At 47.2% G+C, this 70816-nt stretch overlaps 2 protein-coding genes and 2 long non-coding RNA genes across 5 annotated transcripts in view; 2 read left to right on the forward strand and 2 right to left on the reverse strand.

The window, feature by feature from the left end:
• The first annotated feature begins 14913 nt into the window (after positions 1-14913).
• On the forward strand, positions 14914-17419 carry LOC117052423. Its single transcript, XR_004427257.1, has 2 exons — positions 14914-14969; positions 17160-17419. It is a non-coding gene; the product is annotated as an uncharacterized LOC117052423 (long non-coding RNA).
• An 8546-nt stretch (positions 17420-25965) lies between these two features.
• LOC117050653 lies at positions 25966-28025 on the reverse strand. The gene is made up of 3 exons (XR_004427117.1): positions 27942-28025; positions 26711-26754; positions 25966-26208 (listed from the first exon to the last, which is right to left on the reverse strand). It is a non-coding gene; the product is annotated as an uncharacterized LOC117050653 (long non-coding RNA).
• An 11162-nt stretch (positions 28026-39187) lies between these two features.
• LOC117051721 (carcinoembryonic antigen-related cell adhesion molecule 3-like) lies at positions 39188-57255 on the forward strand. Its single transcript, XM_033158349.1, has 7 exons — positions 39188-39305; positions 44679-44884; positions 47262-47669; positions 50925-51305; positions 53413-53538; positions 54780-54854; positions 56933-57255. The coding sequence occupies exons 2-6, from the start codon at positions 44833-44835 to the stop codon at positions 54815-54817; spliced, it is 1005 nt and encodes a 334-aa protein (XP_033014240.1). The 5' UTR covers positions 39188-39305; positions 44679-44832; the 3' UTR covers positions 54818-54854; positions 56933-57255.
• A 7572-nt stretch (positions 57256-64827) lies between these two features.
• LOC117051722 (carcinoembryonic antigen-related cell adhesion molecule 19-like) overlaps positions 64828-70816 on the reverse strand; it is an 11812-nt gene continuing 5823 nt past the window's right edge. Inside the window, exons 3-7 of one of the 2 annotated variants that reach the window (XM_033158350.1) lie at positions 69525-69714; positions 68122-68174; positions 67159-67253; positions 65972-66013; positions 64828-64919 (exon numbers count right to left, since the gene is read on the reverse strand). In XM_033158350.1, the coding sequence (XP_033014241.1) occupies positions 64872-64919; positions 65972-66013; positions 67159-67253; positions 68122-68174; positions 69525-69714 (428 nt within the window). In that variant the 3' untranslated portion in view covers positions 64828-64871. Of the gene's footprint in view, positions 64920-65805; positions 65912-65971; positions 66014-67158; positions 67254-68121; positions 68175-69524; positions 69715-70816 lie in introns of both variants that reach the window. The other variant, XM_033158351.1, reaches the window with a different exon arrangement.

Below are 70816 nucleotides of genomic sequence, written 5' to 3' on the forward strand. Positions count from 1 at the left end.
ACTAGCTCCTTGAGCTTTTTGAAATTGGCCTCCTTAAAGTCCAGAGTTCATGTCCAACTACATTCACCTTCCTCCAAACTTCCCAAGTACTTCCACTTCGTCAGTGGTTCCCTGTTGGTGAGGACCAGGTCCGATATAGAAGATCCCCTTGTTGCTTCTTCCACCTCCTGGGAAGTCTGTGTTCCAACAGATATCAGAGTAGTTGAAGTCTCCCATGACTACTATATCTTTAATAATAATAATGATGATGATGATGATGACGATGATGATGATGATGTTTGGTAATCTGCTCTAGGAAGGAATCATCCAGGCCTTCAGTCTGGCTTGGTGATCTAGAAATAAAATCAAGAGGGTTACTATCTCTGTTATTCCTGGCTGCTATTGGCCTCTTGAACTGAATGGCTGTCTCTCTTCCCCACTCCACAGCCTACATCTTGAGCTCTTGCTTCCTGTTTGCTGAAGCTGCCAGAAAGGCTAAGGCTCGCCGTCCTCCTGATATGAGGGAAATGGCCGCTCCTAAGCCTCCTCGTTTGCCTCAGGTGGCTGCCTTGGCAAATGCAACGACAGCTGGTGCTCCTCCTGCAACAACTGGGGCTCCACCTGCAGTGACCTCTAAGGCTACTCTTCCACCACCTCCTGCAGTGACACCTAAGGCTACTGTTCCACCACCACCTCCGCCTCCACCTCCTCCACCACCACCACCTCCTGCAGTGACACCTAAGGCTACTGTTCCACCACCACCTCCGCCTCCACCTCCGCCTCCACCTCCTCCACCTCCTCCACCACCACCACCGACACCTAAGGCTACTGTTCCACCACGACCTCCGCCTCCACCTCCGCCTCCACCTCCTCCACCTCCTCCACCACCACCACCTCCTGCAGTGACACCTAAGGCTACTGTTCCTCCTCCTCCACCTCCACCACCACCTCCTCCTCCACCTCCACCTCCACCACCACCTCCTCCACCTCCTCCTCCTCCTGCAGTGACAACGAAGGTTCCTACTGTTCCTCCTGGGTCACAAACTACGGGTGCCACAGTTACTGGTTCGGGAACCAATCAAACTATGCAAACTTGGGGTCCTGATGAACCTGGGAGTGAAATTACTATTGATTTGAAACCAGCTAATCCAGAGATAGGAAAGGACGTCACCCTAATCCCAAAAGATATAGGCAGCTACATCTCCTGCACTTGGTTTCGGGGGAATAAAGCAACGTCCAAGCAAATCATGACCTACACACCATTAGCCAATTCCTCACTGGAGTACCATTTTGCCTATACTGGCAGGGAATTTGTAAATTCAGAATGCGCCCTCCACATAATGAAGCTAACTCCCAAAGATGCCGCCATATATCTGCTGCAGGTGGAAGTACAAGGAGATGTTGGTAAAGAAGTGAAGGAGGGAGAAAAACTTGTGATGTTCAAAGGTAAACATTTTACATCCTATAGAACCTTAGCCTTAGGACTGGGGTCAGGAAATCAAACCACTATTTGTTTTATTTTGGTTCAAATTGGCACCAAAATAACGGCACCATTGCTGAGCTGCATCCCCTTTCTGGCACACCAACCTACCGTTGAGATGCGAGACGGGGTGCCCCCACACACGTCGTTGCCTGAGTCAGCAAGACAAGTGTCTGTTCCACACACACACACCCTCCAAATCAAGATGCACAGCAAATTATTTTTGCACCTGAGGCAGGAAATCCCACAAACGCCTCTCCTTCCCCCAAGCATGGATCATAATAAACTAAATAATTATGATAAGGAAATATGTTAGCAAATTAAATACCTACTTGATGCCCTTCCGTGACCCCTAGGAGCTGCTGCCTGAGGCGTCTGCCTCACGGCCGAACGGTAGGACTGGCCTCCATGCAGAGCAGAGCCTCCGCTAGAGAATTTAGTAGGACCGTGGCCACTGAGGCTTTGCCAATAAAGAGGGATTGCAGCATGAAAAAGGAGGATACAAGAGAGAGCTGTGTATACTACTTTACTGGTACACGTAAATGGAAATACACTTGAGATTCTTGCATTGCAGGGGGTTGGACTAGATTACTCTTCACCATAGTGACCTGCGTGCCTGCTCAGTCTGCTCACCGTGGAGCTCACTGTGTTGACGAGCATTTTCCAGGCCCCTCTGATCTATCTCCTTGGACCACATCGGCGAGGCCGATGTGGGGGGTTCTCTTGTCTGAGCAGCCCAGGACCTCCATACACGCTTCCCATGAAGTCACTTTGGTGCTGCTTCTGCAGCGGTTTGAATTCTCCCGCGGAGGCACACTCCGTTGTCTCTCGAGACAGACGGGTGCCAGCCAGCAGCTCTCCCACCCCTTACCTGCCAATGATGGCAAGGATAAAGGAATAAAGGCGACTGCAAGCCAAGTGGATAACGAGCCCTCTCGGCCGATTGGCAGGCAGCCATTCTCGGTCCGGTACGCTTCCTCCCGAGATGCGTAATTAACAATCTTAGCAGAGTAGCACAGCGAGTCCCTGGAAAGTAAGTCCAACTAAGGCTTCTGAACACGATAGTCCTTTTACTAAGACATCCTTTATTGCAGAAAATATATACATCAGCCGGGAGCTCTTGGCTCCTCCATGTTGCTCGCAGCACAATATATCACAGATACCAGAACTGCGACACAGAAAACACAATAGCAATACAACAACAATACAGAAACGAAAGCATCCAGTGTGGAACGTCACATCCTGTCCAGAGTTAACCCTGTGTTAACCTGATTCTACAACACCCCCTCTCGTTCCTACGCTGGATAGCATCCAGTTCCTTCAACAAAGGATAATGAAGGCCACTACCTGAGACAAGCTAGAGCAAGGAGGCATTGGGTGCCATTTTCCTAGTTCTCACCTGCCCCCCTTTTTTTGTTAGAGGATAAACCTCCAGGAGAAGGAGAAGAAGCGGCCAAAGCCAATGGCCTTCCTGCGGGGATCATCGCAGCGATTGCTATTGGAAGCCTTTTTGGGATAATCTTAGCTGGAGGCCTGATAACCTACCAAGTCAAAAGCAGTAGACCGTAATTATATTTATCATTTGTTGTTTAGTTTATTTAATTCTTTATAAGGCATTTTGCTTTAATCTGAAGGGGGTAACAAAAAGACTTGAGTGCTACCCTGTATACACTGAACGGGAGGTGGGTTCACACATTACATTCAAGGAGTGCACAGTCTGTGGACCTGGGGCACAAACAGTTGTATTCAGGTATTCGCACGTAGCATTCAATGAGTTTACAGTCTATGTAGTTGGTGACCCAGCAGCTGAGCAGTGCACTTTTTATACTCCTTGGTCTAGGTTTGGATCTGTAAGGACAAAACAGGCCAACGACTGGCAGAAAACAGGGACTATCTCCGTTGAATGGGAACAGTTGGGGAGGAAGGAAATAAGCTGCTATCTCTGGCGTGGTCGCAAGGGGCCAAAGCGTGCTTCTCACTTCCGAACTCTTTGCTCTCTCTTTTTCTGTTTCCTTAGTGCCCCACCAGTTGAAGCTGAACTACCAGCGGTACCCAGCCAGTCCCAACCACCGTAAGTGCCAGGGCGTCAGGGTGGGGTGTGAATGGAGCTTGAATCTCCCCACAGGCAGGACTTGAGCAGAAGAGCACTTCTCCACTCCTGTGTTTTCCGGCAACTGGTCTTCAGAAGCATTGTTGCCTCCAACCATGGAGGCAGAACATAGCCAATGGTAGCCTTCTCCCCCATTACTTTGCCCAATCCTCTTTTGAAACAATCTAAGTCAATAGTCACCCCTGCCTCCTGCAGGAATGAGTTCCATAGTTCAAGTATGCGCTGCCTGAAGAAGGAATTTCTTTTATCTGTTCCGAATCTTCTAACATTCTAGAGTGTTGGGGGGGGTTGGGGGGAGGAAGTTTTCTTTATACACTATCTCCAGGCAGTGCATAATTTTTTTTTTATAAACTTCTATCATGTCACACTTCCTACTTGCCTTCTGTGGTAGGTAGGACAGAACTGTGTCTGTCACGTAGCCTTTCCTGAACCCCCAAAACTAACCTGCTGGTATCATGTGTCATGAAGGACACTATTGATTGGCCAGTGTTCACCTTCCCTTTCCAGTTGGTTTCTGTGTGTGGAATCGTGTTGGGAACATTTCCTCCTCCTCCTCCTCCTCAGGCAGCAAAATGCCTTGGGCTGGCCCTGGACCAAAGGGAAAGAAGATTTGCATAGAATGGGCACGTGCTGTGCTATACAGTGGTAACTTGGTTCTCAAACTGAATCCGTTCCAGAAGTCCGTTCCAAAACCAAAACATTCCAAAACCAAGGCACACTTTCCCATAGAAAGTAATGCAAAACCGATTAATCCGTTCCAGGCTGTTGAAAAACTACCCCTAAAACGCTTCTCCCTACCACCCCATTGTGTTCAGTCGTTCAGTCGTGTCCGACTCTTCGTGACCCCACGGACCAGAGCACGCCAGGCACGCCTATCCTTCACTGCCTCCCGCAGTTTGGCCAAACTCATGTTAGTAGCTTCGAGAACACTGTCCACCCATCTCATCCTCTGTCGTCCCCTTCTCCTTGTGCCCTCCATCTTTCCCAACATCAGGGTCTTTTCTAGGGATTCTTCTCTTCTCATGAGGTGACCAAAGTACTGGAGCCTCAACTTCAGGATCTGTCCTTCTAGTGAGCACTCAGGACTGATTTCTTTGAGAATGGATAGGTTTGATCTTCTTGCAGTCCATGGGACTCTCAAGAGTCTCCTCCAGCACCCTAATTCAAAAGCATCAATTCTTCGGTGATCAGCCTTCTTGATGGTCCAGCTCTCACTTCCGTACATTACTACTGGGAGAACCATAGCTTTAACTATATGGACCTTTGTCGGCAAGGTGATGTCTTCGCATTTTAAGATGCTGTCTAGGTTTGTCATTGCTTTTCTCCCAAGAAGCAGGCGTCTTCTAATTTCGTGACTGCTGTCACCATCTGCAGTGATCATGGATCCCAATAAAGTAAAATCTCTCACTGCCTCCATTTCTTCCCCTTCTATTTGCCAGGAGGTGATGGGAACAGTGGCCATGAGCTTAGTTTTTTTGATGTTGAGCTTCAGATCATATTTTGCGCTCTCTTCTTTCACCCTCATTAAAAGGTTCTTCAATTCCTCCTCACTTTCTGCCATCAAGGTTGCATCATCAGCATATCTGAGGTTGTTGATATTTCTTCCGGCAATCTTAATTCCGGTTTGGGATTCATCCAGCCCAGCCTTTCGCATGATGAATTCCGCATATAAGTTAAATAAGCAGGGAGACAATATACAGCCTTGTCGTACTCCTTTCCCAATTTTGAACCAATCAGTTGTTCCATATCCAGTTCTAACTGTAGCTTCTTGTCCCACATAGAGATTTCTCAGGAGACAAATGAGGTGATCCGGCACTCCCATTTCTTTAAGAACTTGCCATAGTTTGCTGTGGTCGACACAGTCAAATGCTTTTGCGTAGTCAATGAACCACCCCATTAGTGCTATCTACTGAGCTCTCTCCCTCTCTCTCTCATGTCAAAACAGCTGGGCTTCAGAGCTGCCAGGACGCTTTTCTGCACTGCCCTAATCAGCGTGATCTTTTGAGATCTCTCTCTCTCTCTCTCTCTCTCTCTCTCTCTCTCTCTCTCTCTCATGTCAAAGCAGCTGGGCACTTCCAGAATGCTTCTCCCCACCTCCCGAATTAGAGCAATCTACCTATCTGCACTGGTCCGCAGATAGGTAGGACGCTAATTAGCAGCACAACACTAAAAACGGAAGCGGAGCCCTTTGATTAAAATGGTAGGACGCTAATTAGCAGTGCAACTCAAAAGAAAGCACATCCGACTTCCCAAAAAATAAATCAAGAACCAGAACGCTCACTTCTGGGTTTGTGACGCTTGGGTTCCAAGTTGTTCGTGAACTAGGCTGTTCGAGAACCAAGGTACCACTGTATGTATAGATGCACCATTAGAGAGAGGTACCATAATTTTAATTGCAATGCAGTACGTTCTCCATACTAATTTCACGGCCAGGCATACTGTCCAGGTCATAACTGTGGGTGAGCAAATGCCATATCCCCCGTCTTCCTTACTGTGTCTTTAAACCGAACCCAAGCCACATATATGCATGCCCACCATGCATTTAAAGCACTATGATGCCACTTCAAGCAGTCATGGCTTCCCCCAGAGAACCTGTAGACACCTCTTTTTCTAGGAAAAAAAGCACCGACTATCCAGAGCGAATTTGATAACCAAGATCTATGGCTTGGCTATCATTAATCCCCGTGCAATTATCTCCGTCAGCTTAGCTGTCGGCAGTAGATGTTCAGCCCGCCACGTTCCTTGCCCGGAAGTACCGCCAGGGCTCTTATTCTGATGAACAAGTGGCCATGCCACTGCATCGCTCCATGAGTTGATGGATGCCGTGACAGATGGTGGGGAGGTGTTGGGGGAAAGAACCAAAAAGGATGAGAGGGCAAATGCTGGCCATGTGCCACTTGAGTGCCGGTTGCCAGGGAACAACAGCGAGGGTCTCTTTGCTTCCTTAGGAAAAAAGAACACAAGGGTCGGGCGAAAAAGGGGGGTGAGAAGAGAAAAGGTCCAAAGAAAGGAGCGCCCAAAGCCCACAAGTAAGTACCTGTCAGCCCTACATGGGAGGACCGCAGCAGTAGACCTGTGTGGTGCCAGCTCTTTTGCACTGCTCATCCGCACAAACATAGGAAGCTGCCTTATGCAGAGTCAAGACATTGACTTTTAGAAGACACCTGGAGGCAGCCCTGTTTAGGGGTGTTTTAAATGACTGATGCTTTAATGTACTTTTAATCTTTTGTTGGAAGCCGCCCAGAGTGACCGGGGAAACCCAGCCAGATGGGCAGGGTATAAATAATAAGTTGTTGTTGTTGTTGTTGTTGTTGTTGTTGTTGTTGTTGTTGTTGTTATCCAGCTCAGTAGCATCTACATTCGTGGGCAGCAGGACTTAAGGATTTCAGATCAGGTGGTTGCCTAAGAGGTTCCCCCCCCCCCCCAGGACTTCAATTCATCTAGCCAAAATCAACAAACCCCTATCCCCCAACTTTGTTGGAGCGGCTGTGGGAACTTTGGAACATACATTCATGCAAAATTGTTTATATATTTTGGACCAGGGCCTTGGCTATTATCTCCAAAATGGTTAAACAGCCTCTCTTGCCAAACCCAGCCATAGCCCTGACTTCACTAAACCCTACTATCCAGCATAATGATTTAATTTTTGTCACGGTGTTGCGTTGCGCCAGAAGCGATTTAGTCAAGCTGGCGACATGACCCAGAAAGCTGTCTGCAGACAAAGGCTGGCTCCCTCGGCCTGAAAGTGGAGTTGAGTGCCACACCCCATAAAAGGTAAAGGTAAAGGTAAAGGTACCCCTGACCGTTAGGTCCAGTCGCGAACAACTCTGGGGTTGCAGCGCTCATCTCGCTCTATAGGCCGAGGGAGCCAGTGTTTGTCCACAGACAGCTTCCAGGTCATGTGGACAGCAGGACTAAGCTGCTTCTGGTGAACCAGAGCAGCACATGGAAACGCCGTTTACCTTCCCGCCGGAGCGGTACCTATTTATCTACTTGCACTTTTGACGTGCTTTCGAACTGCTAGGTGGGCAGGAGCTGGGACTGAGCAACGGGAGCTCACCCCGTCGCAGGGATTCGAACCGCCGACCTTCTGATCGGCAAGCCCTAGGCTCTGTGGTTTAGACCACAGCGCCACCCGCGTCCCGTCCCATACCCCATAGTTGAATCCAATTGGACTTAACCGTCCAGAGGTCCTTTACTTTTGCCTTACCTTATTTCTGCTCTCCACCCTCTGATTCTAGACTTGTTCTCTTCCAGGTAAAAGCAAAAAGAGTAAGAGAGAGATCGTCCTGGTCAGCAATTTTGTCAGCCTTCCAGTCTGGAACAGCGTCGACCATTTCCCCCACTCTGCCAAGAAAAGAAGCTCTGCTTGAAATATCTACTTGAAATCTACTTGAAAAATCACAATGAAATGATTTAAGGCCCTGAGGCAATAAAAGTCTCCAATGCCCACTTCTGCTATGGCCATACTCCTTTGCCAGGGTCTGCTGGGATGGCTCTCTCCATATTCCACTGTAACACATAATATTGTGGAAATGTTGGTTGGGGTGGGGGGCTGCGGTGAGTCCTGGCGGAAAGTGAAACTCGGTGAATGTGAGGAACGGGGCAATCAGTGTTTGTCTCCATTCTTAAGTTCATTTCCCCAAATTTCCCCATCATTTTGTGAGTTGTTTCCAAAAAATTCCTCCTGAACACCCACCAGCGTTTTAGCACAAATTTCTCCTCATATGCACATTTTTCTGTGCAGCACTCACCTTTTTAGCAAAGCAATGCCTGCCTTTCTGCAGGTTGTTGTCACTAACATGTTCATTTTTAGGCACACTTCATCTCAGTATGTGCATTTTTGTACACGGAAAACTGCGTTGCAAAATTCAGGAAAGTGTGAATTTCAAAGGCTGTCTGTCTTTTGTCTTGGGAGCTGTGATTAGGCAAATTCGTCCTCAAATGTGAATGGAATGTAATTCCAGAAGTGGTTCCATTCTGTAAAATAAGAAGACCACCAACTTGGTGGTCATCACTTCCTCCTGTGGGAGAGAGTTCCATAGTTTAACAATTCACTGCTTATTAGAGGTACTTTCTTTTTTCTGTCCTGAATCTTCCAACGTTCTGCTCCAGTAGATGTCCACAAGCTCTAACTTTATGAGAGAGGGAGGAAAAACTTTCCTCTATCCACTTTTATAATTTTATAAACTTCTAACGCATCATTTCTTGCTTTACCTTTTCTCCTCCCCCCCCCCATATCATTTTTACGAAGCCTCCAAAAACATTTCAAAGCATTTATCATCATATACAATTGTTTTTTAACACCCAAACTTTCTAGCTGACTTCCCACCTTTTCCTGATGTTTGTTTTTTTTACTCCTTTTTATTACCTGTTTTATAACACACATATTTTTTTATCTAAACCCCGCTACCAGTTAAATCTTTCAGTAATCCACTGCTTATATTTCAAGTTCATTATATCTAAAGAATTGTTGTAAATGACTTAAAACATTAGCAGGATTGATATAAACACATGCAGGTGGTGATATTAAAATTTTGAGTGTGTGCGTGTGTGTTTGTGTGTGTGTGTGTGTAATATTTATATATTATATTTAATGTATTTTTAATCTTTGTTGGAAGCCGCCAAGAGTGAATAGGGAAACCCAGCCAGATGAGCGAGGTATAAATAAATAAATTGTTGTTGTTGTTGTTGTTGTTGTTGTTGTTGTTGTTGTTGTTGTTGTTATTTTGAAGATGCAGAAAAAAGAAGAAACAACTTGTGTAATCAAAGAAAGGAGAGGAGGGTAGGTGACAGTATATTTAAATGTATAAAAATATTTTCTGATTTGTTTTCTAAAATGAAGAAATCTGAAAATGGAAAATGGAAAAAAAATCAATTGTTTACACTGATCCTTCTAGTAGTTCCTCTGCTCCCCCTTCTGGACAGGAAGGGTAGTGGAACCAGGAACTCACCATGATCCAATGATGGAATTGATGGGTTTTTATGACTGTGTAAGGGACCCCAAGGGCCCCTAGTCCAACCTCCCGCAGTGCAGGAATCTCAGCTGAAGCCCAGAGTTGCATGATGGGCAGATGGAACATCCCATAAATGCTCATGTCCTGCTTAGCAGTGCCGAGGGTAACTGGGCACAGAGACGTCTCTAGGGGAGCACGACACTGGTACAGTCGCACCGGCGCACAGCTGCTGAGGTGCTGGAGAAGGGCCCACCACTATTACTCCAATGGAAGGCAAGAGGCAGGGGTGCGGATTTTGGCACCGGACAGGGCACCACTGACATTTGAGATGCCAAGGTCTGCCCCTGCTTGGTATTCCAAGGGATAATGCATAGATCTGCTGCAGCCCAAGTCTCATTCCTGAATGAGCAAGCAGGCAAGCAAACAAAACAGGCTCTGCATTCCATGCTTATAGATGCTTGGCTTCAGTTGTTCACACTGGTGGCGGGCCTGTAAAAAGGAGAAAGCCTTCTGCAAAATGATTTAAAATGTTTAAGGTGATGTTTGTCAAGAAACCAGAAGCCTTTCTTTAAGGGATAATTGGATCTGAGATACCTAAAGAGCAGGAAAAAATATATTTATGTATATGACCACAGCAGCCCAAGTGGTGTTTGGCCAAAGGTGGAAAGACAAATATGCCCCAAATAAAGAGAAGTGGCAGCAAAAGTTACTGGAGTATGCAGAAACGGCAAAACTTACCAGAAGATTAAGAACTAAGAAGATAGAATCTTTAACCAAGAGTGGGGATTGTTTATTGAATATCTAAAGAATTATTGTAAGTGACTTAAAACATTAGCAGGATTGATATAAACACGTGCAGGTGGTGATATTAAATTTCTCGAGTACAAGTGATTCATTATATTTAGGCTTTAACGTTGGAGATGCACAAAAAAAGAAGATACAACTTATGTAACCACAGAAAGGAGAGGAGGGTAGACCATAGTATATTTAAATGTATAAAAAGATTTTCTGATATGTTTTGTAAAATGAGAAAACCTGAAAATGAAAAAAATAAAAACCAATTGTTTACATTGATCCTTCTAGTGCCTCTGCTCCCCAGTGCCTCTGCTCCCCAGCCAGTGTGGTGTAGTGGTTAAGAGCGGTGGACTCGTAATCTGGTGAACCGGGTTCGGGTCTCCACTCCTCCACATGCAGCTGCTGGGTGACCTTGGGCTAGTCACACTTCTTTGAAGTCTCTCAGCCCCACTCACCTCACAGAGTGCTTGTTGTGGGGGAAGAAGGGAAAGGAGAATGTTAGCCGCTTTGAGACTCCTTTGGGTAGTGATAAAGTGGGATATCAAATCCAAACTCTTCATCTCTTCTTATGGACGGGGGGGGGGGGGGGGGTAGTGATACCAGGAACTCACCATGATCAAATAATGAAATTGATGGGTTTTTATGGCAATGTAAGGGACCCCAAGGGCCATCTAGTCCAGGGGTCAGCAACCTTTTTCAGCCGTGGGCTGGTCCACCGTCCCTCAGACCATGTGGTGGGCCGGACTATATTTTGGGGGAAAATATGAACAAATTCCTATGCCCCACAAATAACCCAGATATGCATTTTAAATAAAAGCACACATTCTACCCATGTAAAAACACCAGGCAGGCCCCACAAATAACCCAGAGATGCATTTTAAATAAAAGGACACATTTTACTCATGTAAAAACATGCTGATTCCCGGACCGCCCACGGGCCGGATTTAGAAGGCGAATGGGCCGGATCCAGCCCCCTGGGCCTTAGGTTGCCTACCCCTGAGTAGTCCAACCCCCTAAAGTGCAGGAATCTCAGCTAAAGTATCCATGACAGACAGCCACCCAACCTCTGCTTAGAAACCTCCAAGGAAGGAACCACATGCCTTGAACTCCTTGGAGAAAGGTTGGACTACAAATGTGAAAATACAATCACATAATTTGTAAAATGTGAAATTTGAAAGTGCCTGGAATATACCTGAAGGGACAGGTCCATACAGTCTCTCCCCCCCACCCAGTGGCGTACCATGGGTTGCCAGTGCCCGGGGCTGTGCGGAGTGGGTGGGAAACAGCTAGAGTACGCATGTTCATTCAACTGCCTAACAGTGTCAGCACCACCCAGGAGATCGCAGAGATTGTCTGGAGAGGTCACTTCCTGGTTTGCATGGAGAAGCCGTTTGAGTCGAGCCTAGTGATGGTAGTGTGCAATTGTACTGGGACAGCACCAGGTGATGAAATTTTGGGGGCCCCCCCCAAAAAAAATTACACCCATGGTAATCACCCCTCTGCCTCCCCCACGCTATGCCACTTTCCCAGCCAAATCACAGCCTTAGATTGACATGTAAATTTGTAGCCCGGTTATCTGAGTGGGACCCCATGAAAGGCTCCCCACTTCCGGTTCAACACAGTGCAGGCTGCTTTGTGACCTCCTCCGGTTGCCTAGGAGATTGCAATGGGGACAGGGGCTGCTGACTGTGAGGCCTCCTGAGCTCCAGTAGGTTAAAGCCTAGGGTGGGTCGTGAGCAGGTGGGTTCAGCTGATGCCCCCCAGCACTGGGAGCAAAGAACACGAAAGGAACCCAGGCATCCGGCCGTGCATAAAGGGAATCTCCCACGATGCCAAAGACCTTCACACCTCTAGTGCTCCTTCTAGCAGGTGAAAGATTGGGGGCTCCCTGTGGAGCGGGAGGGGGGGTTAGCATAGTGATCATGTGGGGAGGAGAGAGACCCAGATCAGCTGTGCTCTAAAATTGTGGTTTGGGAAGAAGAAGGCTATCTTGACCTCCACATTGCGCAGTTGCAAATGTCTCTGATTGGGGTGAAAACCCACAAGGGTTACTGTGTGTTATTGGCTTGTCCCTTGACCCGAATCTCTTGCCTCTTCTCTCCTGCACCCCACCTCCCTCAGCCCACATCTTGCTTTCTTCCTTTGTGGTTCTGGAAGCGGACCAGAACTTTACCCTCCTCATCACCGTCCAGCCCTGGTTCCCCCAGGTAGGAGGGGAGGTCATGCTGATTCCGGAAGCGAGCAAGGAAAAGGTGGACACCTGCAGCTGGTTCCGGTGGGATACGTCTGAGAAGAATCAGATCTTGGTTTATCAACCGCCTCCGGTGAAAGATGTGAAGTACAAAGCCGCGTACACTGGGCGGGAGTCTGTGAACACGGATTGCTCCTTGCAGATCAGGAACATATCAATCACAGATATCACGTACTATATAATGCAAAGAAACACTACAATGGCGTCAGAAGTGGGACAGATATTCTTAGTGGTCATAGGTAAATGTTTCACGTGCCCTTTCTTATCCTACACAATATCCCCCCCCCTTGATATCTCTCTACAGACATGCACAGCATGATATCATCTGGTGTGACAATGATGTTTATTGTGTTTTGAATCTGGATAGTTATTTTGGTTTCGTATACTTAGCAGTTGGGCTGCAGCTCAGTGTATCTATCTGGCATGCAGGCTGAGACCTTACCTGCCTGCGGACTGTCTCACCAGAGTGGTGCATAGCTCTGGTTATCTCCCGCTTGGACTACTGCAACACACTCTAAGTGGGGCTACCTTTGAAAGTGACCCAGAAACTTCAACTAATCCAGAATGTGGCAGCTAGACTGGTGACTGGGAGTGGCCACCGAGACCACATAACACCAGTCCTGAAAGGCCTACATTGGCTCCCAGTACATTTCCAAGCACAATTCAAAGTGTTGGTGCTGACCTTTAAAGCCCTAAATGGCCTCGGCCCAGTATACCTGAAGGAGCATCTCCACCCTCATCCTTTAGCCCAGACACTGAGGTCCAGTTCCGAGGGCCTTCCGGTGGTTCCCTCTCTGCGAGAAGTGAGGTTACAGAGAACCAGGCAGAGGGCCTTCTCGGTAGTGGCACCCGCCCTGTGGAACGCCCTCCTATCAAATGTCAAGGAAATAAATAACTACCTGACTTTTAGAAGACCTCTGAAGGCAGCCCTGTTTAGGGGAGTTTTTCATGTTTGATGTTTTATTGTGTTGTTAGTATTCTGTTGGGAGCTGCCCAGAGTGGCTGGGGAAACCTAGCTAGATGGGCGGGGTATAAATTACTATTATTATTATTATTATTATCAGGTTCTGCGTGTATTAGGATGACTATTTATTAGGGGACAGGCCATAGCTCAATGGGTAGAGCATCTGCTTGGCATGCAGAAGGTCACAGGTTCAACCCCCAGCTTCTCCAGGTAGGGCTGGGGAAGACCTGGTTGGAACCCTGAAGAATTCATAGAATCATATAATTTTAGAGGTGTAAGAGATCCTGAGGGTCACCTAGTCTAGGAATCTTTTTGCCCAACCTGGAGCTCGAATCCACAACCCTAATATTAAGCACCTCATAGCCTACCGACTGAGCTATCTTGTTGAGTCAGTGCTGAGCTAGTTGGACTGACTCACAAAACCACAGAGTCAGAAGGGACCCCGAGGGTCATCTTCTCCAACCCCCTGTAATGCAGGGATATGCAGGTGGCTTGTATGGGAATCTAACCCGCGACCATGGTCTCCTCTGTACCACACTCTAGCCAACTGAGCTATTTCAACAGAAGGCAGCCTCTTTCATTTCTTGGAGAGGCAGATGTGCTTGGGAGGACAAGCCAGTTGAATGAAAAGAATATGGAGAACTGTAAACAGGAGCAAGATATAATTTAAGCAACTGAATCTGTGTGGTAGGACCATAGGACACTGCTGATCCTTGTTCATCTGGCCTAAGGTGGTCTACACTTACAGGTGGCAGGTGGGATTTCAGATAGGATTCCAGCTCTACCTGCAGAAGCCAAGGATCGAACCCGGGAGCTTAGGGGTGCAAAGCAGATGCTCTGCCACTGAGCCACGTCCACGGAGCAGCCGGGAGCCAAAAAGAAGCTAGAGCAATGGGTGTGGCTCTTTAGGCGACATTCCTCCACCAACCCACCTTAGCAAATAGCATGTCTCCATCCTCATCCAGGGAGGCAAGGGCAAAGATGGAGAAGTGGGCTGGCGAGGGTTACAGCCAAGAGAGGAGGCATGGCCTGAGGACCAGGAAGAGAAGCTCGGAGGGACGCAACCTGGGGTTGCTCACCCACCCCCCCTCAAACTAGACATGGAACCTTCTCTGCTCACACTCTTAGCCTTGAGACCGTGCCATGTAGTGAGAAAAGAGGGGGCTTCTGCCACAGCAGGCATGGGGAAAACGGAACTGGAATGATCTTTTAGGAAACCATCTTGTGCTGCCTCAGTGGCCCTGTTTGGTGGGAATTGCCCTTGGTGCCTGAGATAAACAAGGGACAAGGCGTTACGGTTCTCCTTCCTACTTCTCACCTGGCCTTTCTTTGTCTCTCCAGAAAAGCGATCCGACACGAAAAAAGCCTCACACATCCCTGGAGGAGCCGTCGCCGGGATTTTTGTGGCTTGCATAGTCGGGGCTGTCTTTCTTGTAGGCCTGATTTCCTACACAGTCACACAAGGTTTTGTACGGTAATATAGATAATTTAACAGAAAGGGAGAGGGAGAAACAGAGAGAGAGAGAGAGAGAGAGAATAAGAGAATATCAAACAGTACTTTCGGCAAATTTGTCTTGGATGCAGGTAGGATCTGGGCCAGCTCACACGGGATGCGAGGTGAGGCAACCACTTCAGGTGGCAAGATCCGAAGCGGCAGCAGGCGCCTCCTCAGGCCGCCGCTACAACAGCCTTTTGGCCAATAGGAGGCACCGCCGGTCTTCTCCCGCCCTAATTCCCCATGTCAATCTTTATCCCACCCCCCACCCCGTTTCCAATGTAGATTTTCGCTCACCCCTTGCAGGGTGCGCACACCATTTTGTGGCATGCCTCAGGTGCCGAAATCTCTTGGGCCGGCCCTGAGTGGGAGGATGCTATTAATCACTTAAACCATGTATTTATTACAGTGACCAACATAACCTTCATTGGTTGCTCTGACTTTTAAAAAGTTGCTGTTTCCAAGGTGGTAGCTATAAACAATGCTTCCCCCCCCCCCGGTGGGGGATGCAGGAGTACGCATATCCCTAAACATTTTGTGAAACTAATGGGAGAAGAAACTAAAAAATTAAATAAAAATTAGTTTCTTCTCTAGCACGGTGAATCGTCAGTTCCATATCTACCCCCGATGGTGGCCTTTTGGCCATTTACTGTATTTATCTTTCGCGATTCGAACTATAAAATGGTGATGTTCTTGAGCCAAAATGAGAGTACCCCTAAAAAAAAATTAAGAAAAAAAGCACTGGCTATAAAGCTATGAGAATGGCAGACCCTCCAAGTGTCCCTATTTCACAGGGAAAGTCCTGGATTTACAGAAGCCATCCCGGGTTCTGATTTGATCCTGGAACTTCCCGCTTTTACCTCAGGGCGCCCCTATTTTCATCGGAGAAATGTTGGAGGGTAGGAGTTATGAGACCCCCGAGCCAAGGTGATAAGTAACCATACAACCTTTGGAAGACATCTGAAGGCAGGCCTTCATAGCAAAGTTTTGGTTTTTTTTAATGTTTACTGTTTTATTATGTTTTTAAATATGTTGGAAGCGGCCCAGAGTGGCTGGGGCAATCCAATCAGATGGGTGGCGAATAAATAGTAAAATTGTTGCTGCTGTTGTTGGCGTGTTGTTATGGAATAGGGCGTCCCTATTTTCACCGGAGAAATGTTGGAGGGTATGGGGTGGGGTGCTCAGAAGACCTTCATTTGCTGAAGCTAAGTGATGCTGAGACTATCCTCCGTTAGGAGGCCATGTGAAGGCCAGGGGTCCAGCATGTATATCCAGAAGTTCTCCCTCTGGGAATCCAAGACTGGATGTTGACATTGGCTGCCAGTTCCTTTCTGAGCCCAGCTCAAAGTGCTGCTCACATTAATGTTCGAAACCTTAAACAACACAGGCCCCCAGTGATTAGTCCTCCACCTTCCCTGCAGATTCCCTTGGGTGTTAAAATTGTCAGAGGGAGCCCTCCTGGTTGCTCCACTGCCCTCAGAAGCTCAGGAAGGTTGGCCCAAGAAAGGGCAGTCTCTGTAGCAGCCCCTAAGTTGTGGAACTCCCTCCCCATTGAGACGTGTCTGTCACCTTCATTATTCAGTTTTCGGTGAATGCAGAAGATGAACCTGCCTTTTGATGCCTGAGATGCACATTTACAACCCACCTTAATTCTCTTATTGTACGTTTTTGGGACTTGGGTGGCGCTGTGGGTTAAACCACAGAGCCTAGGGTTTGCCGATCAGAAGGTCGGCGGTTCAGATCCCCGCGATGGGGTGAGCTCCCGTTGCTCAGTCCCTGCTCCTGCCCGCCTAGCAGTTCGAAAGCACATCAAAGTGCAAATAGATAAATAGGTACCGCTCCGGCGGGAAGCTAATCGGCGTTTCCGTGCGCTGGTCTGGTTCGCCAGAAGCGGCTTTGTCATGCTGGCCACATGACCCGGAAGCTGTACGCCGGCTCCCTCGGCCAGTAAAGCGAGATGAGCGCCGCAACCCCAGAGTCCTCCACAAATGGACTTAATGGTCAGGGGTCCCTTTACCTTTTACATTGTTTTTAATGTTGTATTTTAATTGTTGTAACCTGCTCTGGAACCTTAGGGTGAAAGGGTGGGCTGCTGATGGTGAAATAATTGTTATTGGTTCTCTTCCAGGTAAGAAAAATAGCCAATAGTGCAGAAAATGCTTTGGAGCCAAGCCCAGAAGAGTTTCCATGAGTTCCACGGATTTAATGTTCCCCATCTCCCCAAGAAGAGAAGCTCCATTTATTTGAAAATGATGATGAAAGAATCAAGGGCCCCTTGATAAGCATCAACCTTTGTACCTAGCCCAAACCCAACAGGGCAGGGGGAAAGCACACCATCATGTCCACAGATGAAATTAAAAACAAAACAAGAAAACCCTCAAATGCTTATTTTTTTACTATATTCGTACTTTGTGCTAGAGATGGTTGAGATGGGACTCGCCATATTCCAGAGTCGTGCATTGTGTTATATTATAATATATATTATTATTGTAAGTCACCATGAATAGTTCTGTAGGACATCAATGATGAGAACCGTTGAAGGAGGAAGTAAACCAGCTTATGCATTCCGGGCTTATAAATGTTCAATGTTCTCACTGGTCCTTCCAGTACCTCTGCTCCCCCTTCTGGACAGGAGGAGTAATGACGCCAGAAACTCATCATGATCTAAGAATGGAATTGATGGGTTGGCTTTTTTATCACGATAATTGGCCCCTCCCCAGCTCTGTCTGGCTATTGGTACTTAGCTGGAAGGGAAGATAAGACACCCAAGGATCCAGGTTGTTTGGAAACCTCTACCCCCCCCCCCCCCGCAGAGCTACAAAATTCCAGAGTTCCTTGGGAAGAAGGGTTTCTGTTAAACCAAACTATAAATTGCATCTCTTTGAGGGGAATGAGGTTCTCTTATCAACTCTCAGCACCTTTAACAAACTACACCTCCCAGAATTCTTTGAGGGAAGCCGTGGTTGTTTAAAGTGGCATTGTAGTGCTTTAGATTTGCGGTGTGTGTGTGGCACCAGTTCTGTAGCTTACAGCGTAAGAAGAGTGTCAGTTTGCAAAATGAAATTGAGATGTAAAACCTCTCTCTTCATTCTTATTTAAAAGTTGTTGGCAAGGCTGCACCAAACTTGGTGCTTGCATTAACGGACAGAAGTAACCACTCACCACGTTGGACCCAACAAAAGCTGGTAACTACAATACTATGTTTGGTGTCCCCCTTTGTTGTGGCATTTCCTGGGTGTAAGATGTCTCGCTCCATCTTTGTGTTGCAAGCAACCCTCTGGCAATTGGTCAAAGACAGAGGACCCCACCCTCCTTTTTTGGGGCAAAGTTCTTTATTATTATTTCATCTTATAATGTATATAAAACAGAAAGAACAATTATAGCAACAGACAAAAATGGAAAGACGAAAAACTAAACGATAAAACAGGCATGCAGACGGAACGGTTTCAGTGGAGGAGCGTGGTTTCATGGTGCCTGGGCCGTGCGTACAGAGGGCCGTGTGCCAGGCCAGCCCTCGCTGCCGGAGCAACACCAGCTCCAAGCCGTTTGTGAGGCTGGGATGCTCCCTGTACAGCCCTGGCAGAAAAACACAGGGTAATCCTGTCGAAGGGAAGGGAAGAGGAATGAATATTCTGCAGACTTGAATACCATATTTTTCTGTGTATAACACGCCCCCATATATAAGATTTTGGGGGGACTCAAAATTAAGAAAATGGGGGGAGATTTCCCAGAGTTGTTGAGCTTTCTTGAGGGGGGGATTGCAACAAATCGCTCACCCACCTCAACAACGCTGCCATTAGCACACGGCACAGAGGGCACCAATTGTACCTGGTTGTTGGTGAGATTGAAATGGGGACAAAGGGGGTTTGATGATGATGATTTATTCAATTTATACACCGCCCTATACCCAGAGGCCTCAGGGTGGTTCACAAACAAGACGACAACATATAAAATCAAACCAAAAGCAGTAATCCAATAACGCCCCCCCAAAAGCCACATTCTAGATGGTTGTTGGATGTCAGTAAGATCAACCAAAGGCCTGCTTAAAAAGGAACGTTTTTGCCTGGCGCCTAAAGGTGTGTATAATGAAGGTGCCAGGCGAACTTCCCTGGGGAGAGCATTCCACAGACTAGGAGCCACTGCAGAGAAGGCCCCGTTCTCGTGTTGCCACCATCCGGGCCTCTCGAGGAGGCACACAAAGGAGGGCCTCGGAAGATGATCTCAGGTAGGTTCATATCTCGAAGCTACTAACATGAGTTTGGCCAAACTGCGAGAGGCAGTGAAGGATAGGCGTGCCTGGCGTGCTCTGGTCCATGGGGTCATGAAGAGTCGGACACGACTGAACAACAACAACAAAGGTTCATATGGGAGGAGGCAATCTTTGAGGTATTGCGGTCCTGAGCCGTTTAAGGCTTTATAGGTCAAAACCAGCACTTTGAATTAGAAACTAATTGGTAGCCAGTGCAGTCAGACCAGGATCGGTGTATTTAGCCACATAGTTATAGTTTGCTACACATCTTTGAAAACCAATAAATATGACTTTAAAAAAGTATATTCATTATTTCTGCACATTATAAACCCTGCCAGCTCGCTGTGGTTTAAACCCTGGACTGATGAGCCTTTCTCAGATGGGACACCCAGAAGGGGTCTTCCCCACACAACTCACCCAAGGCTCACACTCCAGCTTTATGACCTCCCATGGTTACCTGGGAGCTGACAAGTGAGGGAGGCTGCAGTGAGGTATCCTAGGCTAAAGCTGAGGAGACCGTGCAGGGGTGGAGAACGGGTGGCCTCGGCTGGGTGGTCCTGGGCATCTGTGGTTACGGACAGGGGAGGAACCCATGTGTATGACTGGGCACAAAATCATCCTCCCAGGATGCCCCAAGCCCTCTCACCTACAAGAGTGGCACCAACACCATGCAGAGAGCCCACCCAGTAGCTGGGGCCCCCTCTGGCTGTGGAAGACCTTGGCCAATGCTGCTTCTAGCAGGTGAGAGACTGTGGAAAATAAAGCGACTAAGAAATTTAATAAATCATCATAATAATAACACTGTGTTTTAATTTGTTGGATGCTGCCCATAGTGGTTGGGGTAACCCAATCAGATGGGAATAATAATAATAATAATAATAATAATAATAATAATAATATGCTGTTAGAGAAGTCTGCTAGCAGCAAACTACAGTCCCCATAATTCTTTGCAGTCGTATGGTGCTGCTTAAGTGCAGATGGAGCACAGGGTTTTCAGAAAACCCCTTCCCCAGCTGGTAACAGGATTCAGGGCTGGGGTCTAAAACTCTGGCTTGGGCAGGGAGTCTGTTCTTAAGGCACTAGTGATGAGCTCTGCTTCAGCCTCAATATAAGTCATGCCTCCCAAATTTTCTCCCTTTCTCTCCAAGACATAACTCTGAAAAACCCTCTTGATTCTTGCTCTATAACGGAAGCATGTTTTTAGTTTGTCATTGGTTTCTGAACATTTCAAACCGTAGCTGCTTCCGAATTTCCAGAACGTTGCAATCTGCTTGTTTTCGTTCCGAAATTGCACAGGGCAGGAATCCGATAAATACACTGCAAGCGCCGATGTCTCCGACTTGCTGCCGACCTCTTCACTGAACTGAACTTTTGTTTCTTTTCCCTTCCGCCCAACCCCTGCTCTTCCAGCACACATTCTGAATTCGTGCTTTGCGCTGGTGCAAGCTGAGAACATTAGAATTCCTGTCGTGTTGGATCCGTGGCGCCCGTCATTGGGAAATGATGTAACACTGGTCCCAGTCAGTAGCATGGAGAGGGTCTTATTCTGCGGCTGGTTCCGAGGGAAAATATCAGAGGCAAGTAATATCGTGACCTACCAACCTCAGCCAGCCTCCATATTCAATATCAGCTGGGCCTACGCTGGGCGGATAAGCATCAATGAACATTGCTCCCTGCACATCACTAATTTAACCCTCCTGGACAGCGGCTACTACATGATACGAAAGGAAAAAGTTCTGCCGGACTCATCCGAAGTGGGGAGGATTTACCTAGCGGTCAGAGGTGAGTATATTTGGTCCCTGGAACTAGGGATAAACAAATATCTCAGTTTCTCATTTTTCCAGTCTTAGGTGGAGTTCTTCACATTTTTACACCAGTCTGCAATTATTATTATTATTATTTTTAAAAGGTCATCATGACAATTCATCAGCATTTGAATGAAAAATCTCTCCATATATATATATGGAATTGTGACAATTTTTTGCAAGGCAATTTCCCTAAATATACTGCGCTTCTGCAAAATATTTTCACCAACGTATGTGCTTTTATGCACACTTTGACCTAGTACAGGTATTTCTGTACAAAACCCTTGGCCAGTGAACTGCCGTGCACAATTCAGAGCAGCGCATTTGTGGAGCTGTGTTTCAGTTCTTGCCAGGGCCGGTCCAAGGCATTTTGGCACTTGAGGCGAACCACAAAATGGCGTCCCTCATCCCTGCCAGGGAAGAAGGGGTGAACATGAAGGAACAAGGGGGGACTAAAGATCTACAACAGGACTGCTGCTCCTATGGATCCTGCCGCCTGAGGCGGTCTCCTCACCTTGCTTCATGGGTGGTCCGGCCCTGATACTTGTATTATTTTGGAAAATGTGAAAGATGTGGGTTCACCTTTCCGTGTGAACCAAATCAGTTTTCTCCCCCACCCTTACCTGTAACTGATGCAGAGGACAGGGACGCTCAACGTACCTGAGGACGAGCTAAGGAAAATAAACAACTATCTGACTTTTAGAAAACATCTGGAGGCAGCCCTGTTTAGGGAAGTTTTTAATGTTTGATGTTTTATTGTGTTTTTAATATTCTGTTGGGAGCTGCCCAGAGTGGCTGAGGAGGCCCGGCCAGATGGACAGGGTATAAGTAATAAATTACTACTACTACTACTACTACTACTACTACTACTACAGTCATATCTGGGATCCCTAACGCCTTGAGAGTTAAATTTTTTGGCTCCCAAATGCAGCAATCCTGGAAGTGAATGTTCCGGTTTGCGAACATTGTTTGGAACCCGAACGCCTGGCGCGGCTTCTGCGGAAGCTTCTGCAGCCAATCGAAAGCCGCGCCTTGGTTTCCAAACATTTTGGAAATCAAATGGGCTTCCGGAATGGATTCCGTTCGGTACCACTGTACTATTATTCCTACTGTATGCACATTTTTTTCTTGCTGTCTGCATGCGGAGATCTCGGCAGAAGAAGGAAGGCGCATATTCTACCTGCCAAAGCCACCGCAGGGCTTGTCATCGGATGTATTTCGCTGTCCCTGGTCTTAGTAGGCCTCGCTTCCTACCACATGTTGAGCAGCTATTCAAGGTAACACTTGCTTGTTTTTGATCTCCTTTTGGTTAAGTATAATATAAGGCAGGGCGCTTCATACGTCTGGAACGAGCGGCTGTTTTACGGATGAGCAGGCTAATACACAACCACACAGGAGAGTAAAAGCATCCAGGAAGACAGGCTAAAGGTGGAGCCTTTGCCCCGAACCCAAGACAACCAAACACTATATTTAACCAATTACTATGGGTGTTGTTTATATGCATTCTTTGACCAAAAAGTAAAGGAGGTGTATACAATGTGCCATCCAACCATCTTAGGGACCCTGCTGTGTAGGGCTTGCTCCTTATAGTAGCAGCAGCCGCCTGTTTTATTGGTGGCCCTTTCCTAATGTTTCATTTTTCCTCTGATTTTTTTTTTTTGCATCCATGGCATTGTACTTGCATTGTCTTTCTTGTGTTCCGTGGTAAGCTGCCTTTACTCTCAAAGGCAGCCTAGAGATGTTTCAAATAATATGAAATAAAACTAGCTTCTCACCCCAGAAATATTTCTTCCTTTCCCTCTTTCCTTGGGTAGAATTGATCCTGAACAAGCCCATACGATTCTGACCTGAAGCAAAAGCCAGGAGTCCAGAAACATCTGGAGGGCCAAAGATTCCGCATCCCTGCCTTAAATCATAGAGGTTGGTAGTCACGGTTTCCTTCCGAGGGTCCATTTCCACCTTCAGATGTCAACGAGAGCATGGCAACTTCAGTTAAGGGACCTAGACTTGGCCTTGAACCTGGATGGATGTGGTACCTAGTTGTAAGACCATTCTGGGCTCTTGAGTGCAGGAGCATGAACACAAAGAGGCAAACACCATGCAGGATACAACAGGTTTATTTTGAGTTGCATATGCAAAGCAAAGCAAATGGTGCAGGGAAATAATTCGCCAACTGCACGCTGAGAGACTAGCGTGCATTCCTTTTATACATGATAATAGGAATTCGAAACTTAATTCATAATTAGGACACGTGTTTTACGGGAAATCAGGTGATTTATAGGAAACCGAAAATAGAAACTTATCCGGCCTCCCAGAGCCCACCCTCCTGTCTGAGAATGCAAAGGGAGTTTGTTCTTGGCAAGCTTCCTCCAAGGTGGCAACATAGAACCTAGCTAGTGAGCACACAGATCCCTATTGTCATTGAAGATTGAGTCTCATTCATAACACCTGTGACTGCCAATCAACAAAGAAAGCATAATTTCAATTAACTGGCAATAAACTTATTGCATTAGGCTTTAGAATACAAGGGTATAAATCAATAAAGCAATACAAAAAATACTCTAACAAGCATGATGCTTATAATACGATTAATAAGGCTAACTCATAAGGCTTAATATTAATGGACACATTCCGCTCTTCAAAAGGGGCCTCTTACAGGCAGGGTGCTATTATCTATTAATAGACAATTCAAGACTCCTTTGTTTCGCCCAGACACAGCGCTTATCTTTTAACCTTGGCCGATTTTGGCCGGCTTCCCAGAAAGGGGCCTCTTCTCCTCATGTCAATTTAAACTGTTCTTCTTTACAGAGGCTTGTAAAAGCAATACAGAATTATGAATATTGCAGTGCTGTGAATATAGGCTAAAAATATATTTTAAAGCATTAAAAGGCATTAAAAGGCATTTCACAACAGGGAATTAGCAACAGGGAATAATTAGCAACAGGGAACTGTCCACTTCATGGTGGGTTGGAAATTACCCTTCTAGTCCCAAAGGGAGTAGGGTATGGATGCTTCTGGTTTCCCTTATCTGATTCTAGACACACTCTCTTTTAGAGGTGGGAAAAAGCAGAAGAGATCATCGTTCTCCAGCACAGCGGTGGCATTTAAGTTTGGAGCAGCAACAGCCAACCGCACAGACTGTATGAGTCACTTCCCTCCCCACTGCAGGAGGAGGAGCCTCCATCTATGTGGAAACCGTGAATGAAATAACTGAGGACAGTCTGGCGGCTTCTTGAGCACCAACCCTTACAGCCAACCGGACCCCCAGAGGCAGAAAATAACATCGTATATACACCTGTGAAATAAAAGCCCCCAGAGTCCGTTTAGTGGCACCCATTCTCCTTTGTTCCATTGAGTGTTGGGGTGGGCAGTGTTGGCTCCAGGGATTTTTTGGGGAGGGAGATCCTTGGACAAGATGCCTACAGCTGGCTCCTTGGACCCATCACCCCTTTGTGGGTTGTTGTTGCTGCTCCTTCACCTGCTCTCTCTCCCCCCCCCCCATGGGCCCAATTTGCCTAGAGCCAGATGGCAGCAATAATAATAATAATAATAATAATAATAATAATAATAATAATAATAATAATAATAATAATATATTTATACTCCACACATCTGGCTGGGTTTCCAAGGCCACTCTGGGCAGCTTCCAACCAAAGATTTAAAATACATTAAAACATCAGTCATTAAAAACTTTCCTAAACAGGGCCACCTTCAGGTGTCTTCTAAAAGTCAGATAGTTGTTTATTTCCTAAGCAGGTACAGGCTTGGTGCTCTTTTGCCAACCTCCTAGCAATGTGGTGCAGTTGTTAGCGTGCTGGACTAGGAGCTTGGGAGGCCAGGGTTCAAATCCCCACTCAGTCATGACGCTCATTGGGTGACCTTGGACCAGTCAATGTCTATAATAATAATAATAATAATAATAAGTTTATTATTTATACCCCGCCTATCTGGCTGGGTTTCCCCAGCCATTATGGGCAGCTTCCAACCAAAGATTAAAAATACATTAAAACATCAGTCATTAAAAACTTCCCTAAACAGGGCTGCCTTCAGGTGTCTTCTAAATGTCATATAGCTGTTTATTTCTTCGACATCTGATGGGAGGGCATTCCACAGGGCGGACGCCACTACCAAGAAGGCCCTCTGCCTGGTTCTTAGGGCTCATCCATGCTTTTGCTTGTCATGTGCCTAGGAAGCATGCGTCCGAGCGGTTCTCTGTTTGCCCCACAACTTGCCCCAGGAAAACCCACTCTTTAGCTCTGAATCAGAACAAACATCAGTCCCTGGGAAAGCCGACTGACATTTGCTCAGATTCAGCACAAAAGAGGGGGAAGCGGTGGGAAGCCTGGATGAGCCCTCTGCCTAACCTACCTCACAGGGTCGTTGTGAGGATAAAATTGGGGGGGGACACCATGTATGCTGCCGTCTTGAGCTCCTTGGAGGGGCGGTGGGATACAAATCCAATGCATTCTTTACTTGCTTAGACAGGAAGTGTGAACAGCAGCAGCCGAGCCAGGGGGCTCCAGGGGTCCTAGGTGGGTCCCAGATCTCAGAAAGATCATTTTAAAAAAGGAACTAGCTCCAGCTGGACACATCCAGAAAGGAACTAATTTCAGTTCATGCTCGATCCTGTATAAAACAGCCTAGTTGGGTTCACGCTCAGTTCACAGATCAATTCAAGTTTATGCCAACGATCCTCGGTAATTTAACCCAACTACCCAACGTTCAGATTGTTTCAGGTTGCCGTTGAAAAGAGACTTAAGACAGCAAGAAAACAGTGAAATTGTTTAATGCATTTTCTCCAACCGTTTTGATATTTAAGCAAACAGGCACAAAGAGTCTAATGCGTTTTTCTTTTAAAGTTAAAAAAAAAAAGACCTTGAAGATGAAACCGTTCAAAGTTCTACCTCAGAATGATCTGCAGGGATGCACATTAAGGCCACATTCACGCCATATATTTAAAGCACTATATTTAGAGAAGAGTCTGGGGTTTTTAAGGCAGGTTATATCACGGAGGGCAATGGCTGGCGTTTGCAGCTGACAGGCATCTAGGCAGAAACGTTCAGCTGGGAGAAGGTACCGTGAGTCCTTATTGCTACGCAGGAGATTCTTCACTCAGAAATCACCTGGAGAGAGAGAGAGAGAGAGAGAGGATGAATGTGTGTCAAGGGCGCAGGGCTTCATCCGGCCCAGAATTTATTTCCAATGCCAAAAACTCAGCGGTGGGGTTTAAGGCTTTCTCTGTGCAGGAAATGCACTTGCAGGAAATGTGGGGTGGGGCAGGCAGTAAGCTGCAGTGAGCTGCTGTGGTGTGGGGCAGAACTGTGTGTGCCCAGTGCCCCCTAAGTTAGCCTGCTGCCTCCAAGGGTCAGGGGAAGGCATTGCCCCTTCACTAGAGTTAGAAGTTAAATTTCCAACTGCTTGTCCAGTCACCTTCTGTTTGCGGAAAGGTGGCAGGGGCAGCTTTAGGGCTGGACACTGGGCACTGAGCCATGGGGGTGCCATCTCAGAACCGGGTAAGCATGGCCCTGGGCTTTGGGGAGGAGATGTGAGAGCTCTGGCAGGGTCCTAGAGTCCTCCAGCCTCCTTCCCAAAGCCAGAAGTCACAGAAATGGAGGGGAGGCTTACCTCTCCAGTTCTTGATACAGAGCCCCGCCGTCACACAGCACCTCCTGAAGACGAAACATTGAGACGGTTCAGCCATGGGTCTGATCTGCCTACCTTGCACGCTTAACCAATTTTGGGGGTGTCCATAGATCACCATTGCAATCCACACCTGACGCCTAGGTTCACCCCTCTCCTGTTAAAGGGATCTGATGACGGTAGGCCTAGCCGACCGTTCTGCCGTAGAATTGGGGCCTGAGCGAGCTGCTGCATGTTGGAGTACAGTCATGAAATCATAGAATTGTACGGTTGGAAGGGACCCCGAGGGTCATCTCGGCAATCTCAGCTGAAGCATCCCTGACGTTTGGCCATCCAACCTCAGCTTTAAAAACTCCAGTGAAGGAGAGTCCGCAACCTCCTGAGGGAGACCGTTCCCCTGTCGAACAGCTCTTGCTGTCAGAGAGGGTTTTTTTCCACTCGGAATCTCCTTTCTTGTCATTTGAAGCCATTGGGTCCTACCCTTCAGAGCATGAGGAAACAGTAGCAAGCCAGCCTCCCCCAGCCTTCTGCTGACCTCTGCAAGGCCAAATTCTGCACCAGCTGCAGTTTCCAAACTGTCTTCAAAGGCAGCCCGAGATAATATTGCGCCGGAGCTGTCCAGTTTAGGACTGTGGTCCAAGAACATTCGCAGGGCACCTAGTATTTGGGGGGGGGGGGTTGGCGGCGAGACCTGAGTGGGCAATGCTGACTCAAAACTAGGCAGGATCCTGCACGGGGCAGTCGGCGTGGGAAGGATTCTTTCCCCACCCACAGAACGACGGCTAGTTAGACTCTGAGCAAAAAAGCCACCCGCTGAGTCATGCAATGAGCAAACCCTGCATCGCAGTGTGGCATGAGTAACAAGCCAGCCTTGCAAAAGGAACATACAAACAACAACACAACCACCGCTGTCATAATTCTTTGCCTACAAAGCAGGGCGGCTGAGCAACCTTTGTGCCCCCAAAGCCACATACAGCAGCGGGTGGTGGTGGGTTTTTGTCTCATGTCACGTCTAGCAGACTAGACAGTTCAGAACGGACTCACGGCTGACTTGCCAAAAAGAGCGGAAGGCTCTATTTCATTCTCTTTCCCTTGGTCTCTTCCTTCCCAAGTCTAATATTCACTCTGGAGGTATCGTGGAATCCTAAACTGTCGGAAGGGACCCCCGAGGGTCATTCAGTCCAACCCCCTGCAATGCCGGAAGCTGTACACTTACCTGGTATATGGTGCTGGGCTCCGCAGGGTTCTCAGGCTTGGTCTGGAACAAAGACAAACAGGAAAGCTTTCTAGGTTGCTGAAGCAATTCTGTGGAGGGCTGGATGTGTCCCTGCTCTTTTCTCTCTTTTTAAAGTCTCAGATTTTGTATGAAGAAACAAAAAACTTCACTTCGGGTTTGCGTATGGTTTACTTTAACACATAAATGCACCCCCCCTCAAAAACCCCCCCACAGAATTAAGTCTTCATACACATAGTGTGTATGTTTTACCTAATCAAGGTAAAGGTAAAGGACCCCTGGATGGTTAAGTCCAGTCAAAGGCGACTATGGGGTTGCAACGCTCAACTTGCTTTCAGGCCGAGGGAGCCGGCGTTTGTCCACAGACAGCTTTCCAGGTCATGTGGCCAGTATGACTAAACCGCTACAGGTGCACGGAGGACTGTGACGAGTGCCAGAGGAAACGTCATTTACCTTCCCGCCGCAGCGGTACCTATTTATCTACTTGCACTGGCATACTTTGGAACTGCTAGGTTGGCTGGGACAGAGCAATGGGAGCTCACTTTGGTGCCCAGTATTTTTGCTTGAAGGGCTGTGCAGAATAATTCAGGGTGCAGATATTAGTTCAGGGAGTGCAAACAAGGTAGGTTTGTGCGACAATCAAATGAAACAAAAATCTCTCTCGTCTCTCAGTGCCAAGATTGCCACTGCCCCTAACAGCTGCCATTCCCTGGGTAGTCGTGGGGCAGAAGGGGGCTGCTGAGCTCAAGGGTTTGAGCCCCAAAGTTCAGCACCAGCTGAACCTCTGCTGTGCCAGTGTAAAAGTGGTCGTTCTTGCTGCAATGTATCTCAATCATCACTCACGCTCGATCCAAAACGCTTGGTAGCAGAGCCGGAGAAGTCCTTAGGTAAGGATGGGATTGTTGAAATTGGTGGTGGTGTCGGTGGCTGCGGGTTCTTTCTCCGAATGTGGACACCTGGGGACAAGGTAAGAATGGAGAAAAGCACTTCTTCTGTCTACCGGGCCAGATTCAAGGTCCTTTTATAAATTATAGCCCAGCTTGATTACTGAGACAATCTACAGGAGTGTCACTGATCTCTCCTCAAATTGGCAAAGGTCCAATTGACGACAACAAGAAACCAAGTCTTTGTGCCATTGGCTCAGTATTCTGGATTACCCTGTTTATAGAAAACTTTTTAATACGGTTTTTATTGTACAGTTTCATGTTCAATTGCTGAAACCACTCTGATTTTTAAATGAATTTTTTTTATTCTTCTTATTTAAATTTGGATACCGCCCTTCATCCGGGGTAGTTCACAACATAAAATTAGAATGTAAAAACACAAAATACATGATAAAGTTAAGAACAGGACAAAACTAATTACCCACGGCTCCTCCCACAATAGATTTAAAAGGGCATCGGATGTCAAAGGCCTGTTTGAAGAGGAACGTTTTCCCCTGGTGTCTAAAGAAACACAATGATGGGGTCAGGTGAGCCTCCCTGGGCAGAGTATTCCTCAAACGGGGAGCCACTGCAGAAAAGGCCCATTCTTGTGTTGCCACCCTCCAGAAATCTTGTGGAGGAGGGACACAAAGAAGAATAGGCGTGTAACTATTTTTGTAAATAAAGATAAAATAAAATATTTCACAAAGACCAGGGCTTGAAGATTTTTCGTCGATTCGCTGGTGAGGATGATAAGCTAACCTTGAAGGATAGTTTCACGGACTGCAGATTAGGTAAAGGTAAAGGGACCCAGAAGCTGTACGCCGGCTCCCTCCGGCCAGTAATGCGAGATGAGCACCGCCACCCCAGAGATGGTGACAGCAGTCACGAAATTAGGAGACGCCTGCTTCTTGGGAGAAAAGCAATGACAAACCTAGACAGCATCTTAAAAAGCAAAGACATCACCTTGCTGACAAAGGTCCGTATAGTTAAAGCTATGGTTTTCCCAGTAGTAATGTACGGAAGTGAGAGCTGGACCATAAAGAAGGCTGATCGCCGAAGAATTGATGCTTTTGAATTATGGTGCTGGAGGAGACTCTTGAGAGTCCCATGGACTGCAAGAAGATCAAACCTATCCATTCTCAAAGAAATCAGCCCTGAGTGCTCACTAGAAGGACAGATCCTGAAGTTGAGGCTCCAGTACTTTGGCCACCTCATGAGAAGAGAAGACTCCCTGGAAAAGACCCTGATGTTGGGAAAGATGGAGGGCACAAGGAGAAGGGGACGACAGAGGATGAGATGGTTGGACAGTGTTCTCGAAGCTACTAACATGAGTTTGGCCAAACTGCGAGAGGCAGTGAAGGATAGGTGTGCCTGGCGTGCTCTGGTCCATGGGGTCACGAAGAGTCGGACACGACTGAACGACTGAACAACAACAAAGGGACCCCTGACCATTAGGTCCAGTCACAGACGACTCTGGGGTGGCGGTGCTCATCTCGCATTACTGGCCGGAGGGAGCCGGCGTACAGCTTCCGGGTCATGTGGCCAGCATGACTAAGCCGCTTCTGGCGAACCAGAGCAGCGCACGGAAACGCCGTTTCCCTTCCCGCCTGAGTGGTACCTATTTATCTACTTGCACTTTGCCGTGGTTTCGAACTGCTAGGTTGGCAGGAGCAGTGACCGAACAACGGGAGCTCACCCCGTCGTGGGGATTTGAACCGCCGACCTTCTGATTGGAAACCCCTAGGCTCTGTGGTTTAACCCACAGCGCCACCCATGTCCCACAGATTAGGTACCAGTAGGTTTGTGTTAAAATACATAGCAAGCCGAGAGTCCCTTTGACATTCCTAACACTCATCCCTTGGAAACAAAACCCAGGAGTCCAAGTCTCCCCAGTTCAAGGGCTTTACTCACAGAAACAGCATAGCAAGGCGCCAACCAAAGTAATCCCAGCTGCCAACCCAAACACGATGCCGAAAAACACCCTCAGAGGCAGCTGCGGTTGAGCTGAAGAAAAGCAAGAGTGGTGTGAACATTCCCCCTTTTTTACCCCTAGGATTTTACTTCTTGTTCTCTCACGCATTTTTTTTATTTTTAAATTTTCTGTGTGGCTGTCGTGAGAACAGGATGCTGGACTAGATAGGTCTTTGGCCGGATTTTTCTCATGTTCTAGCTTTGAGAGGCTAAGTAAGATGTCTCATTGTGCATTCTTTACCCAATCCTGGCGCATGTGTCAGAGATGGATATCGCAACCCAGCGCAGGACGCACTGTTTGTCGTCACAAAGGGGAAGCTGTTTTCATATCCTGTGGGCTGAATTTGCCCTTTTTTTCCTGCTGCAACAGTACCACCCTGCCAGTCCGGCATGAGGAAACCCTCAAGATGTTGCTGGACTCAGCAAGCAGCGTCAATGACTGGGGATGGAGGGAGTTGCAATTTCTTCTCTCTCTCTCTCTCTCTCTCTCTCTCTCTCTCTCTCTCTCTCTCTCTTTAAAATATTTTTTTAATGCAGAAGAAAAACAAAATAAATCGCAGAACCGTAGAACTGGAAGGGACCCCAGGGGTCATTTAGTCCAAACCCCTGCAATGCAGGAATCTCAGCTAAGGCATCCATGACAGATGGCCATCCAACCTCTGCTTGAAAACCCCAAGGAAGGAGAGTCCACCACCTCCTGAGGGAGACTGTTCCACTGTCAAACAGCTCAGAACCCCCTTCTCCTTCCTCCCCACACCCCGTCCCACAAAAGTATAGAGATTAAAATACAAATGCACGGAGAGTTGACGTTTTTGCCCAATCAAAGTGTCGTTCCAAAGGTGTCCTAGAATTCCCCTGATAAGAAGGATTGGTTGTTAAAAAATAGCCGGGTCCCCACTTAGCACCTACTAAGGCTAAGCACGATATATCACCTTTTAAAAAATCAGGGGAAAAATGTTTCTACAGAGTCCACTATCACTCTTGCTACATGGAAGTAAGTTTGTGGCTCCCGGTTGAAAGAGATAAGAGCAACAATGTGTTATCTTTCTGTAGCTCCCCGCTCTTATCTCTGGATTTTTATGGAGACGTCACGAAGAGTCGGACACGACTGAACAACAACAACAACAACAACTCTTCAAGCAAACCACATTTGGAGAGAATCAACGAATGCTTTCCGGAGCTTTTTTTTTTTTCTTGGTTGGATTGGTTGGTTAAACCGCTTTGGGAATTGTAGTTCTGAGAGGGAAATTTGGGGGGGGTCTCCTAACAGCTCTCAGCACCCTTAACAATCTACAACTCCCAGAATTATTTTTCCTTTCTCTGGGAAAACTTCTGTTTAGTGCTAATTCAGAACAAATGACAACATGTGCCAAAAACAACAACCCAGTTTCCGTTTGTTCCAATTCAGCCATAAACTGCGGGTTTTCCTTGTGAGGGGACAGCAAAGATGAACCCTAAGTTGGGCCCGTTCACTTCAGTGTAGGGCTGCCGTACATCTGGACATATCCCAGGATTCATCCGTCGGAAATTGCTAAATTTCCGAAAGTCTGTAAAAAAAATATGTCTGGGAACACCCAGGTGTATGGCAACCCCCACACCAGAAGTGCTGACTTTGGGGCAAATTCCCTTAGAAATAGCTCGAAAACTTCATTTCCTTGGAGATTTTGCAAAGAAAGCTCAACAACTTTTGTGCCCTACTTCAGCGGGGCTACTCTGAGGAAAACCTGATTGGATACAACCTAGTGGGATTTACTTCTGAGGAAACATGGTTAGGCTGAGCACGGAATGAACTCCCTGCAACTCTCCGGCAGGTAAAACAACCAAGAAAATCACCATTGTCTGTTTTTATCCTCAGAGATACAGACGCACAGGCTGTGGCGTTGGTTTGAAAGTGGGACACGCAGCAGACATAGGTCCCCTCATTTTCCCAGGACGTTGATTCAATGGTCAGATTGCTGCTTGTCACGTTTGCATCAGTGTTGTTGAAATACCATCTATACTGTAGATCAGGATTCGAATCCTCAGCACGACAGATGAGAGTCAGATTGGAACCTAACAGCCGGCTGATGTTTCCAGAGGGGCTTATCGTGACAGATTTTGGTCCGCCTACAATTTTTTTAAAAAAATAGGAACAGAAATCAACAGTGAGGTCAGGATGAAGGGCGCAATCCCTAAAATAAAGTCTGCTTCAGCGCTGGGGTGTGTGTGTGTGTCTTTATTTATAATCCACTTTTCTCCCTCCACAGAACATTTATGTCCTTTCCCCCACCACAGAACTCAAAACCTAGTTCCCAGCATCATGTTCTGTCAACGTTCTGGAATGTTCTAGTCACATTCCAGAACATTCCAGAAACAGGCTTGAGGCCTAGTTATGAGGGGCCAAACTCCATGCGATGGGATCGCCCGCTGTTTTTATTTTCACACTTCAAAAAAAGCTGTGTCAGACTCAAACTTTGGTTGAAGCAATGGCACTGGGGAAAGAGATTCTGGTCCCATCCCTTTTTCCTGAGGATCTAACCCCCCACCCACCCAATAATTAAGTGGTAAGGAAACAAGGGTGGTGGTTGTGATCTCAGTGATCACTGACAAAACTGGGAGATTTGTGACGTTTCCTCTGTGGTGAAGATCCCACTCTGGTCCGTGGTAGAAATCACCCTCTCTGTTGCTCCCAGGGCCATCGGGACAAAGGAGCTCAGGATGATTGATTCTGCAAGAATAAAATCAAAGTAAATGCAAAATCTTATATTGATGGATCTTTCCCTTTTCGAACCAGCAGTTTTTCCAGTTCTTTCCTCAGATGGCTCATCTTTCCACTCCAAATCATGCACGACATATCCCTAATAAAGTTGCCCTTTTTTTTTTCTTTCTTGCAAAGCTCCTGTGTTTTTAGCAGCCGTATAACAAGCAGAAATATAAACTGATGATTCCCAAGAAGGTGATGCACTAATGTGAAATGCCCCTACCTGTTGAATTTCTACCTGCCCCATAGCTGTTGAAGGGTTAGGCAGATGGCAAGTGCTTTGTCCAGCAACTTATTTCATTAGCACCCCAGATCTCAAATTTTGCACTAAGACATTTCACCTGTAGACACAGGAAATAGCTGTGCAACTATGCACCTGTCATAAGGTGTAACTCTGTTCCTGATCAGCTGTTGAAGGCTTTCCAGATGCAATCTGCTAAAACTGGAACTAAACATTCCCAAACATTTGAAACATGCCAAAATGTCACATTCCATTCCCCTGCTCAAAATTCTAAACGTGAAACTTCAACCACAACTTGTTGACGTCTCTCGATTAGATTTTGTCAGGTGTCAAATATAAACTCCCAGAATACCTGTCAGATACTGGCATTTTTACCATTTCACTTCATTTATGATATACTGTTGGTATTAGATACACTGCTGCATGTCAACAACCATATTCTGGCAAAGACCGAAATCCTACATACCATTACAGGTCAACCATAAAAAACAACAAATACTTGATGAACATTGTGAATATCCACAACATCAAGTGGAAATTCAGCATCAACATTTGCATAAAGGCAGGGAAAGTAATTCATTTCATCTTTACAAGCTCCTCTGATCACTGTTCTATGGTTCTGACCCGAATTACTGTGGCCAATTCCTTTGCCTTACCTGCAAGAAGAAATATTGACCAAAGCTTTGACCTTGGGCTGGCAAATAGATGTTCCATTGTCTTTCCTCACACGCCCAGAGCTGGAGCAAATGCACCGTTTATGCAATGTCAAGAGGACTTTAAGGCTGATCTTACCCTATTTTTTGACCTCTTGCAAAAAAATCTCTCTCCCTAAATCCTCCTCTTTCCCTTCTTCTTCTCCCAAGCAAGAGAAGACTCCAGTGTGTGGCTGGCTTCTGTTTCATCAGATCCCTGTCTGGGACATTAGCATGCAATGGGGTTTCAGTTGTCTATTTTGCCAAATCCCACCTATGCTTTGCCTATTTTGCTGAGAGATGTGTCCACGGGGGAAGAGGGTGACAGCTGGGGTCTGGGAGGACAGAGGTGCCAAAATAAGATGTGCTGTGTTTCCTCCCTTTCGACTCATTCAGAGTCACAAACAAGTTAATCCCAGCCGATACCTGTTATGCAAAGAGAGGGAACAATGAAGACTTCTGTCCAACAAAGGCTTGAAGACACACCCCACCGGACACTGTTTCGAGGAATGCGGGCAGCAGAGAAAAGTCAGAGGGGTCTCTTTCATCTCTCAGCAAAACTGAACTCCTCCCCCCCCTCCCGCATAAAGCATTTGTTTACCTTGCCTTATTTGCATACTGGAGGAATCAAGTATCTCGGGTGCCAAAGTTTCCGTTCGAGAGCAGGCTTGGCAGCCACTAGCCCCCAAGACCCATTTTGAACATGCAAGGGAACATTACAAAGGCTTTGTTGTAATTTAGGGCTGCTATAAGTCCAGAATTTCCTGGACGTATCCAGGATTTGTCTGTCAGTAACAGCATCCGGGCAGAATTGTTAAAAATGTCCGGAAACACCCAAACCTATGTCAACCTGTGTCTCTTTTGAAAAAAGAGCTCAACAACTACTTTGGCGAATGAGAAAAAAGAAGACGCTCAACAACTTTGCTGCAAAATATATTTTGAAACCCTATTAATTGCAAAGCAGCCAGCATTTCTGAACAGGTACAGTGTGTGTGCTACCATCACTGTGGAAGAACAATAGGCACCGCTCCACACTTCTGAAAATAAGGTGCCAAATGTCAAGATGAAGTTTGTTCCCAAACACGTCTTGTCTCAAGAAATTGAGCACGGAGAAAGTGTACGCTGATATATCTGTGTGCGTGTGTTTTCTACGAAAACATGCATCTGCATAGCAACTGCAGCAGTGAGGCCTCTGGTGCTGATTGGGTGCGGCAAGGTGATGTCACGGAATGTTCCAGGTTTCTTCACCTGGACTCTGCCTGTGTTCCTGACTCCAGCAAAATCAGGCAGAAGATATGTGTAGCTGTTTTTTGGTGAGACCATTTGGTCCATCTACTGTAGTGGTGTCTGCTTGGGCTGTCCTGGTGGTGCTGTCCGGGGTCCAACAAAGGGTCTTTTCACAGCCCTTGGGATGGGGGTAAGGTTTGCAAATCAACCTGAAAGTCCCCTTTCCAAACGCTGACATAATATAGGAACAGAAATCCACTGAGCTGGTGGATTTGCTTACAGAATTTAGGAACAGAAAGCAAGTGCCATCAAACCGGCCCTTTTTAGATTGCCCACAAACCACTCTCTTATGGTGAGTGAGATGCTCTGAGAGATCTATTGCTCATATTCTATTTATCCCACATTGAATGTTGAGATCAGCTCCTCTTTGCCATTTAGCTGAACTGTCCATTCAAGCAGCTGATAACAAGAATGCCCCAAATTCTTCATGCATTATTATCAGATTGCTATCACTCTCTAAGGGCAGGAGAGGCAGCAGATCTCCACATTTCCTCATTAGTTTATTAACTTGGGGGGGGGGGAGAGTCGTGAAAATTCATCAGCATTTGTGTGCAAAGTTCTCCCAATATGCACTGTTTTAATTAGTGTTTTGAATAAACTGCACTGTTTTAATTAGTGTTTTGAAGTTGTCTTAAATTTGTGTGGAGTGCCCTATCTGGGTGGATGGAGCAGCTGAGTAATTTCGTTGTCCCCACAGGAGGACAATGACAATAAAGATTATCTTATCTTATCTTATGCAAGTGCTCTTGTGCAGTTTCCCTTAACAGACACATTTTTGCAAAACAGTATTCACTTACAGTATATAGATAGATAATACTTTATTCGGCTATAAGCCCACAAGGTAAGACAAGTTTCCCTTATATAATGTGTTCTTGTTTGCTGTTTTTGCTGAGATACACACACACACACACACTTGTGCAGGCATTATCCTAGCAAATGCACTTTTGTACACATTGCAAGGTTGAAGAAATGCATTGCAAAATTCAGGGAACTGCAAATTTCATAGGATGGCTGAGTCTGGGTTCTTGTATTGTTTCAGAAAGTGGAAATGAGGAAGGCCCGGATTTCTTCCCCCATCCCTACAGGTAACTGACACCTGGCGCTTTCAGATATATGATCTTCCCCTGCAACGAGCCCTGCAGAATACAATGGGATTTACTTCTGAGTAAAAAGCGCTGAGAATTGTGCTGTTTCCTTGTTGCGTTTGCACCAGGGAACTTATAACAGTCCAAGTGAAATATTGACAGGGGTAGCTCTGGCTGAGGAGGACAGGGAAAAGAACTAAGGAATTTATGAGACAAGGAGCTTAGAGACCAGGGTTGCCAACTTTGTGGCTTTAAGCTTCTCCTACCTGGGCAGTTGTATTTCCACAAGGGCCAAAATTGATGCCAAAATCCAGCATCACCTGAGCTCTGCGAGTGCAGCTTTCTCCCGAATGAAGTGCAGAGTGTTTGAGGACTGGGACATTCACAGGGAAACCAAAACACTTGTTTACAAAGCTATTGTACTACCAACCTTACTGTATGCTTGTGAAACATGGACCACTTATAAACACCATCTCTAACTCCTCGAAAGATTCCATCAACGGTGTCTCCGAAAAATTTTACACATCGCTTTGGAAGACAGGCAAACTAATGTACCAGTGTATTGGAAGAAGCAAAGATCACCAGTGTTGAAGCAATGATTCTTCATCATCAACTTCGTTGGACTTGTCATGTTGTGCAGATGCATGATTATCATCTTCCAAAGCAACTACTCTATTCCGAACTTCAAAATGGGAAGTGTAATGCTGGTGGTCAACAAAAGAGGTTTTTAAGACTCTCTCAAGGCTTAAAAATGTAGTATACACACCAACAATTGGGAAATACTTGCCTGCGAGCGCTCCAATTGGAGAACAGCCTTTACCGAAGGTGTCGTGGGCTTTGAAGACGCTCGAACTCAGGACGCAAGAGAGAAACATGCTAAGAGGAAGGCACGCTTGGCAAATCCACACTGTGATCAACTCCCGCCCAGAAACCAATATCCCCACTGCGGAAGGACGCGTGGATCCAGAATTGGCCTCCACAATCATTTACGGACTCATTGTTAAAACCGTGTTTATGGAAGACAATCTTATTTGGCTACAAGGGATAGCCAAAGAAAACTTTGGGGCTAGCCCATACTCCTGTGCCCGCAACCACACCTTCCTTTGTGAATGCTGGCAGGTGGTAATGCTTACATGCACAAGATAAGTGTTGTGTAGTGGTTAAGAGTGGTGGACTCGTAATCTGGTGAACCGGGTTCGCATCTCCACTCCTCCACATGCAGCTGCTGGGTGAACTTGGGCTAGCCACACTTCTTTGAAGTCCCTCAGCCTCACTCACCTCACAGTTTGTTGTGGGGGAGGAAGGGAAAGGAGAATGTTAGCCGCTTTGAGACTCCTTCGGGTAGTGAAAAGCGTGGTATCAAATCCAAACTCTTCATCATCATCATCATCATCATCATGCCCTGCCTTTTTTGCTGCTCAAACGGAGGTTAACAGCTGGCACCACAACTGAAGAATAAAGAAGGGCAACAGAGCAGATGATGCATCGAAACGGGAACATAAGAAAAGATGTGGAAGAGGAGGCTTAACAAAGAGGCCGCAGAGACAGAGAACTGAGACTGTCTTGAACCAGCTGGCCAAGTATTTGGAGGCTGGCTTCTTCTTGTTGTTTTGTGTTTGCAATGTAAGAAATTTAGTCATTCTGGATTATACAACTTGTTTGTTTGCATTGGGTTAAGATACATCCTCCTCTCAATGAGATTAGAGGGGTGTGGAATGCATGCTGAACACTTAAGGCTGCAGAAAGGCCATAGACCAGGCACAGGCAAACTTGGTTCTCCAGATGTTTTGGGACTACAACTCCCATCATCCCTGACCACTGGTCCTGTTAGCTAGGGATGATGGGAGTTGTAGTCCCAAAATCTCTGGAGGGCCGAGTTTGCCTATGCCTGCAATAGACATCCCACCCAAACCCCGGCCAAGATCATGCTTGAAAATTCTTTAAAAGTTAGATGGCTGTTGGGCCATGGACCATGGGCGTACCCAAGGGGGCAGGAGGGGGCAGGTGCCCCCCTAGAAGCAAGCTGCCCCCCCTCCCCGAAGCAAAAATGATCAGTCGTCTCCTGGGTCTGGCTCAAAAAGCAGCGCTGCTACCATTGCTGAGTGCTTGTTTGCTGAGACTGAGCAAAGAGGGAAGTGTGCTGGGTGAAAACATCTGGAGAGGACTGGAGACTGATATCTCCCTGATCCCCCCCCCCAAGCTTCCTTATCAGTCCCCAGACATATTCACCCACCTTAGACTGCTTGATAAGAAGCAGGCTACTCTGTGACCTATTATCGCCTAATCCCAGTTGATGGCCCTGGTCTCTAAAACTGACTCCTGCCCCACCCTCCATGGTTGTATAATCTCTGGAAGGGAAGACGGAGCTTTCTCTGTGCTGCTGTTTTGATCCACAGCAATTTTGGTGAGTGACTTTACCCCCTTGCCCATTGCCTTTTAACCCCTAAAAAAAGTGTTTGGATGATTTTTCAAATCTAAATTAAAACTAAACAAAGTCTACCTAACTGGTAGTAAACAAACACACATGGTTTGGTGTGCTTGTGTGTTGATGTACTTTCTATTGCTGGATTGATGACTGGAGTATAAATACAGGTAGGTAGCCGTGTTGGTCTGCCATAGTCAAAACAAAATAAAATAAAAAATTCCTTCCAGTAGCACCTTAGAGACCAACTAAGTTTGTTCTTGGTATGAGCTTTCGTGTGCATGCATACTATAAGGGTGTGTTGACTTCTTTTTCAGTGTATCTGAAGAAGTGTGCATGCACACAAAAGCTCATACCAAGAACAAACTTAGTTGGTCTCTAAGGTGCTACTGGAAGGAATTTGTTTGTTTTATTTTGTTTTGGAGTATAAATAAGCAGTGGTGTTTTCCTGTGCTTTTCAAACAACTCACTTCTTTGCATTTCAGAATACATCTTGTCACTTAATGGTTAACACTTGCTTGCAAGTAATTAAAGTAAATTATAAGCTATTTAGTCATAAAGTGTTAGTGTTCTGATATGCTGCTGCATGGAAGAGGTGTGAGTTGCTATGTCTCCTTGCTTTCAGATTCTTATAAAGTAGTTGAGAAGTAAAGGAATATATGAAGAGATGCTAACTTATGTGACCAACATCTGTGCATACTGCACCTGTGAAACTTATATCATGGTTCCTAGCAATTTCAGTGCTTGAGTTCTCAAATTGTCAAAACCTCATAGAAAAAGCCTGTGTGAATAAATTGGCCCATAAAATTTATGTGTAAGATTGGTTTAATTATCCTAACAGGAGTTATAATTTTTTTACTGTTTAATATTTTGTTTAGAGGTGGAATGTGCTGCTGTTTGTGAGACCAAAAGTATTTTTTGGGGGTGGGTAGGGGCCTGCTTTAAATAAGAGTTACCTTAAAAAGCTAACAAATTTAGTATTGTGTAAGCCAGTGGTGTCCAAACTTTTTTCAAAGAGGTCCAGATTTGATGAAGTGAAGGGCCGTGAGGGCTGACCAAAGGGCCGACCAAAGTTGTTAACCTTTTCTAGGGTTGAAGTTGTTGAGGTTTTTAAAGGATTTTACCCCAGGAAATAAACTGCCACAGGGGCCGGATTAAACCAACTGGTGGGCCGAATTAGGTCCCCGAAATGGACTTTGGACATGCCTGGCTGAAATTTCAATTCAGAGGAGCTGAATAAATAAATAAATAAAACCTCCCCTCCAGTAGTTTCAAGCACTACTACAGGCTCCACATAATATCTGTACTGCATTGTTTACTGTGACAGCACCTGCACTTTGGAACTCCCTGCCTATTGCAGCAAAGCTCGTGCCTTTGCTAGACTCTTTTCGGGCACCTGCTAAAAGCATTCTTCCTTAGGCAAGCATACCTAGATGCTTAGGAAGTTGAAGTAATCTTAATCTTAATATTTTATCTTTTGCATGTTTTTCCTATGGGGAAACTTCTAATGTGTTCCCAACCGCAGAATTTTGAACCAAAAATTATGGGAGGCGGGGACGGGCGGACAGGAAAACCGTCTGAAACCTTGCAAAAGCCAAACAAGGAAGGGGAAATATACTCTGTTCTTTGTCTGATCACTCCCTCTCCCTCCCAGCAGTAGTGCTTGGGCAACTGGATAGCTCAATTTGTTACAGCATGGTGCTGATAACACCAAGGTTGCAGGTTCGATCCCCGGGTGAGACAGCTGCCTATTCCTGCATTGCAGGGGGTTCGACTAGATGACCCCCGGGGTCCCTCTCAGTTCTACGATTCTGTACTTCTATATTTCCAGATTAATGCTGCTTATTTGTTTACAGTAATACATGCAGGTCTGGCTGTTTGGATATCTGAATCTGCACTGTGCATAGCAAAGTTTAGGTACGAATGCCTCATATTTCAACGAGTGAATTTTCGTTTAACGAGCATTTGTATGTACTACAAAACCCGGCAGCACCTGTTTTTCTGGAGGCAATGGGGAGAGAAATAAAATATGTCTGTACACCATAGGAAGTGCTGCCTCTCCAAAATCATTTCCTGCTCTGTTAAAAAACCATTAGGAGGGCCATGGTGAAGGTGAGCACCCAACAATGATATGAACTATGCAATTGTTTAAAGCAGAGATGGGGCCCTCTGGATATTGCTGGACTACAACTCCCATCATGCTGGCTGTGGCTGATGGGAACTGGAGTCCAAACAGCAGACCGGTGGCCACAGGTTTCAACCACCTGCTTTAAGAATCTCTAAGATACCACAACAAGCTGCGCATCCCAGCATGGCCACTAGTTGGCAGCGTTCACTTCTCCCATCTGTCCATCGGAATCTGTCTGTTTTTGTGAGTTTCGTCAGTTCGGTTGCTGCATTGCCCCACTCTGAACGGCTGCTGTCAGGCGGTGGTGACAGCAGGGAAACGGACTTCGTAACTTTCTTTCCTAATTCTTGCCAGGAAGCTAGTAAGAGCCACGCGTTGCATCATGGAACCTATGCTGCTCTTTTGCAACGGGCAGGCAAGGGACAGGAAATATAGGTTGCACTTCTTAGTGGCATAGGGTGGTGGGAGGCAGGTAAGGAGGCAGGGTCCTTGTACACCTATAGAGAGCCAGGGAAGAGCCATAGTTCAGTGGCAGAGCCCCTGCTTTGCATGCAGAAGGTCCCAATTTCAATACCTGGCCTCTCCAGGTAAGGCTGAGAGCTTCCCCAGCCTGAGAAACCACTCCCAAGCAGATGCTGAGCCAGCTGTTCGGCCTCACATGCACGCTTTCGACCACTTCAATCTGCAGAACCAGCACAATGATGAAAAACAAAAATGAACAACCAGAGAAGAAGAAGAAGATAGCAGGGTTTTGGTTTCAGGGTCGCGAGGACAGGTTCTTCATTCATCTGTTTGTTTGCTTCTGTTGACGGTGCGATAGGTTGGACAGCCCAGAGCTTGGTTGGTTGTATTTAGCTGACTGCACTGGGTTTTGTTTAAGAGTGTCAAAACTGGACTCTGGGGGGACCTGTCAGGAGTGAACATGGATTGCTGGTACCAAACTGTATTGGAAACAACCCTACAAGAAAAGCTAACCCAATGTTTTTTTGAAGTGAACATGGGAACAAATAAAAGAGGACACCTTCACCCCGGTGTGGCTCCCCTTTGTATCATATACAACCCAACAAGACAACACCATAAACCTCCCAACAGCATACAAATCGATCTGGCCAATCTGGCCAATCTGGCACCCCTTTTGAGGATGCTTGGCTGCTGAAGGAGGAGGCCTCCATCTGTTTACCTTCCCTTTACCCCTTTTGCCAAAGTCCTGGATGATTCTGCATCGTGTTGAACTTCCTGCTTTTATACTCACTTTCCTACCACCAACACAGAGCCCAAGGTGGCACACGTGGTTCTCCTGCTCCTCAATGAATCCCCCAAACAACCCCCTTGAGTTAGGTTAGGATGAGAGGGAAAGTGACTGGCCCAAGGTTCATTGATGGCTGAGTGGGGATTCGAACCCTGGTCCGCCAGGTCCTAGTCCTACACTAAAGCTGGTGCACCATCCTGGTACTCAAGGTACCTGCCCCAATGGGTAGGTGCCCATTCCTGCTCCCTGTCTTCTTACCAGGCACCTCTTCCACCAGCCGGACTCCAGCATGGCATCTGGTAGACTGAGGAACTTGGGGACAAATGCGGCCCTTTGGGACTTTATTCCTGGCCCCTGGGGTGCTCCACATGCAAGACCCCTCCTTACACCCCTTGAGTTCTTTGTCCTTGAAATCCGATTATGCCTCTTGAATGTTTGGGCGCTGAAGAAAGGCGTACATCGAATTAGCCTGCTGTTTTACGGCTTTTGGCATCCGTCTGCCTCGAGAGACAGTGGAGTGCGCTTCCAGGGGTGAATTAAAAGTGCTGGAGAATCGCAGCTCCTGCTGTGGCTGTGGAGACTTGTAACTGCTTCCTCCAGCGTTGTTTTGGCTGCAGCGCCAAACTGAACTCCCTGGGGCGCGAGCCTGGGCAGTGTGTTGGGAGGTCCTGAGCTGCCCAGAGGACAAGACCACCCCCCCCCAGCCTCACTGATGTGGTCCAAAGGAAGGCAGAGCAATACATTTGGCACCAGCTTGGCAGCAGGAGTTGCCGGAAGTTGCATACAAGGTGCCATCCAACCATCTGAGGGACTGCACTCCACATTTGTGTAGGGTTTACTCCTCAGCCTTTTCTCCTGAAGATGAGCCGCAAGGCAGCCTATTTTGCAAAGGTAATATTTGCATGAATTGTTTGCCTCTGGCCCTGCCTGCCCTGGCATGTGCCCCCCCCCCCCCGGAAGGTTTTGAAGCAAATAATGTGGCCCTCAGGGCTGAAGATCTTCCCCTCTGAATGCAAGAACTGAATTTAAGAGTGGAAACATGAGATACTGAGAGACCTAAAATTGAAATGCCTTTCCATCCATAAATATTAGATATTAAACAAGTTGAATAACAAAGGAGAATTGTAAAGAAATAAGAAATGGGAATAATAGTGTGTTAAAAGAAAGGAAAAGGATAAGTGGAAATGAATTGCAGCTGAGTTGATTGGAAGTCAAGCACTGGGTGAGGGGGGTGTTGAAAGGTGGTGGGGAAAACAGATGTAAGGATGCAAGGAAAGACTGGTTGAGTTTTTTTGTTTTTGTTCTTTATTTGTTGTCTTTGTTGTTGTTGCTGCTTTTTTTAAATGAATGAATGTTAGTTTATTTTGTTTGTAACAATGAATGAATGTTAGTCTATTTTGTTTGTAACATGCGAACGTATTAATAGTTGTATTGATGAATAATAAAATAAAGCTTTTTATAACAAAACAAAACAAAAAAAGAAATGCCTTTCCATCCTTTTGAACTGTGCCATGTTTCCTAACTGTGCCTACTCAGAAGCAAGTCCTGCTGAATTCAGTGGGCCTTACTCCTGGGTAAGTGGGGTTAGGATTGCAGCCAAGACTAAAGCATGGCAGTTGCCTGTTCTCCTTCCCTCCCTGTGTTGTTGCGTCACCATAGCAGACTGTAAGCGCTTTGAGAGCAGAGACCTCTCCTGTGTTGCCTAGCTAACAATGTACATTGAGGACACTCTACTGATAAATAATCCCTTCTGTGCATGGAAGGGGCGACAGCTGACTCCCCCCCCCAGCCCCACAAGAACCCAGTGACCCACTTGTCCCCACACCTCTCGAGTTGCACTACAGGGCTGAGCTGCCAGGACTCAGCCTTAGTCACCTTGAGATGGTGTAACTCAGAAACGGCAAAATAAACGAACCAAAGAAGGCAGGGATGTGCAGACCTTGTGTTACGGTACCCGTTTCCTTCCTTTTTTCTTCAGGACAAAAGGAGAAACAGGCAGAGGGGAGGAAGCGAGTGTTGCAGGCAGAGGGACCCAGACTTTGTCCAGAGAAGAGGCTCTGTCAGTCCATCCGTCCGTCCGTCCTGATTCTTGGAAGTGTTTGAAGTTTTGCAGGCTGCAGGAGAAAAAGGCGATGGGTCTCCCCAACAGCCGACAGGGAGCACAGAAGGCCATGCTTCTGACAGGTAAGCTGAGGAAAGGTAGTAGGGCAGCGGCAGAGCATCATTCTTGCACGCAAAAGGCTGCAGGTTAAATCCCTGGCGTCTCCAGGTAGGGCTGGGGTTGTCCCTTCCTTGAAACCCTGGAGAGCCGCTGCCGTTAGTGTAGGCAAAAGCGTCATAGAATCACAGAACTGTAGAGTTGGAAGGGACCCCCGAGGGTCATCTAGTCCAACCCCCTGCAATGCAGGAATCTCAGCTAAAGTATCCCTGGCAGATGGCCACCCAACCTCTGCTTAAAAACCTGAAGCCCTGGGTTCGAGTCCTACCCTCCGGAGCAGGAGAAAACAAGCTCGCTCCATCTTCCATGTGGCAGCAGCCCTTGAGGTATTTAAAGACGGCTCTCATATCTCCTCTCGGTCTCCCCTTTACCCAGCTCCTTCGACCGTTCCTCATAAGGCTTTGGTTTCCATGCCCTTGGTCTTCTTCCTCTGCACAAGTTCCAGCTTGTCGGTGTCCTTCTTAAATTGTGGCGCCCCAGTTAGATGGATCAACAGGCTGGTTGCACAAGGCGCAGGGCCAGGAGGGGGCATTTTGCTACTTAAGACCGGGGGGAGGGGAACCCTGCTGCCCCCAAACCATAGCCTGCCCCCTCCTTGCAGCAGGAACACCTGCAGCTCAGGAGGTGGCAGCAAGGCAGCAGCAGCCACAACAGAACACCTTGTTTTCATTGAGATTCCTGCATTGCCGGGGGTTGGACTAGAAAAGACCCTCAGGATCCCTTCCAACTCTATGATTCTAGGGTACGCCCACGGAGGAGGTGGTGGCAGGGAGAGGCAAGTGGTGGGGTGCATCCATGATGGGGGAGGTGGCAGGGGGTGTCCTCAGCAGCAGGGCAAACTCCTAGTGGGGCAGGGGCATGCCGCGGCAGTGGGCAGTGTGCTCCTTGGACCCAAATCTGCCTCCTGAGCTGACGGCCTTTCTTCTTCTCATGGGCAGGCTGGCCCGATATCTTCAGTTTAGAAGAGCAAACTTCCTCTTTCCCCCTTCCGGGTACCATTTTCTGCCACACCCTGAAGCACAGAAGCACCCAGCTTCCTTCGTCCTTTGTTGGAGACCCTCCAAGTTTCCCTATTTTCCAGCGACGGCTCCAGATTTACCAAAGCTGTCCCGGTTTCTGATTTGATCCTGGAATGCCCCGTTTTCCCTTAGGACGTCCCTATTTTCACCTAATAAATATTGGAGTGTACAGTAGGGTGTCCCTTTTTTCACCAGGGAAATGTTGGAGGGTATAGAGTTATCCGACCCCCCGAGCCAAGGAGATAAGTAACTATCCAACCTTTAGAAGACATCTGGGGGCACACCTGTATAGGGAAGCTTTTTTTTAAAAAAATTAATGTTTCATTTTGTTTTTATATATGTTGGAAGCTGCCCAGAGTGGCTGGAGCAACCCAGTTAGATGGGCAGGGGTAAGAATAATAAAAGAGTTGTTGTTAAGGAATAAAAAGTAAAGGCAAAGGGACCCCTGACCATTAGGTCCAGTTGTGTCCGACTCTGGGGTTGCGGCCAGGGGCGTCGCATGGGGGGCAGGGGGGGCCGCCCCGGGTTCCAGGGGAGGGGGGTGACACTTGGGCCACCCCGCCCCGCCGGCGGCCCCCGAGCAAGCTGCAGAGCGAGGCTGCTCTGCCCCACGGTTTGTGCGGGGCCCGCCTGCTGGCACCGTTATGGGGCTGCCCCGCCCCTGCTGCACGAGCCGCTGCGGAAGCAGCAGCACCGGCCCAGACGCGAGTGTGCACATGTGACATTTTGCACGTGCGCACTCCGTCTGGGCCGGCGCTGCCGCTTCCGCGGTGACTTTGCGAGCCCGCTGGGTGAAAAGGCGGCTTGTGGGCAGCTGCCGATCGCACGTGGCAGCCCCACAAGCCGCCTTTTCACTCAGAGGGCTTGCAATGTCGCTGCGGAAGCAGCAGCAGCGGCGGGAGCCCAGCAGCGGAGTGTGCATGTGCAACATTTTGCGCGTGCACACTCAGTTCTGACGTTGCGTCGTGACATCATGACGCAACGTCAGGATGCCCCGCCCCCAGGGGGTGCCTCCTCCGCGCTGCCGCCCCGGGCAGCGTGGAGCCTCCCTCCGCCCCTGGTTGCGGCGCTCATCTTGCTTTATTGGCCGAGGGAGCCGGCATACAGCTTCCGGGTCATGTGGCCAGCATGACAAAGTCGCTTCCGGCGAACCAGAGCAATGCACGGAAACACCGTTTACCTTCCCGCTGGAGTGGTACCTATTTATCTACTTGCACTTTTACGTGCTTTCAACCGGAGAAATGTTGGAGGGTATGTTATTGTGTTTGTTAGGCCACTGCCCCGCAGAAGAAATCTTAGTCCGTTTTCCCTCCCCTCTCCTTAGGCTTCCTCCTAAGCTGCATGTTGCAGCTGGTGCCAGCACAGTTTCAACCCCAGTTGTCTTTGACCCCTGAGCCACATGACCCTTTGGTGGGCAGGGATGTCAAGCTGTCTCTGGAGGGCGCCCCCCGGCAGTTCGTGCAGTGCCAGTGGTTCCGGCAAAGCCGCTCGGGGAGAGCCGAGCAAATCTTCACGCACTTTGGGCAGAGCCAGAGGCAGCCGGAAAGAGGCCGCGGACACACCGGACGGGAGACGTTGAGAGACGGCTGCTCCTTGTATATCACCAGATTGACGCAGTCCGATACAGGGAACTACACCGTGGTGATGCAGATCGACCAGAACCAGCAAACAGGCCAAGGGCAACAATTTTTAGGGAGAAACTACTCGGTCTCCTATTATTTGCATATCTCAAGTAAGTATCAAAGCGCTCGGTTGCCACCTTTTTCATGGAAAGGCTCCTGTGTGTTTAACCACAATGTGTAACAGGGGAAAGAGCCATCCTTTTTTTCTTAGCATTGCAACACCAGAGGCAAAAGTGAGCAGGGTGGAGAATGTTCAGTTTTTCCTTCTTTTTAAATTGCTTTTTACTGAGTTTTAAATTGGTTATTCATCTACATAGAATCATAGAATCATAGAGTTTGAAGAGACCACAAGGGCCATCCAGTCCAACCCCCTGCCAAGCAGGAAGCACCATCAAAGCATTCCTGACAGATGGCTGTCAAGCCTCTGCTTAAAGACCTCCAAAGAAGGAGACTCCACCACACTCCTTGGTAGCAAATTCCACTGTCCAACAGCTCTCACTGTCAGGAAGTTCTTCCTAACGTTTAGGTGGAATCTTCTTTCTTGTAGTTTGAATCCATTGCCCCGTGTCCGCTTCTTTGGAGCAGCAGAAAACAACCTTTCACCCTCCTCTATATGACATCCTTTTATATATTTGAACATGGCTATCATATCACCCCTTAAGCTTGTCTTCTCCAGGCTAAACATACCCAGCTCCCTAAGCCGTTCCTCATAAGGCATTTGACCATTTTGGTTGCCCTCTTCTGGACACCTTCCAGCTTGTCAGTATCCTTCTTGAACTGTGGTGCCCATTCACTCTTTAACATATATTGTACACATATAAAAACCAAACAATAGCAACACTTCTGCACAATATTTCTTCCCACCACCTCAGTGCGGCTTCTTCTGTCTTTTCAGCTGTGTTGTTTTTCGTTACTGCCTTTCTAATACATATTATATCTCATTTATCTGATCTTTACTTTGCAAAATTTAGTCGGAACTTATCTGAGAACAATGTTTCCCCAGATAATCTTTTACACTTTCCCACTCCTTCCTTCCTTCCTTCCTTCCTTCCTTCCTTCCTTCCTTCCTTCCTTTCTTTCTTTCTTTCTTTCTTTCTTTCTTTCAGATTTTGGTTTGGTTGGTTCCTAATTGCCTCCATCATCCTTGCTAATTCCAAATACTCATACAATTTCCCTTGCCATTCTTCCTTTGTTGGTGTCCTGCCCCTCCCCCCCTTCCAATTTCTAGCCGTCAACATAGAATGTTCCGTTTTTCCTTTGCGCAAGAGCTTAGCCTCCGCACACAAACACCTCCCTATCCTCTGTCCAGGCAAGCAAGAGGCATTGCCAAAGTTCGGGGGCAGAGCCGTCTTTCCCATGGGTGTTAGTGGTTCATTGCGCCAGGACGCCGGCCTCTCAGGGATGCCCTAGCGAGTGGGGGAGCTGCGCGGCTTTGCCGGCAGCCTCCCCTTTCCCTGCATGCCCTCCAGCTGTGCCCCACCAACTATATGGCTGGCGGGCGTGCAGCTTCCTTCACAAGCCTCCCCACAGAGGCTTAGGATGGAAGCTGCTTCCCTCCCAAGCCTCTGCATGTGCTAAAGACAGCCCTGCTCCTGGTAGTTGTTCTCCTCCTGCTTCCTGGCAAAAGTCGGCGCACACAGGCTTCCTTCTTAAGCTCCCCGACGCCGGACAGCATATCCGCCAGCACGTTTTCCTGCTTGATCGCCGCCACCACGCCGGGTATCAGGGCGGTGGGGGAGGCAAAGGACATTTTCTACCACCCCCTCCCTTGTTTTGGAGTTGCCGGGGGGGCGCCAGAGGGATCTTTGCACCACGGCGCCGGATATGCTTAAGACGGCCCTGTTCGGGGGCCCAGTCCCGCCAGGCAAACGCCCTCAGCAAGGGTCTGGAGCAGCAGCGCCCGTGAAAGGCGTGGCCTGGGGAGGATTCCAGGGGCCGGTGAGAGAGTTGTGGAGGGCCGGAGGTTCCCCCCCCCCAACTCCTTGGATTGCCGCTTGTTGCTGCAAATGTTCCCGCTGCCGCCAGCTCCAATGGCGCTTTGTTTCCACACCATGAAAGGCTTGGATCTGCCGGTCTCTGCAGACTGGCCTCCTGTATCAAGGGAACAAGAGACCCGCTCTAGAAGAAGGGCTGATAAAATTATTGGAGCTGGCTGAGATGGCAAAGCCAAAATGTTTAATTAGAGGGGAAAAAATCATTGCTGGCACTGGTTAAGGATTGGAAATTTCTTATGGACTTTTTGCAGGATAGAGGAAATGAATGTGTAATATTGGGATTTGGGTATTTTAAAAACACTACTTTATAGAAGATAGAATGGTTGTGGTTTAAAGAACAAATGTCATGTGTAGCTGCAGGACAGAGAGCCAAAAAGTCCTTTTACTCTCCTCTATTTTATTTTAGTCTGTTCTTTCTTTCTCTTCTCTCTCGCTTTCTCTTTCTTTAGGTCTCTCCTTGTCTTGTATTTTCTTCTTTCTGGCTTTGTTCTTTTTTAGACTAAGTAGCTGTTCTATCTTAGCATATTATTTTTTAAAAAAAGCTACTTTGTGATGTGTGTGTGTATTTTTGTATATCTGTGAATGAGTATCAATAAATAAGTGTGTGTTCGTATGGCACAACAGCAGGCAGATTTTCTGGTCAGTTGGCAACCCCTAATTCGATCTCAGTGCACTCCTATCAATTCACCATCCATTGCTGGAAGTTTTGGCTCTAAATAATTGTAGGGTCAGGAAAGACAGTGGGAATTTCCTTCCTTTTAAACTAAATCCTGTACATGTATTCTTGGGGGGGGGGGCTGTGAAAAAGTGACAATACAGCAGGGCGGGGGGGGGAGGGGAGAGAGCAAAGTTATTTAAGGGTAGTTTGGCCCCTTCCACATAAAGTTGCTAGTTGACCGGAAAGGAAAGGAAAAAAGATGGGCTGCACAAGCTTGGTTTGCAGAAGCACAGTGATAAACATTTGGCAAAAGTCCGCGGGTCCAGCTGCTGATTGGGGCACAGGAGTGCAAGCTGTGAAATAAGTTGGCAACCCACTTTCAAAATATATATATATACTGTATTAGCCCGAATATAAGCCACACCCTCAAATAAGCCGCCCCTTTAAAATTCGGGGGGGGGGGAGACAATATCCAAATATAAGCCACTCCCTTAAAATTCTGCAGGCACTCACATCCCTAAATGGCAAATGTAGAAGAAAATCCTACAGTGATATCTTAAAAGCCAATTTTTCTAAGGTCGCAAATTTAAGCCACGCTTTAACTTTTCACGGCCGGAATTTGGGGAAAATGTGAGGCTTATATTCAGGCCAATACGGTATATTCAACTCTCATCCTGTGCCATGTGAAATCCTCACGAACTCTATTTTTACAGGTCTCATCTCCATAATCCTCAACCCACAACGTCCTGTTCAAGGTCAGGACCTCACCCTGACCCCACAAAATGCCCCAAAGCAATTTAGCTTTTGCCATTGGCTCATACTTTCCAGTCGTGGGAATGAAAAGGTTCTCGAATACAACCCAAAGGACAGAGACCAGCAGAGCTCATCCCAAGACAGAGTGACTTTGAGAAGGGATTGCTCCTTGCAAATCAGGCAGCTTGATATTTCCGACACTGGCAATTACACGGTGCGGATCGAATCTCCTTTGGACCAGCAGCAACAACCAGGGCAGGGGACTTTCCCCCAAGAACCTCAAGAAGGAAACATTCAGGTGCACAAGGGACAGCTCTATATTGACGTCCTCCGACAATCTGGCAAGTATCCATCATCTCCAAAGCGCTACACAGTATGGCAACCACCTGCTTAAATAAACAATGACTTCTTCCTTTTGGGGCCCCTAAAAAGCTTTTTAAAAATCAATTAATCAAACCGCTTCATTGATTAGACATTGAAACCCCACTCCAAGCACTAGGGGACGCCAAAAATAATATTTGCATTCTGGGGACAAAACATTTCCTTGGCCAAGCAGAGTCCCTTCTAGTGCTTTCCCTCCTGATGCAGTTTAACTTCTGACACCACTGTTGCACTTTTCCAAAGAGTGGCGGAAAGCAATGGGATTGGTTGCAGGTTTTAATTTCTATCCAGCTTCCCAATGAAAGAAACACAAACCTGGGGGTTTGCTCACAGCATGTTGCTGTCCTATGGAGATGCAGAGAGTCTGGTCCCACAGAGAGTAGGCCAGGCAAGAGTAGCAGAAGGTGGATCCTGACCATAAACTGATTAACTAGTCCTTCTCTCTTTTAGGTCCTGTCCACACTATGTATTTAAAGCACTTTGATGCCACTTTTAAACCATCATGGCTTCCCCCCCCCCCGCCAAGAATTCTGGGAAGTGTAATTTGCTATAGTGACTGAGAGTTGTTAGGAGACACCCACCCCCTTCTCCTTAAAGGTAAAAGTAAAGGGACCCCTGACCATCAGGTCCAGTCGTGTCCGACTTTGGGGTTGCGGCGCTCATCTCGCTCTATAGGCCGAGGGAGCCAGCGTTTGTCCGCAGACAGCTTCCGGGTCATGTGGCCAGCATGACAAAGCCACTTCTGGAGAACCAGAGCAGCGCACGGAAACGCTGGAGCGGTCCTATTTATCTACTTGCACTTTGATGTGCTTTCGAACTGCTAGGTGGGCAGGAGCTGGGACCGAGCAACGGAAGCTCACCCCGTGGCAGGGATTCGAACCGCCGATCTTCTGATCAGTGAGCCCTAGACTCTGTGGTTTAACCCACAGCGCCACCTGGTTCCCCCCCCCTTCCCCTTACAGAACCACAATTCCCTGGGAAGAGGTATAATATATGTATGATATACCAGCAGGTGCCCAATAAGTGGTCTTATTTATTGGTTTCTTTTACACAGTTTGTAGTCCAGCATTCATTTTGGACCAGCTCCAACTGTTTCTCAAGAGAGCAGCTTGCCTTTTGGCCACTAGGCGGCAACCACATAAATATATACAATATTGCAAGGGGATGGAGAACTGGTAGCTCTGAGAGGGGAATTGGAGCTTCCTAACAACACCCAGCAACTTCTCAGCAGACTACAGTTCCCAGGATTCTTTGCGGGGAAGTCATGGCTGTTTAAAGTGGATAGAGTGGGATACTGCTTTCAACATACAGTGGAACCTTGGCTCCCAAACGGCTTAGATGCCGAACAAATCGGCTCCCAAACGCCACAAACCCGGAAGTAAGTGTTCCGGTTTGCGAACGTCTTACAGAAGCCGAACGTCCAACGTGGCTTCTGCTTGAGTGCAAGAAGCTCCTGCAGCCAGTTGGAAGCCACGCCTTGGTTTTCGAACTGTTTTGGGAGTCGAATGGACGCCCAGAATGGATTAAGTTCAAGAAGCAAGGTACTACTGTATAGTACAGACAGGGCCTTGATCTAAGAAGTACTTAAATTAAGTACTAAGAAGTACCCAGCCAGATGGGTGGAGTATAAATATATTATTATTAGGAGGGACAGCAAGCCCCAGGTTAGGAGAGGCGTCCCTGCCTCGTTCTCTCACACTGGAGAGAATGCCTTTGTCTAAAAAATGTCCATTCTGCCATCTTGGGACTTTAAACTATTGTTTCAGCCATGTGCAAATGAGTGCCACCCCATGCGCACCTTTTGGGAGATGTTTTGGCCTCTTCGAAATAAAGTTGCCAGCTTACCTTGTACGGCCAGGGGGTGGTGAGTTTTGGACACGTGAAGATTTACGCAGATTGAATCACTACCTAAGCTGTTTTGCTTCACCAGCTAAGGTTTATTTAACCGTCCGGAAAGGCCTCCTTGCGTGGGTGTTGGAAAGCACACCCGGATCGCAACAGCGCAGCTGTTTGGAGCCAAATTCCGGAGCAATGCTTTCATTCCAAATCCGTTTTCCCCTCTTTCAGGTCATGACCCCCAAAAAGGTCGTGCCCCTGGCTCTTTGACCTACAGCGCGGCAGTCGTCGCTGGGACCGTGCTTGGATCGCTCGCCTGGGCAGACGCCCTGACGCCCGTCTTCTCCGGGCTATTCTGTGAGTGGCACACTAACCACTAGGATACGCAGCTTCAGAAACGAGGATAAGGCTCTCTCTCTCTCTCGAGGGCTGCCGGTCATGGTCTCTGAAAACCAGCCACTGGAGAACGAGAGTCCAGTTTGTGGGCTTCTCAGAGGCATCTGGTTGGCTGCTATGAGAAAAGGATGCTGGACTAGACAGGGCTTTGCTCTGACTCAGTGGGGTTCTTCTTAATTCCCTAGAGATGGGAATAAGGACCAGCGTTTTGTTTTGGCCCATATGCCACATTCATCACTGGCCATCCCACACTCTCACACACACAATCTCAGGCTCACACACCATCATACCTTCCGACACGACATGCCCCAAATCCGGGACACCATCTTCCGGGTCTGGAATCCCACACAAGTCACATGACCTGTGTGGGATCACAGATCTGGGAAAGGCACATTTTCGGGGTGGGTTTTCGGCCCGAAATTACACAACGGCAAGGCTCCCAAAATGGCCGCCGTACTCTCTCAGGAAGAAACGGGATGGCCCGGGTTTTTCCAGGGCAGTTGACAGGAATGCACCATACCTTTAAAGCAAACATGTACATCCCAAAGACGCCTGGGAACTGTATTATTATTATTATTATTATTATTATTATTATTATTATTATTAATTTCATTTCAATACCGCATTATATTTTTAAGGAAAATCTCAAAGCGGTTTACAGCACATTAAAACGATCCAGGATCAAACATTTCCGAAGAAAGCCAAATATAAAGTATACAGTCAAAGCAACATAATGAACAGGAAACGAAAATACTATCTTAACAGATTTCAAAACGAAACATTACAAAGGAGATCAGCTGCAGAATACATATTTGACACAAGGAAAGTTGACCAAAAAAAATCTTAAACATTTCAAAAGGAAACATTGCCAAGTGAAGTCAAATATGAAATGCACATTTAAAACAGTACCGTTTACAGAGCTAAGACCGCCGCCCCCCCCCCAGCACAACAAACCACAGTTCCCAAGATTTATCGGGTGGGAGGGGGAATGTTCTTTAAATGTCCCAGGGTTTCTGCTTCCCAAAGACAGCTAGGTTTGAATCTCCGCTGAAGCACAAAGCTCCCTTGGCCGCCTTGAGCCACTCACCCTGTCCTGCCTAGCAGAATTGTTGTTAGGCTAAAACAAGACGATCTCTGTGTTTCGCTGGAGGAAGGGGAGAGTGTGGGTGCACTTAATAAACCCATTTCCTCCACCCTTTTAGGCTCCCTCACTTCCCGGAAGCGCAAAGTCGTCCCATGAATGATGAGTTTGGCGGAAAGTCCCTCACTTTTGCAAGGTACGTTGACAGCCTGTTGGGTTGGTTGTGACGGGGGGGGAGGGGCTCGATCTCGCAGGATCCGCAACTTCTGGGGCGTTTGCTCCTTCCCCAGCTTGGGCTCAAATTCAGCTCGTAGGAAACCAGTGCCGTGCACTGCTTGCCCTCCCACGCCCAAAGCTAGGACGCCAAGAACTCCAGGAATCCAAAGCCAACTGATCAGAAGAACCTGGCGCAGCCTGCTCCTTTGCCTTTAACAGCAGTTTGATCTGCATGAAACATTAAATAGTCAAACTGCTTTCGAGCACAGCAATGAAGACATCAAAAAACCCATGTGGACCTGTCTATCGATAAAGGCTTTCCAGGTACCCTAGGTTTGGGGCTTAGCCAAGTAGCCTAATGGGGAATAGCTGTAGCTCAGCGGGGGGAGAATCGTCTTGCACGCTGAAGGTCCCTGGTTCAAATCCCGGCATCGCCAGGTAGGGCTGGGGAAGATCCCACACACCTGACAGCTAGATGGACCGGCGTTCTGATTTGCTACAAGGCAGCTTCTGTCCTGATTCCAGCTCAGACCCTGATGACTTGAGAGTGAGGAAGAGGTAGTGACTCACGTCTGCGCGACAGAAAAAGCAAGTCCAGTTGGGCTGCAAGCAGCCATTCCGGCTTACAGAGAGTCCAAGATCTCTGGACAAGCAGTTCAGAACTGGGCGGAAGCAAAAGGGCTGTCCCAATGGGCAAGGCTTGCTTACTCACAGGGTGTCTCCTGCCTCACGAGACTGCTGAGTGGTCACTGCATTGGAAGAGGGTCTGTTCCCAGAAATGGGGGCACCACCAGGGCCTGGGTGACCAAGCCGTGCCCTGCTCCTAGCACTGCTTCCTGCAACCCTTGGCTTCCCATCCAGAGCTAGGGATGCCATATTTCAAAAAGTGAAAATCTGGGCACAAAAGTTGCTGTTGCTGTTGCTGTTTTTTGGCCAAAGTTGCTGAGCTTTTGTATGTGTTTGGGAGGGGAAAAAACTAAAAAAAAAAAAAACGCTATTTTTTGAGCTATTTTTAAGGATAGCTCTTTATCTAAACTTTCGACATGGGTTTTTCCGCCCAGACACTGCTTATGACTGTCATATTCCGGCTATATCCGGGAAATTATGGGCATATGGCCACCCTATCAGCCATATCTTTGGGAGGAAGAAATGCCCTGCCTCCTCTGGACCTCTGTTCTCCCCTCCCATTCCCCTCCTTGTCCGTCTGAGCCTCCTGGGCCTGGCATCACCTCTGGACTCAGGGCAGCCTCCTGTGTTCCTATGACTTACCAGGGAGTGGTCCTTCTTCTGTCCTGGGGTTGTTTTAGGCAGCCGGCTAAGTCCATCCTGCCTTTCCAAAGCATTTGGTTGTAAGGGAAATCAAGACATTCCAGGATCAAATCAGAACCTGGGGTGGTTTCTGTAAATCTGGGACTGCCCCTGGAAAACAGGGGCACTTGGGGGGGTCTTTGTAAGAGGCACGAGCCGCTGCAATCCATTGTGGCATTGGAAACGGCTGGATGGATCCCTCCCCCCCCCCCGGCGGTGCAAGCGGCAAAGTTTGAAGTAGCCAGCAGGTGGCAGGCTTGCCACCAACAACAATGGCAGCGGTGCCAAACATTTCCCAAGAGACAACTTGTCAGACAAACACACACACAAAAGCCCCCAACGCCTTGGGGATCTGCAGAAACCAGCAGGGAAAGCTTCACCCAGCACCTGGCATGAGCATTGTTACCTGATAATGCCTACAGATCTAGTTGCTTTGAAAGGCGCAGGAGCATGGGTTGCTAGGAAAAGTTGGCAGCTCTGAATGTGACTCGTACTGGCAGTGATTTATTGCCGCTGCATCCAGATTTTTTGTTCATGCTGGACAATAAGCTACTCAGCTCGAAATCATTTCATCACATGTTCATCTTGCCTCTCTTTTCCTTCTCCTCTTGCCAACTTTATTTTGTAAGCTGTTTGGGGCAAAGAACTCTCTCTCTCTCTCTCTCTCTCTCTCTCTTTATACTGTACAAGCTCCACATCGCCAACACCCTATGAATATTCTAATATTCTAATCGCCAAATCTTTCCACAGCCTCGCCATCTGGGAAACAGATTCCCGATAACCAGGAAGACCTCTCTGCCTCTTTCTATGCAGTGCCAAGCCGTGGATGAAGAAATACCCTGGATCCTGTGCAGACTTATAGATAAAAACTTTATTTCATTTCTGTTAATACAAAAAATAATAATAATAATAATGTAAAGGTTTCTAAAACTTCTATCCAGCATTCGATCAACTCAGCATAGACTCATTGGAATTAATAGGCATGATGAACTTAGGCCCATTAATTTCACTGGGTCTACTCTGATGTAGACAGTGCACAAGATGTGCAACTTACAGAAACTCAGAAAAGTATATCAAACTTATGTAGCTTGTTTTCCCATAATTATCAGATGTTACCCAGTTTTGAACAAACTTATTGTAAGCCTGTTGATACTTTTTTTCAAATAAAGTGTTGCTTTTTTCCTGCCTTAAACCTACAAATTTTCATTTCAGCTGCATGATTTGCTACCCATCTGGAACAGATCCCTGCGGTTCTTTTAACACTTTCCTGGGCCTTCTGCACCCAGCATGGACTCCAGGTCTGCAGCACAGGAAGAGGTCAAGGGGGGGGGGTGAATAAAAGGATTAGTAGGGTAAAAGAATCGATATGGTGGAAGTTTATAAAATTGTGCGTGGCAGGGAGAAAGCGGAACAGAAGCCAGCCAGCAATAAATCACTTGGAGTAGGTCAAGTCAACTCTTTATTAGAAGGAACAAGGTCTGCTCAGGGGAGCCAGACTCATAAGCACAGCAGGTTTATTGTGGAGACGAAAGGTCCCTGCCTTACCACGGCTGTCCCAGGATCCTCCTCCCTGGGATCCTTCCCAAGTAATCTGAGACTTCATTGCCATGCCTCTCTTTGCTCCATCCTCTTCATACCAGTGTGGTGTAGTGGTTAAGAGCGGTGGACTTGTAATCTGGTGAACCGGGTTCGCGTCTCCGCTCCTCCACATGCAGCTGCTGGGTGACCTTGGGCTAGTCACACTTCTCTGAAGTCTCTCAGCCCCACTCACCTCACAGTGTGTTTGTTGTGGGGGAGGAAGGGGAAGGAGAATGTTAGCCGCTTTGAGACTCCTTAGGGTAGTGATAAAGAGGGATGTCAAATCCAAACTCCTCCTCCTCCTCCTCTTCTTCTTCTTCTTCTTCTTCTTCGGGTTCTGGGAGACAAGGGAGGAGGGGAGCTTGTCGCAGCAGGAGGGGAAGACACCCCTGACTCTTCACCAGTCTGACTCCTCTTGGCCTCTGCTTCTGCCTCTGATTCTGGACTTCTCTTTGCCACAGACTCCCCATGTTCACCAAACCCTGTTACCCCTTCAGCTTCCCGCACCTCCTCTTCCCAGTCTTCTCCCTCTGTTCCCTCACCATCACACTACCACCACTCCCCGGGCTCTGAGCCTTCTTCCTTTGGGGGTTCCCCACCTGCTTCCTCCCACCATTCCTCTGTGTCCAGCCAGTCCATGACATCTTCTCCAGGTATCCCTACCAAGCTAGGTACGATGGGAGTGCGTGGCCTTTTCAGTGGTGGCCCCCTGGATATGGAATGCCCTCCCTAGAGACAGCCAGGAACTAGCGGACCTTGTTCCACTTCCTTGACAGAGTTGCCCTTGTTATTTTCACTGACTCCCCTGCTGCGCCGTTAATTGCCGGCTGACACAGTCACGTTCGGTCGCTATGGGGTGAAGCTTCCGCTGCCCCTCATCTCCTTGCCCGAGAGAAACGCTCTGCCTGCATTCAGACCCCTCCAGGTGACCTAATTCCTGGTTTGCTTGCACAAACCTCACACAGAGATGAGATTATATCCGGCCTTTATTGAGCATTCCTCCCGATTTGCTTGCAGGGTGTTGATTAAAACTCTTCCCGTTAATCATTTCCCCCCCGCCATTTTCCAAACTGGATTTCTTGTGACAGGGTGACACAGAGCCCTTTATATCACGTTAATTGCACAAACCTAAACTTCCGGTATGTGCCTGAATCCCTCCCGCAAAACTGCGGCAGTCTGCAGGCACCTATAATTTTTCTGCACGGCAGGCTGCTCTGAAAGGAGCAGGAGCACCTCGGAAAGCGGCCGCCCCGCATTCCAAAATCCTGACACCTAGAAAAAGTGGAACAGGGTGTCTGCCATGGGAAGAGCAATGGGGTGGCGTCTCCTTGCTCAAGAATCTCTGGAAGGTTCTTAATTGCAGCCTGGCATTGATCATTAGCTAACCGGTTAACAAATAAGGGAATAAAAACCCTCTCCAGGGTGCAGCTGACTAACCAAAGCAAGTTGAATCCCAGGGAAAGGTTCCAACTAGGGTAAAGATTAACTAACAGGGCCAGCAACAAAATGTTGCAGCGTGGAATATCCCGGTCAGGGTTCCAGCTAGTCAGCCAGCCATGCCCTTATCCCATTCCTGCTTCCCCCTCAGTTTTCCATCTCTGCCTCCCCCCCCCCCCCGACCCTCTAAGTGTCCCAATTTTCTAGGGACTTCCCCAATTTAGAGAAGCCATCCCGGTTTCTGATTTGATCTCAGAATGTCCCATTTTTTCCCTTAGGGTGTCCCTATTTTCAGTGGGAAAATGCTGGAGGGTATGGAGTTATCCGACCCCCCCCCCCAAGCCGTCTGAAGGCAATCCTGTATAGGGAAGTTGTTGTTTTTTAATGTTTTATTGTGTTTTTATATATCTTGCAGTGGCTGGGGCAACCCAGTAAGGTGTGTGGGGTGTAAAGAGTAAAATTATCATTATGGAATAGAACATCTTTATTTTCATCGGAGAAATGTTGGAGGGTATGCCCCCCCCCCACTTTTGTTGCTTCTGAGCATGCTCACTCCTCGCCCTCTAGGGCGTTCCTTCCTCAATATTTTTATAATTCTGCACTCACACAAATCTTAGCATGCAGTTCCTCATAAACATCACTGTTGGGGTTCAGAGGTCCCCCTCTTATTCCAACGCCTTTGCTTCCAGAGCAGCTTGAACAGTATTGAGTGTTTGTGGGGAGGGGCTTGTTGATTTGGTTATTTTTTTTTGGTTCGTGTTTTTATCATATATTTGGTGTTGTTATATTGTAGTTTTATGCTGTGAAGCACCCTGAGATCTGCAAATGTCGGCCAGTACAGTCGTGCCTTGGTTCTCGAACGGCTCAGTTGCCGAACAAATCGGCTTCCGAACGCCACAAACCAAGAAGTACTGCATCTTTCGCTCCATAAGATGCACTTTTTCCCTCCTGAAAATTAAGGGGAAATATCTGTGCGTCTTATGGAGCAAATGGTGGTCCCTGGAGCCGAATTGCCCAGGGGCCAAAAGCAGATAGTGCTTTTTATTTTACAAAGAGAAAAAGGGTTGTTGAAAGGACCCCGCTCAGCAGCTGATCAGCAAGAGATCAGGAGAGAGATAAGTGTCCCGGCTCCCTTTCAGCCCTGCCCTCCATTGTTGAATGTGCTGCAGAGGGAGGTTGTTTGTTTCCCCAGCGACATGTGACTGGCTGATTAGATTATCAGTCTGCAAACTGTAGAAATGGCTCCCTTTCCTTCAGAAGCTGCAAAAATGTGAGTTGAACCCCATAAAAATTGGGGCTTTTCCTCTTTGCTTTTCCCCCTTTGCAAAAGGAGCTTTGCTTTTCTCCCTTTGCAAAAAAGCTGCAAAACTTTTAGCTGATCCTCAAAAAAACCAGGGCTTTTCCCTTTGCAAAAAAAGCTGCAAAACTTTTAGCTGATCCTCAAAAAAACCAGGGCTTTTAGAGGAGGAAAACCAGAAAAAAGTGAGCGATGATGCCGTCACTTGGACCTTCCACACAAACACCTTCAGTCCCTTTTCCACCCCCCTCTCCCCAATGTCAAGGGACATTTGCTCTCTATTTGCATTTCTTAAATGGCTGAACGCAACTTTTCCCAGTAACAGAGACCTGCTTTGTTACAACTTGTGACTCTGTTAAACATTTCCTATCTTGAAACCAACTGCGGCGAATTTCCTAGCAAAACAATCTCGGGTAGCAGGTCACAAATAATAACAGGCCTCCCTTATCGCCGAAACGTCTTTGCATCTTCTTGGCAGCTGAGATAAGCAGCAGCGGCGTAGGAAGGGCTGAATTATCTAATACCTGTTTTGGAAACCCATATGTTTGCTGTGCATTGGAAACTCTTGGGATGCCATGACCAAATTTTGCATGACGGTTCACGGGATCAGGGAGTGGGGTTTTTGTCCATGTTCACATGAAATTGGACGGTATTTTGAACCAAGCTGGCAGGCTGCGCCTTTCGAAACATGGTCGGTCTGGGGGTTGGAATCCAAACAAAAAGAACATCCTCAGAGTTGGATGTTACTCTAAGCAGAAAGAGGATTTCTCGTGTTTCGGGGATGGGGGGGGGGCGAGAAGAGCTCAGTTAAGGGGAATGAAAACCCGATTCCCGGTTGTTCAGATTCAGCACTGAATCACAGGTTTTCCCAGAGGCGAGGATAAGGCTTAGGATTCCCAAGCACTGCCAGATATGAAGTTGCTAGTTGAAAACAATAAATACATCAGATTGAAACTTTTCCAGATCAGACCAGCCTGTTCAAGCAGAACATGTGGCAACAGCCTTAGATCTCTGATAAACAAGAGATGGCTGTAGCCACATGGCAGATTTCTAAAGAGCTTATCGGTCCTTCCCCCTGCCCACCCTGCATGAAATGGGTTAGGCCAGGGGTGGGCAGGAAGATCTGCACATAGATCTCTGGGTGACTTGCCAGGGTTTTTGATGCCCAGGTATTTAAACTAAAAAGTGCACCCAGCCTTTCTAAGGGCTTGTTTACACCTCCATTTGCCTCGCCACCTTCCCCCAGGAAAACTGGCGGTTTAGCGCTGAGTCGGAACGGCAATCGGATCTTCTGCAGATTGTCATTTGTTCCGATTTCCAGGTTTTCCTGGGAATGGGGAAACCTCTCAGATCTGTGCCTAGAAAGTGTGGGGAAACCTCTCGGACACATGCTTGCTAGGCAGGGACCAACCAGAAGTGTGAACAAACCCAAATTAGCAGGCTATTAAAAATAAAAAAGAGCACTTTGGTAAGAGGGGGAAACCAGGAGTGGATTTGTGCGTGTGTGGACTTAGGGGCTTAGTTCTGGTAAAAGGTAAAGGTACCCCTGACCGTTAGGTCCAGTCACGGACGACTCTGGGGTTGTGGCGCTCATCTCACTTTACTGGCCGAGGGAGCCGGCGTACAGCTTCCGGGTCATGTGGCCAACATGACTAAGCCGCTTCTGGTGAACCAGAGCAGCGCACGGAAACGCCGTTTACCTTCCCGCTGGAGCGGTACCTATTTATCTACTTGCACTTTGAGGTGCTTTCGAACTGCTAGGTTGGCAGGAGCTGGGACAGAGCAATGGGAGCTCACTCCGTCGCGGGGATTCGAACCGCCGACCTTCTGATTGGCAGGCCCTAGGCTCAGTCCCCAATTCAAGGGCTACACTCAGAGGCACCCCATTGCTCGATTCATAGGGTGAGCCTGCCCAATTGAGCCATCATTTCCCATAGTCCTAGTACATGAAGGTCGACTGATACCTTACTTTGTTTTTTTTTTATTTCAACGATTTATATACCACTTTGCTACAACAATATCTAAGCATAGACATCTGGTCGACTTGCAGCCGGGTCCCCTGGCTCTCCATTTGTTTGACAGTGATAACAACACACCATTCCCTTTATCAGATTGACCAGGCATAGGCAAACCCTCCCCTCCAGATGTTTTTGTGACTACAACTCCCATCATCCCTGACCACTGGCCCTGTTAGCTAGGGATGATGGGAGTTGTAGTCCCAAAACATCTGGAGGGTCGAGTTTGCCTATGCCTGAGATAGACTGTTTGAAATGAAGAAAGCTCACTGGGAGTGGATGTGGGGTTGTTGTTTTTTTGCAAAAGGACTGTAAACTCAGTTCAGCTGTGGCACTGAAAAATCGTCCCAAGGCTCAGAATGTGACCGGGGGGGGTGGGATCCTGCTCTTTAATTAAGAGCGTAGCAATAAGAAGAAGCTGCTGAATCAGGCCAGTGGCCAGCCTATTCCAGGATCCTGCCCCAATGATGGCCAACCCAAAGCCTACTTGTGATTCCTAGCAAGAAGTATTCAGAATCATAGACGGGACCTCGAGGATCATCTAGTCCAACCCCCTACAATGTAGGAATTTGCAGCTGTCCCATAAGGGGATCGAACCTGCAACCTTGGCATCATCAGCACCATTCTCTAACCAACTGAGCTATCCAGGTTGACAGCATCTGAATAAAATCCCCTTTTACAGCCTATCTAACCAGCAGTGGTTTGTAGCTCTGGGGATTCATGTAAAAAAGGAAAACAAGAATCTGACAAGGCGGACATCCACATACCTCTCCAATCTAATACATATATTTGCTTTAGTCTAAAGTGCTGACTACACAGGAGAAGAGTCTTTTCAAACCTCACATGTGTGGGAAAGGATGGAAGGAAAGACCCTAAACTAAGGGCATTTCCAAACGGATTAGAGACCCTAGCGATTTAGAGAGCATCCGTTCCGATCTGTTTTGTGGGGAGGTCAGAGGATGTTGCGTCATAGCAAGCATCACACACACACACACACACACACACACACACACACACCCCAACTCCCTTCTTGCAAAAAGTCAGATCTTTGGGGGTAGGCAGGGTTTTGAGCAAGACCACCCCATCACCTATCACTGCTCAACCTGAATTTTCCAGGGCAGGATTGAATTCAGGCTTAAAATAGAGGTGTTCTAGAAGAGCCATATTATTGTTGTTGTTGTTCTTGTTGTTGTTTAGTCGTTTAGTCGTGTCCGACTCTTCGTGAACCCATGGACCAGAGCACGCCAGGCACTCCTGTCTTCCACTGCCTCCCGCACTTTGGTCAGACTCATGTTGGTAGCTTCGAGAACATTGTCCAGCCATAAAAAAATAAAAAAATAAAAAAATTCCTTCCAGTAGCACCTTGGAGACCAACTAAGTTTGTTCTTGGTACGAGCTTTCGTGTGCATGCACTCGTCCTCTGTTGTCCCCTTCTCCTTGTGCCCTCCATCTTTCCCAACATCAGGGTCTTTTCTAGGGAGTCTTCTCTTCTCATGAGGTGGCCAAAGTACTGGAGCCTCAGCTTCAGGATCTGTCCTTCCAGTGAGCACTCAGGGCTGATTTCTTTGAGAATGGATAGGTTTGATCTTCTTGCAGTCCATGGGACTCTCAAGAGTCTCCTCCAGCACCATAAATCAAAAGCATCAATTCTTCGGCGACCAGCTCTCACTTCCACACATCACTACTGGGGAAACCATAGCTTTAACTATACGGATTTTTGTCAGCAAGGTGATGTCCTCTGCTTTTTAAGATGCTGTCTAAGAGCTAGCAATTGGGAGGGGCAATTTCCTGATCTACAGCTTGCAAAGAAGTGGTTCTTGGGGGGGGGAGGCAGAGCAGCCCTCCAACACTTTGCAGAGCAGCCCTCCAGGAAACAGAAAGACTTTCTGAGCACCAAAGCAGATTGCTGCTATTTTTTAAAAAAAAACGAAACCCAAAAACGGGATTATCGAAAAAGCCCAGAAGACCAAAATAATCACAATCACAAGCAGAAATATTTCCTCCCGCCGCCAGGATTCCTTGAAAAGGAGCACGACTTTAGCCACGTGTGGTGGTCCATTTTTAGGAAGAGATGAGATCGAACTGCCCAGGCAAGCTCTGTCTTGCTCCTCCATCCCATCAAGAGAAAAGTCTTGGTCTCGATTGCCTTTGAACTTGGCGGTAGGTTGAAATTCTTCACTGTATGCACAGTCTTAAGACAAAGGGATTCTAGATCCTGCCAGCAGCAGGCAAGAAAGAGCAAACTTATGGGAGATGGAGAATTCACATCCCAAAATACTGGAATAGGTCGATTCTCGGGGAGCAGGGAAAGTGATAGGGGGGCAGGGGGGGCAGTCAGAGAAGCATCTCTCAAGGCACAGAATCACCTCTTGATCTCGACGTAAATGGATTCTGCTCTGTGTAGCAACTCCTAAAAATTAAAGAGGAAAGGAATCCTGTTTATTAATTTCATAAAGCTGATATACCTCTTGATTGCAAAACAACAACAACAACAACAACAACAACAACAACCTCAAATCGGTTCACCAAACGAATAAAACTATAAGATTAACAGTAAAAACCAGCTAGAAACAGCAATTTAACACCTGCAGAAAATCATTAAGAGTCAACACTAAGCTAAAAACCAGATGAAAGTCCATGCCAGCATTCTACGTGACTAAATAGGCTTGCCTAAACAAAAATGTTTCTAGTAGGTGTCCAAAAGAGTACAAGGAAGGTACCTGCCTGGAGTCAACAGGCAAGGAGTTCCAATGTGCAAATGTGAACTGAGTATTATCTGGCACCAGCTCCACAGATTGGAGCCGCCATAGAATTGAATTGTAGAGTTGGAAGGTACCCAAGGGTCATCTAGTCCAGCCCCCTGCAAAGCAGGAATAGATTTTGTGCGGGCATAAATCGGTTAAGGAAATCTCACAGGTAAACTGGTCCCAAGCTGTTGATTAAAGCTTGGGATTGATAACGCCAAAGTCGCAGGTTCAGTCCCCATATGGGACAGCTGCATATTCCTGCATTGAAGGGGGTTGGACTAGATGACCCTTAGGTCCCTTCCAACTCTAAGATTCTACTCTATGATTCTATGACCATCCAAAGGTTGCACAGAGATGGTGATCCCCCTGCTCACCAACTCAGCCTACCCAGCCTTAGACCTCACCGCCACCCACTTCCCTCCCCTTATAGCTCACAACAACCCCACCCACCCCATCCCTTACGGCAGAAAGGTGTGGGATCTTTCCTGGCTGGCGGGGCAGATCTTTATTTCCCAAACTCCTGGCAGGCCAAATGTGACAGATGCCCACCTGTCAATCACCTGACCTCATAGCGATGTCAGGCGATGCTTCCCTTTGTAGTCCCAGTAGTCGGGCCGGCTTGCAAACTGCAAAGCGTGACGACAGGCTTACAATTCTATGGATATAGGAAGAAATGAAAAGTCTGGTTAAGCTTCCCACAGAGTTAAGAACTTACCATGTAGTTTGTGTCCAGGCTGGGGCAAGTACCCGGCAGAGGCTGTGAAGAGAAAGAATATGGTGGCAATGAAAGAGATTGGATCACCGTGAAAGGGTGGGCTTCCATTTGATCCTCTCTTTGCCGAGATTTTGCTCCTTGGTGGCAGGGAGGGACGTGGCGTTTTGGGGACCTTGCAAGCCGAGCACCGCTCACGAGGCTGGTGCGTGCCTGTTGCATCCTTCTCGGTCACCAGAGGGGTGCCAGGGGGCGCAACAGCTTGTGCACACTATGAACCCAGCCCCAAGCAGCTTTTGTGAGTGGCACGCTGGGCTCTTAGGGCGCCTGGGCTTGCATATCACCTTGGGCTTCGGTATGCCACCCCCAAAGGTAAGTGCCGCCCGGGGCAATCCACCCCATCTGTCCCTCTAGCTATGCCACTGGCAGGGGGAGTCCTTTAAATTCTGTCAGGCTTCAGGGAATCGGCTTCCTCCCCCCGTGGCAGTAGATAAGCAGAACGAAGGGGAAAGAGTCTTCTTACCAGTTAGAAACTTTAATAATCACAGTGAGAGAACAAAGAACCCATCTCCTAGAATGGCGGTGCTCCCAATTAAGGATCTCACCCCCTTCTGTCCCTATTAATCTACGTCATTTCTACGTTTTGTAATCTGAGCTTGTACCCTCTGTGCTTTCTGTTCTGCCACTTTCTGAGCTCTCCATGACTTTGGAGAAGGGGGGGGGTGAATGTTGTCCAGGGACTGTGAATCTGTTAACCACTTCTCTCCCAGTGTTTCATCTGCTAGCTGTTCTCCATCCAGTACTTCCCGGCTTCTGCCTTCTGAACTATGTCCCTCTGCAAACCGCTGTTCCAGATCTATACTGTGAAGATTCAGGATCCAGATCAGGAGCAGTGGGAGGGGGGAGGTTCCCACCATTCCTCCTCAGTGCAGCCCTCCTCAGCACGGTCCCTAACAAATTCAACCTTATGCACACGGACTCTCAAAGGTGCAGAAGAAAGGGCCGTTCCAGCAAGTTCATACAGAACCTTTGGAATTCCGAAAGTTGCACAGTGGAGTTCATTGACTGAGAAATCCCGTTCCTAGCCTCTCCTAATCCTCTCAGTCCCATCACACCCCATTTGCAGAACCTAGCCAGGCAGGCGCTGTTGAGTCCAGGGCGTTTGGCTGGCCATCCATGCCTTGACTTACAGGGAGAGGTCCAGACATTGGGGGAGGCTCCTTCCCTTCTGCTCTGGGCGATTCCACAGGCGATTCCATCGTTTCATAAATGGGCTCCTTGTCACCTGGAAAGCGGAGATGAGAACAAATCACCAGGAATGTCTGTCGATTCTGCACATGCCTCAGAACTGCATAGCATGTCGTTCTCACAGCAACCTTGTTGCTGGAAACTACAGGCGGAGACAAAGAGCCATTGCACCCCAGCTCCTAAGGGGAGCAGGGGGGAGCTGCCCCTTCAAACCAATAAAAATCAATACAAATCTGAGGTCCTACCCCCCCCCCCCGCAACAAAAATCCTAGCTACACCCATGCATGGATGTCTGGTTAGTCCCTGTGAGCAAAGGATGCTGGACTTGAGAGGCTACTGTCTGATCCAGTAGAGCTATTGTTACGTTCTTAGGTTGCTGCTGAGCTGCGTCATTATCAAGATACTAGTAGGCTAATTAATAATCCTATTATTTATATGCAGCCTGTCTGACTGGGTTGCTCCTGCCACTCTGGGCTGCTTCCAACTGACTATTAAAACACACAAAAAACCCTCAAACATTAAAAACCTCCCTGTACAGGGCTGCCTTCAGGTGTCTTCTAAAAGTCAGAGAGTCGTTTATCTCCTTGGCATTCGATAGGAGGGCGTTCCGCAGGGCGGGCGCCACCACCGAGAAGGCCCTCTGCCTGGTTCCCTGTAACCTCACTTCTCGCAGGGAGGGAACCACCAGGAGGCCCTCGGAGATGGACCCCGGTGTCCGGGCTGAACGAAGGGGGTGGAGACGCTTCTTCGGGTATACAGGGCTAACATCCCGTTCACTAGACCTTGAGGAAGGGTTATTCACATGAAAAAACGATATCCCACTTCAAAGCACATGCACGCACCACTGTTTGCAGGGGGAAAGTGGATTCCCCAGACTCTCAAATACGCTAGAGGAGGTCACTCACCATGTTTGGGTGCCGGTGGCTTTTTCCCTCTTGGATCCAGTCTTCCTGGCATCCTAGAAACAAATTTGAATGGGTGAGAAGTTGCCCATCGATGTATCTGCATTTCGCTTATGAAGAACGATTGAGGGAGCAAGGCATGTTTAAAACCTGGGAAAGAGGAGAGTGAGAGGAGATAGGCAGGCCATCTTCAAATATCTCAAGGGCTGGCACATGTAGGAGGGAGTCCTGCTCCGGAGGGTAGGACTCAAAGTTACAAGAAAGGAGATTCCGACGAAATATCAGGGAGAACTTTCTGGCAGTAAGAGATGCTTGACAGTGGAACCGTCTCCCTCAGAAGCTGGTGGACTCTCCTTCCTTGGAGGTTTTAAATCAGAGGTTGGATGGCCCTCTGTTACAAATGCTTGAGGTTTCTGAATTGCCCTTTTACAAGGGTAAAAGAATACTTGGAAATGATATATAATGAATTGGGGGGGGGGGAATGATTAGAAGTACCTTTTTCAAAAAAAACAAAAACACAAAACAGAGTCCTTTTTGTTGGGAATAATTCAGAGGGAAATTCCCAGGTTTCAAAAAAATACTATTTATGTATATGCCACGACCGTGGCCCGTGTCTTGTTAGCCCAAAAAATGGAAAACGAGTGAGGTCCCAACCAAAGAAGTGGCAACTTAAACTGATGGAATATGCACAGCTTGCAGGCTTAACATATAGAATAAGAGAACAAGAAGAATGCACATTTAAAGAAGACTGGAAAATGTTTACTGAATATATGGGTAAAAATTGTGTTCATTTAAAAACGCTGGTAGCATTAAGATAAATTCAACAGAGTAAATAAGTTTTTTTAATGTAACAATGGATTACTGAATGGTTTAGTTAAGTGAAATGTAATTTAGAAAATTAAATTAGATAGATGATAGATAGATAGATAGATAGATAGATAGATAGATAGATAGATATAGATATAGATTATGGATATGTAGGTAGATATAGATGATAGATAGATAGATAGATAGATAGATAGATAGATAGATAGATAGATAGATAGATAGATATAGATGATAGATATGTAGGTAGATATAGATGATACATAGATGGTAGAGATAGATAGAAGATAGATAGATAGATAGATAGATGATAGATAGATAGATAGATAGATAGATAGATAGATAGATAGATAGATAGATAGATAGATATAGATGATAGATAGATAGGTGATAGATATGTAGGTAGATTAGATAGATAGATAGATAGATAGATAGATAGATAGATAGATAGATAGATAGATAGATGATAGACAGATTTCTGCATTGCAGGAGTTTGGACTACATGGTCCCATCCAAACTCTACAATTCAGTGGTCTACCTTCATGACCACTCCAAACACATAGCCCCTCATTCCCCCTTACCCTGTGCCTGGGTCTGCCTTCTGTAAGACAAAGCGGTAGACCAGGACAGCCCCAACAGCCCCCGATAGCAGGATGCCAACCACAACTCCAGCGACAATCCAGCCCAGCATCAAAGGAGGTTTGGTGAGCTCCTTTGCAGGAGGCGCCTCTGTGGTGGGAGTTGTAGGAGGTGGGGTGGTAGTAGTTGAGCCTAGGAAAGAGAACGAACATGGGTGTCAGTACCCAGAATCGGGTGCGGGCGTCCCACCAAATGACCGAGGGAGCAAGCAGATGCTTGAGACGGGACCCTTCGGCTGCGGCAAGACAACGATGGAAATAGCTTTGCCCTCACAGCTCTCCACAATGACCCTGCGAGGTAGGGCCAGCATAACCGTGAGCCGCAGGCACAAAAGGGGACAGGCCTCCTGAACTTCTAACAGCTGTGTAGAAGAGGGTGTCCTTTAGACAAGGGCTGTAGCTCAGTGGCAGAAGCATGGGGGTGCAGAGATTGTGTGAATGAACTTAGTGTAATATGAATTTTGTTTTGTGTCTATGTGTCTGTAAATAAAATTTTCTAATTAAAAATATATATAAATAAAAAACAAACTTAGTGCTAAGCTTATATTTTAATTGCTATTCTGTTAATGTTTTAAATATTGTTTTATAGATTCTAAATTCTGCATTATTTGTTAATCACATGACTTTTCATAATTGTGAAGTTTAGCTTCTTTTTTAGTGGCTGTTTTCTTAAGTTTTTTTAAAGATTGCAACTGTTTTATTGATAATTTGTTAATTATTTTATATGATGTATGCTATATTTGCAATGTGGTATTGTGCTTTATTATATTATGGTTATTTATTGGTTGAGATTCATTTGAATAAAAAGCGGCAAGGAAATCAATCAATCCAGCTTCCATGCAGAAGGTCTCAGGTTTCAACCCCAGGATCTCCTGGTACGGCTGGGAGAGACTCTCTTCCTGAAACCCTGGAGAGCCAACTGCTGTTCAGTGTCGCCTAAAGGGATGGACAAATCGTTTGGTTTTCGTTTCTCATTCCGCAACCTCAGCAAGTCTTAAATTCTGTTCTCCACACGCCCTCATCAGTTTGCAATCAGGGGGGAAAAGGCCTTCACGAAAATTCGTCAGGCTTTTAGCACAAATTTCTCCCAAAACACACTTTTCATGTGTGTGTTATTTTTGCCTAATGTATACATTTTTTGCAGAACAATTTCACACAGAATAATGCCTTTTGGTACGTCATTTTCCACCAATGTGTGTGCTTTGTTGCACGTTTTATTCTAGTTACAGGTGGGT

This window comes from Lacerta agilis, chromosome 8 (assembly GCF_009819535.1).
Source record: "Lacerta agilis isolate rLacAgi1 chromosome 8, rLacAgi1.pri, whole genome shotgun sequence".
In the NCBI taxonomy this organism is placed as follows: Eukaryota; Metazoa; Chordata; class Lepidosauria; order Squamata; family Lacertidae; genus Lacerta; species Lacerta agilis.

Coding starts and splice junctions, on each gene's coding strand:
- LOC117051721 (XM_033158349.1), top strand. CDS start 44,833: ATGGGTCTCCCCAACAGCCGACAGGGAGCACAGAAGGCCATGCTTCTG. Junction 47,670..50,924: donor CTATTATTTGCATATCTCAA/GTAAGTATCAAA, acceptor CTATTTTTACAG/GTCTCATCTCCATAATCCTC. Junction 53,539..54,779: donor CGTCTTCTCCGGGCTATTCT/GTGAGTGGCACA, acceptor CCACCCTTTTAG/GCTCCCTCACTTCCCGGAAG.